At 39.5% G+C, this 60,948-nt stretch overlaps 2 protein-coding genes across 2 annotated transcripts; both read left to right on the forward strand.

Annotated features, from left to right (window-relative positions):
• The first annotated feature begins 29,077 nt into the window (after positions 1-29,077).
• On the forward strand, positions 29,078-52,601 carry jak2b (Janus kinase 2b). The gene is made up of 24 exons (XM_054610355.1): positions 29,078-29,196; positions 31,416-31,652; positions 32,361-32,484; positions 32,593-32,710; positions 34,958-35,103; positions 35,944-36,235; positions 36,655-36,774; positions 37,021-37,178; positions 37,749-37,860; positions 38,767-38,953; positions 39,553-39,677; positions 39,909-40,043; positions 41,471-41,558; positions 41,932-42,059; positions 42,358-42,496; positions 42,839-42,990; positions 43,206-43,356; positions 43,500-43,636; positions 44,141-44,330; positions 44,512-44,636; positions 44,732-44,904; positions 50,046-50,163; positions 50,603-50,716; positions 51,634-52,601. The coding sequence occupies exons 2-24, from the start codon at positions 31,430-31,432 to the stop codon at positions 51,739-51,741; spliced, it is 3,363 nt and encodes a 1,120-aa protein (XP_054466330.1). The 5' UTR covers positions 29,078-29,196; positions 31,416-31,429; the 3' UTR covers positions 51,742-52,601.
• Positions 52,602-53,926: 1,325 nt separating this feature from the next.
• Positions 53,927-60,009, forward strand: zgc:114041 (uncharacterized protein LOC574425 homolog). Its single transcript, XM_054611153.1, has 5 exons — positions 53,927-54,045; positions 54,644-54,883; positions 54,985-55,128; positions 56,391-57,173; positions 58,002-60,009. Exons 2-5 carry the CDS (start codon positions 54,688-54,690, stop codon positions 58,181-58,183), a joined length of 1,305 nt encoding a protein of 434 aa, XP_054467128.1. The 5' UTR covers positions 53,927-54,045; positions 54,644-54,687; the 3' UTR covers positions 58,184-60,009.
• The last annotated feature ends 939 nt before the right edge of the window (positions 60,010-60,948 follow it).

Raw genomic sequence — 60,948 nt, forward strand, 5'->3', positions numbered from 1 at the left:
TGTGCAGTCCTGCTATATGTTCCTCTAGTGTAGGACTTAATTTATGGTTCAGTGTTTGATTTCATAAAAAGTTATACTGAATCAGTTTTGCTTACATTTTCTTTCACTTTGCAAGTGACTAGGTTTGTAAAGGAAATGGCTTTGCTGAATGTCTTTCACTAAAAATAGCAAGCACATAACTACAACTTGCTTGATGCTTTGTTTTCCATCAACATCCTGCACCAATTCTGGAACCTTGCTGGCCATGTGCATAGCCTCATTTGCAACACGATAACCAGCCAATGGACAAGAATCAATCCAGCAAATCAACTGCTTGAGTGGTTTTACTGTCCATTTATTCGCCCCGAACAGCAAAAAGTACCAACTGTACAGACGTTTGCTGGAAGGAATGTTTTTTTGAATCGCACTTTTCAACAACAAGGCCATTTAAGGATGCTTTACATAAGACATTAAATGGCATTATGGAAGATATTAAAGAAACTCCAGACAATAAAAGAAAATAACTGTATGTGTGACAGCTCAGCCTCTGATCTCAGAGCTTACCAGGATGTTCTTTCTGCTGATTTTCTTCAGATCTCTCTCTTTTTCTTTTTCTCTCTATACATTCATGAACTGTCATAAAGCCTCATTGTAAGCATGATTTTTTGTTTCACTCAAGTGGACGTAACATTTTCATGATGAGTCATGCCTCAATCGGCGCTGCCCAGAACACAAAAATGCATTTGTTTACATCCACTCTCCCTCTTTTATTTTACCTTATTTGCAACCATCCTGCCTGTAAAAATCCATTTTTGCATTCAGCCTGAACAAACCTCATGTTTACGGTTTACGGCTTGGATTATTATGTCAATGAGAATCCCCACAAGTAATGTGTGTGTGTGTGTGTGTGTGTGTGTGTGTGTGTGTGTGTGTGTGTGTGTGTGTGTGTGTGTGTGTGTGTGTGTGTGTGTGTGTGTGTGCGTGCATGTGAGACCTTGAAGGAACAATGTATTTGACAGTGTACAGAATAAAGAAGGTGTATATGGCCTGCACTCTATTCACACACACACACACACACATTCCATGCACACAAACAAGCTACATTGAGAATATAAAATTCAAGGAAGCAATCATGAAGTCATTCACACCCACATACAAGAGATGTCCCCCCCCACACACACACACACACACACACACACACACACACATTAAGCAATAACAGCCCGACCCACACACACACACACACACACACAAGCATCAAGTACCACCAAATAATGAGAAGGTAATCCAAGCCCACATCAACATGCTTCAGGCTATATAATATGCATTTTAGTCCACAAACAAACAACTTGTGTAACCGTCTTTCCATCAGCGATACTGCTGTGGAAAGGTCTTGAGGTAAAGTAGCAGCCCAGAGTAACAGAAGCTGTTAGGTGTCCAATGTGTCTTGGAAGGCTGTTACAAACAGGCGCGTGCGTGTGTGTTTGTGTTTGTGTGTGTGTGTGTGTGTGTGTGTGTGTGTGTGTGTGTGTGTGTGTGTGTGTGTGTGTGTGTGTGTGTGTGTGTGTGTGTGCGGGTCACTGCTCTCAGATCAGGTCCTGCTCAGCACCGTTTTGATTTCCCTGCTGAAATCACCAGCTGTACCTGCACGGCAGAACACACACACACACACACACACACACACACACACACACACACACACACACACACACACACACACACACACACACACATATTGTGTCTAATTGTAACGGGGCTTTTTGTGAGTCACATTACACAAGCTGTCTATTTCCCCATCACAGCTGTAACAAGGGGAGAAATATCTGTTGTCAGTGTGAGGGAAAAAAAATTCTCTGCTACCTCAATTTTTTGAGTGCTATTCTTTTTTTTCTCTCCCTCTATTATTGCTCTTCCTCTTGTATATTGTGTTCTTCCCACCACTTGTATAAAATGCATAATGGAAACTTGCAAAAACCAATGCCCCTCTGTTGCCATGGGAACATTGTGTGGTAAACAAGTAAAATTGAGAGTTTTGGTAAAAGTCTGTGACATTTTTAACTAAAGAAAATTCAATTATATTTATCATTGCTGCAGACAAAAATGGTTTGGCGAGTAAATATCAGGCCTTACTTTTGTCTTTACCTTTCTATCAAACTTTCTCTAAACTTCATAATTTTGTCTCACCGCATTAATGTTGGTTCTAGTGGACAAAATATTAGACGCTTCGTAATCTACATACAGTAGGAAGCCATCTCACCTTGGGCAAAAATGCATTTTTTCTACTGTATTAATCCTGTAAGTTTGGTTTGTTAAAAGATGCTAAAATTTGAAATTCATAGCATTTTTAGAGCACCAAACTATTATTTTCAGTGTAAAAATATAGTGGAGTAATGGCATAGTGGAAGCATAGCAGCCACCCTCCGGTTCCTCCCCAGCTAGATACTGTAAGCCCTGAAGCACTGTTAGCTGCTAGTCGCCAGCTCAGCTGTCTCCATGTTGGGAGCAGACGGCCATCTCCGTTTCCAAGTTACCTTAAACTTGCATTCTTCCTAATGGCCATCAGGGGGCGACTCTTCTGGTTGCAAAAATATGTCCGATTGTAGTCTATGAGAAAATAAGCATACTTTTCGCTTTATTTAATACCTCGTCAAACATTATTAACATGATCTGGTCTCAGTCCCTAGTTTTCAAGTCTTCTTCAATGCAGTATGTTGTTCATTTCATCAGGCACGGATGCCTTAGGGAGTTGCTACCTTGTGATTGACAGGTCGCCATCAAAGAGTTCTCTTAGAATTGTATGTGTTTTTGTTTTAGAACTATGACCCTTTCACAGTGTGTTTCAAGTTAATGAAAATAGTTTTTTTAATTTTGGTTGCCGAAAAATGTCTTATGCAGTTTTACATCGTGTGACATCATACGACATCAAAGCGTCATATCTGGAAGGTAAAAGCGAGTCTTCCTTTAATCGCAGAGTTGGCGGTTCTGTTCCTTCTGTTCATATGTTGAAATGTTCTTAAGCTAGAAACAGAACCGTCAAATGCTCCCAGTGGTTTACCTTGCAAGGTAGCGTGTGTGTGTGTGTGTGTGTGTTTGTGTGTAAATGCAGTCCATCCATTTGTTGAGCAGTGTGTAACAATCACATAACACAATTGACTTTGCTTGAATGCCAATCAAGGCAATTGTTAATGCACCCTATGCAATGGCACCACATTGCATCCAGAAAACCTCAGGATAAGTTGCCTTTTAACAGCAGTAATTTATTATCCAACAGTCACTACTGAAATGGGTCAAAAATTCCAATTTTCGTGGGACTGTTGAAGTAAAATTGATTGCAAAGCTTTGTTGGAAACCAGCCATATTACTGGTCAAGGGAGGAGCTGTGACCTGATTAGGAACAATGCATTGAACAACTGACAGGAAACGTGTACTGATTTTCAGAATAACTCTTAGGTAAAAAAAACAACCTATTGTGGCCTTCCTTTAAAAGCTCCCACACATCTCATCAAGGAGAAATAGGGCAGAAAATCACTAAACAACAGCCACAGAGCAGGAGAAAATAAAAACTCAGTGCCAGGCTGCAATAGTTGGCTCACGTAATGTCAGGTTTTAATACCTTTCAGAGGCTTTCACAGATGTCGGTAAGGGGGGGGGAAGGCAAACAAACCCCCTCAGTTCATTTGCTTGTTTGTTTGTTATGATAGGTGTTGAGTAAAACCCGAAGGCGAGGTAGTCGGGCATTACACCTGGATCCAGTTTAAACCCCGAGGTGTGTTTCCGCCTGATTCCTCATAGCTTTGCCGTTATTACTTTATTTCCCGACAGATGGATCCAAAATGCAACGGGGAAGCCATGGGGGAAAGGGAGTAGAGAGAGGACAAGAGGAAGTGTGAGGTGAGGTGATGAGGGATGAGAAAATGAAGAGGAGGAGAGTGCATAGGATTAAAGCAAGGAAGGCTAAGGAGACGGAGAGGTAGTACATTTGTATACTTGCCTGGAGAAAAGGGGCTCAGCTTTGTTTATAACACCCTCCAACTGTTGTTAGTGGAAGGCTTCAGCTGCCTCAGGTATGATTTAGCATGCACTGGTGAGTCACAGTGCTACCTGAGGGTGTGTGTGTGTGTGTGTGTGTGTGTGTGTGTGTGTGTGTGTGTGTGTGTGTGTGTGTGTGTGTGTGTGTGTGTGTGTGTGTGTGTGTGTGTGTGTGTGTGTGTGTGTGTGTGTGTGGCTCATGTGATGGTTGAGAAGGAAGAAGACCTTACAAGTGGCAAACACTGTGTGTGTGTGTGTGTGTGTGTGTGTGTGTGTGTGTGTGTGTGTGTGTGTGTGTGTGTGTGTGTGTGTGTGTGTGTGTGTGTGTGTTCAGATGACTCATGTTCCTCCAGGTTGAGAAGGAAGAAGACCTTACTATTTATCAAACACTGTGTGTTCATGGATGTGTGTGTGTGTGTTGTGTGTGTGTGTGTGTGTGTGTGTGTGTGTGTGTGTGTGTGTGTGTGTGTGTGTGTGTGTGTGTGTGTGTGTGTGTGTGTGTGTGAGCATGACTTCCCCCCTAAGGTCTATTATCAGCTGTTGTTCATGGATGTTGGTTATTTATCTGTAAGCATGTGTGTCTGTTTTTAAGACACTTGGCTGTATTTGAATAAGCTGAGGTTGTACAAACTAAAACAAAATGTCCAATTTAAGTTGTTGCATTATAACAATTTGTTTGTATATGTATTTTATGTATATTAAAAAGGGAAAACATAGCTACATTCTTAATAATTGATTTGGGTTTTACAGGAAAGAGAAAGAAGCTTACTGTAATAGTCAACACTAGATTTTCAGACATTTTGCTCCAATGATATTTACAAATATAATGAGACATGAACATACTGAATATACATTAAGACAGTGGACTAAATCCCCCCTGTTCCCTCCCATGGATACAACATAAGAGCTTTCTTATGGTGCTTAAGTGTAGACAAGGGGTTGTCTACCTTGTGGCACTATTGACATGCATTAGCTACAAATGACTCTAGCTACAAATGGCTCACTAGTAATAACTGTGCAAGAGCTTTTTTGGGGAAATGACAGAATGGACAGAATAAGAAGCTTTCTTGTACAGAGCTCTTATATATAATTGCAGTGTCCTGATTATGGAGAACAACATGGTTTTCTTTTTTTCAAATGTTGCCAACATTTAACAATGTCTGCCTAAATGTTTTCTAAATGCATCTTATTTTGGAATAGATAATCTCAAACTAAACACTCATTTTTGATATAACGTCCAAGTGCTCCTCCAACAAACATTTTTATTTTTAGTTATTTTTTATGTGCTGCTATTAGACCTGTTGGACTAATAACACTCTACATTTAAACGTTAAGAAGACAGTCCGCATTTAGGAGGACAGTTGAGGAATATTCTAGATAAAGCCATAACCAGCCATATTCCTACTGTGGAGAGGCAAACAACTTCATTTTGTATGAAATCAGAGGAGAACAATTTGATTTGTGAACACGTGTATAATGCACCAATTAATGGGCCGGAACATTTCATTTAATACCAAACTCATCAAAAGTTAGAATAACCTTACTCCAAACTTCAAAATCATTTTGACATTTTTTTTGCTGGTAGAGTTGGAGAAGGTCAATATTTCCTGTGTTTGAAAAGCAGCATAGGATGCCATCTTTTTATATATATATGAAAATTGTGACGCAAAAAGAGACCTTTTGCTCTTTGACATTGTGACTACTTGGAGTTTCCACATAAAGTCCTGACCAAACTTGAAAACCCCAAAAAATGATATGACAAAAAAAACGTTATGCCTTTGCTTTACTTACAGTTTTGGGTCAAGCATAGATGTACAGGGAGGTTATTTTAATTTGCTGGAGCATTATAGGGAAGCAGGTTAGTGAAGCAAAACTGAAAACAGACAGCAGCTAACCCTGTTAAACAAGCAATCATTTTGCTTTTGAGCTATTTACCTGATCTCCCAGTGTGTGGGAACAAGCTCAAGCAGGTATCAAAATCGTATTAGGTGTCATAAAACAAAAAGAACAGAAGAACCTGAACCTTTCCTTTGGCTTTCACTTTTGAATCCATATTAAGCTGAGGAAGAGTAAACATATACAAGATAAAAAATAACTGTAGCTGATTGTCAATTCTTGTGTTATTGACTACAAATCTTATGTCTTATTAAGCTGAAATCTTTCCTTGCAATTCAATCCTTTTAGTCTCAACAAAATCCATCAGCACCTTCACAAGAAATATGTACCGTCACGAAGCGCCTTCATTGACAATCAGAGCAAGGAGAGAGAGCTTAAATGTGTCTATACTAATATCTATGTGTGTGTGTGTGTGTGTGTGTGTGTGTGTGTGTGTGTGTGTGTGTGTGTGTGTGTGTGTGTGTGTGTGTGTGTGTGTGTGTGTGTGTGTGTGTGTGTGTGTGTGTGTGTGATCCCTCATGCAGACAACTCGCTCCACTGACTATACCTCACAGAGTATCATAGCATTGAAAAAGGGGATTGTGCAAAATAAGGAAATAAAAACAAAATATATTAAACAAATAATGAAAATAAGGCGTCTTTTTTTTGGCAGGTTCTAAGCATGTGACATCACACAGTACGGGGGCTTGATGACAAACTAGATGGACCTGATCCGTTCTGATCCATTTCAGATTATTTTTCAATCATAATGATAAAAACCAATTTGTTTTTTTCTCTATCATTAATCCTGGTATTCTCTCTTTCTTCTCTTTGTAATGTGGTGGGCCATGGGTTAAAACTCTTTAGAAAGCAGCCCATTAAGAGCTCTAGTGACAAAAAAAAAAAATCCTCAGAAGATAATACTGTGAAATCAGCAAGCAGAGCGTCGCTTCATGTCATGTATGGCTCCGAGGCTCACAGTTCATGTCACTTCATGTTAGTGCTTCCTAAAAGCAGTTTGGGTAATTATTAGGCTTTATCAGTTCTGCTACGTCCCACAACTCAAAGTAAAACTAATGAACATCACCAGTGAATAACATTATTTTGTTCCCTATCGTTTTCTTTTTTTCTTGCTCTCCTCTGACAGAGAAACTCTTATATTTCTTTTTTTGTTTTGCTCTATTTCCTGTTCTTTCATTTGGTGGGTTGTAAAGAAAGCTTTGATTACCGAAAAAAGGCAAGAGACACTGGGTTGTACATCCTGTGACACAAATTGAAAAAAAGGGATTTGGCTGCCTGTCTGCTTTTCTCTATGCTTCTCCACTCTCTATCATCACTTTTCTTGTTTTTTGCCTGATTAATTGTTAACCAGCGTGTATATGTTTGTGTATTCGGTTCTATTTTAACTGCCTGTCTCTTCATTACTTTTTTGCAGCGGCAGACATCACAGCAGCCGGCTCTGACAGCAATGAAATAAAGGGATCACCTCCCACGACAATTAAAGATTCAGCATAGTCATGATCGGCTTCTGAACTGTCACATGACAAAGAGAGTGAGGCAGCAGGCAGAGAGCAAAGGAAGCAGACAGAGCAGCAGACAACCAGACAAATTAATGTAAAGACAGACAAAGACAGACAGAAATCTACACAACTCTCTGCCTCCTTTTACTTTGGTGTATTTTATGACACTGTAGTCCAAAAACATATGCCTTTTGTTTTCATCTTATGTCTGTGTCTTAAGTAAAGATGGATGCCAAAGTTCACTGTTCAAACAACAAGATATTATTTTGATGTTGGGCCTGAAAGTTCATTCTTGTACTTGGAAATTAGTGTTCAATATTTCACGTTTCATTAGTAACAAAGGAGATAACTATGTCAGACTGACAGATGACATGAGCGTTTGTTAGCTGCAGCAAAATGATTTTTTCCACTTCGTATGTCATAATACAGCAGACATTCTGTACCATCTTGATTTACAAATAAGAACTTTGACACCTGAACTTTTTGGATTATTCTATCTGATCCACCAAGTAGTCTAAATTGAATTGTAACTTCTTGTCTTTGACTTAAAAATACAACGTGGCTGGAATAATGAAGGAATTTGAAAAGTAAATTAATTTCAAAGTCATTTAAAAATAATTAATTCTGCTATGATTTTTAAAAGCACTGCAATGCAACATTTGCACATTAATTAATCACAGGCAGTCTGTAACAACAGGAGGAAGCAACAGCAGCACAAATGGTAATTATCATTACTGAGAGTACACAGAATTAAAAGGGACAAGCCTTTTTTTATTATTCTTATGCAGATGCTCTAATTTTCCACTCATGATCACCATCTCACACAAACTCTATTCTACTTGGTTATCGTTTGAAAATAGATCATGGTTTGTGTTAAAATGCCCTCAGCGGCCGTTACATAACAAGTCTAAAGTCAATGTTTACGTTTGGTTTTAACATGGGACACGAACAGCGGCCTTCTGGGTTAAACTCCTGTGTTTGTTGGAGCCATCTCTGCCATTAGTGAACTCTCTCGCTTGTTATACACGTTCTTATACCATATCATTTTCAATAACTGTTGCTTGACAAACTATGTCTCTGGACTGCGTCACTTGCTTCTTCTGAATGCAAAAAAAAGGCCAACATTCAACATATCCCTGGTTTGCAGAAACTTACAATGCAAAGAGAAACACGGATTACTTTACATTCTCATCTGCATACGCACAAAAATACGTTGAAAATGGTTATAAAATAGTGTAAAATATGTTCTCAGAAGCGATTTAAAAGACGATACTGATACGGAGTTTGGATGTTCATACAGACACATTCATCGATTTGTGGTCCTTACTCTCTGTTTGTTGTCTGACTGACAGTCCGTTTGGCACCATGAAGATTGATGACTAATCAGCAAGACACTGGCTAATCAAACACACACATACACAAACTCATACGCAGCCTATAATTGTCAGTGATTGCATTTGAATAGCTGCCCATGCTTCCACTGATTAGCATCATGGCACAAGTAGCTGTGGGGCTCTTGTTCCTCAATCCACCAAACCATCACTAAAGTATCTAGCTATGTCATCTACCGACCATGTTTATGAAATCTATCTTGATTTAACCTCTGTTTCCAGCATGTCTGCAAAAACAGTGGTAATTATTTGTAAGAGAGAAATTATCTCTTGTATCTGCTTTGCAGTTTATCGCCTTACAATTTCCATTGGAACGCGTATACTTTTTGTTGTTGTTGTTTTTCACTCTAAGTGACTGCCTCTGCAGTTTTTCTGTAGTACATTCAAAGTTTTTCATAACCTCAAGCTCACACCAAACCACTGATAATTCACTGCAAAAAGAAAAACACATGTCAATGGTGTGCTTTGGAGAAAAACAACTTTGTTGCAGAGAAGCTGTCTTTTTGGAGTCTGCAGGTTTCCACAGGGCACCAGTTTCAATTGTGTGGCACATTTTGGCCTTTGGCGTGTAAAGATATTATCATGCTGATTGTACAATAATGTAATAAAGCTGTTATCATCCCTGAGAGACACACAGAGCAAAGAGAGAGAGAGAGAAACAAACAAACAGACAGACAGAGAGAAGGGGAAAGGAAGGGAATTTTCCTCCATTAAAATGCAAAATGCTCCTGCTCCTTTGGGAGTGCAAACAAGTGGGAGAGGAGAGGATAGGAATAGGAGGAGGAGGAGGAGATGAATAAATGAGGAGAGGAGGAAAATGAAATGAGAGGACAGGAGATGATGGGCTTCTTGCGTTGATCAAAGTGTGAATATTCACAGCACTCTCCTCTATGAGATTAAATACTAATTACTCTCAACAGCTGCTCAATGAGCTCGCTAACGCTCATTATCACAATGTACTACATGTGTACCACTTAAGAAACACAGAGCTTCATTGCTAAACAAGACGTATACCAAGAGGAAATAAAAGCAGCGCCTTCTTGGGTACAATGATTCCTGAAGGAGATTTAAAAACGTTATTATGGACCATGTGCTTAGACCTTCAGGAGACAGACAGGGCTGTTTTTTTCATTACACAATTAATGTTTTGTCTGTCACATCTCCAGTGATTATTTTGCAGTTATTGAATGTGATACAGATCCATAACAAATTATTCCTTCAGTAATGTGACATACAAAAAACATCTTGATGGCCTTTGAGTGACAGCTCATTCCAAAACTGTATGGGCTACCAAACAATGCATTTTCCATAAAATTAAGGTCTATGTTCTTATTGTATTTACCATCACAGCTTTACAAATAGTCTTGTGAAAAGGACATCCTTACTTTCTTTATTAATGTAATAAAGAACGCCACTACATGTCATTTTTATACTTTAGCTTTTGCAAGGTTAAAAAATATTAGGTATTATGTGTTAATAAGTGAGTTTAAGAGTTTCTGGTAGGCAGTTTCTGTTTTCCTTCGGGCTGAGCTAAGCTAGCTGTTTCCCCCTGTTTCCAGTCTTTCTGCTAAGCTAAGATAAATGGCTGCTGGTTTCAGTGTCATATTTAATGCACCTTCTACATTTAGTATATACAAAAATCTCAGCAAGCTTTGGTGCTGATCAGAAACAAACTCCCACAGATACACAGTATTTCAGTATGGTCATTTTGTGCTATGAGGCAGCACAGATCTTATTTGTTGCCATTTTGGAGACAAACTATCTCACCAACTACAGCAGCTCATCCATCCTAACCATGCACAGTATGCTGAAGTAGCAGAATCACCCCACTAACTTATACATAACAATAAAAGAGTGCGGCAGATGGTGCCCGAGCATGTCACACAAATGGGTCAGCATGTGGGAGAATGGACCGGACTATACATTAGAGTGAGACACAGTGGAGCTGTAATAGATGACTGCAGTGGAACTTGCACAATAAAGGACAAGCAGGTCTGATATAGTGAAACAAAACAAACTAAAAAAGGTTCAGAATGTTACTCATAATCTGCTAAATACTGTATTCATTCAGCTAAAACATGTCCACCACTTTTTCAGTTATTGTATTCAACTGAATTAGCTGCAGTTTATCCTACTGTTGTGGCCATGACTGTGACAAGTATCCTGAGTGCATAATGGGTGGAGAGCAAAGTGTGTGTGTGTGTGTGTGTGTTTGTGTGTGTATGTGCCGCGGGATGTTGCTTTTCGTTCGCTGTCTGTGTGACTGTGTCGGTTGAGCAGCATGAGAGTTGATGGCTAATCAGTGCGTTACTTCCTAATGGGCTAAAATGTACACACACACAAGCAAGTAAATGCACATGAGCACAGCAAGGAGTATAATTGTCTGTGATTGCATTTGGATACCAATCCACACTCATGCTGATTAGCAATGTGGCAGAGGAAGAACTGCAGAGCGATCATGGGAGGGAGAAACAGAGAGTGAGCGAGGGAGACTTATTAGCTCGCACAGTTGTCTGTATATTGCTATTAATGAGAATTTTTTACCAATTAAAGTGAATCCACCGAATAGCAGCCCAATATATTTGCCAACCGTAAATGAACTGCAACACAGCTGCAAGTGTTGAGTTTTACAGCTTTAAGCTATGGTTTTAAGAACATCCTTCAAGGCTGCGCAACAGACATATTTATGGATGGATCGATGGATGGATAATTCTCTATCTTAGTCAAAAGACCTTCTTCTTTACAGACATTTTGATTTGTCATAGTCAGTAAATCTGGTATCGTTTGCCATTATTTTGATAAATAACAATTCAGTACATTTATATCTATGTATTTATGTGTTTTATTTAGTTTATCAAAGTTAGAAATGCTACATTTGAGTCAAGCCTGTTCCTCCACACAGTGAGACACACAGCTTATTCATCAGCCGATACACAAAAGCCCTATTTCTAAGAGTGAAATAGACGGATCTGTGCGTCTGAGCTATCGCAGCTTGTTAGCTGTGTTGAAACATCCACTTCTATTCAACCTCCTCTGTATGAGTATAAATTGCTCTATAAATTGAGAAAGATTTCAAGAGACAGGAGTCGGTGGTACAAATATGTCTTTTGAATAAACTGTGTGAAGTTGTATATCCGATAGCACCCAAACTAGCCAGCTTGATAACTCAGAGAATGTTTTCTCCTCTTTCTTCAATGATTCTTTATTGAATAAAACAATGCCAGATGGGAGTAAACAGCAAGAAGTTTGGGGAGCTATTGTGACTATCTTGTGCTAGCTGGCACATTAGCTCGCCCAAGAAATTATTTGTTCATTGGGAGCCATTGGAACAGGCCCGCCTTGTGGATTGCTTGTATCCAGGACAGGATGAGGTGGAGGTGTGGATGAACTTGACTGGACTGCAAAGATCCCTGACCAAATCCCATCCACCACTTTCGGGATGAACAGCGATAAATGGATAGATGTTTTGACCATATATTCCACTTAATATCTCTCCTCACTTCACTAATAATAACTCATATGAGGATTTATTTCAATACGCAAATCTTGGCAGAACTGTGATTTGTTTTAAGGCCACGTTTCGCTATTTCAAGCCTCACGATGCTGTTGGCGGATACATCAACAATAGATTTAGCAGGCAATCAAGCGTACAGACCTCCATATTCGCACAAATTTAAAAACCCAGTAAATCCTCAGGGTTTACTCTTGAATGTGAGAGGCATATTTGTTTTTAGAATGTATGATCGTGGCTGAATTACAGCAAATGATTATTAATAAGCCGTAGCATCTCTATGAAAAGATAAACAGTTTTCAGCGCAGTCCCTCTCGGTCGATTGCATGAAAAGACTGAAGATGGCTCTTTCTATGTGCGCAGATGGGAACAGAGGAGGAGATTGAATGCGTGAGAGGGAGGGAGGGTAGAGAGGAAGTGGAGAGAAAATGGAAGCGGGAGACAGAAAGATGAGAGTGGGCAGGAGATGAGGAAGGAGGGCGGCAAAGATGGGGAGATGAGGGAGGGAGAGCAGAAAAGCATGCAGTGGGAAGGGGAGAGCAGAGACGAAATGACAGCCTTAATGTGTCTGCATGAGTGACAGCCATATGTGAATATTGCATGTGTGATTAGGGAGCGGAGAAGATGGGGCTTCAATGGCTTGTTAACTGGGCCCCTAAATACTGGCAGTAAGATGGAAAGGAACAGGGGGAAAGGAAGCAGAGAAGGGGAGGGCGGCAACAAAATACTAAGAGCTGAGGGAGGAAGTTACAGGATGGAAAGGAGATAAGTGAAGGCAAAGGGAAAGAGATATAACTTGATATTGTATTAGCTGATACAGCAATACACTGAGGACATCTGAAAAAGTAGCCAAAAAATGGAGAAAGACATACAGGAAGTCCACATCCTGAAACACAACAGTCCTTTAAAGGGCCTTTCAGATTGTTTCGTATGTTTTATCGACTTAAAATCACTCACTTTTATATTATTCTCCCTCTACACAAGGACCTTTGCTGCTGTTGTGAACCTCCATGGCCTCTCCTGTGCCAAGAACATCCAGCTATCCTTGTTACACCCCCCCCTTCTGACTCTCAGGACAGTTATTTCCACTTTATCCAATAGGCTTGGGTATTAATTCTCATTAATTGCCACTAATTGTTTGCCAACAGTAAACAAACAAACAAACAAACACTTATGGAGTTTTGCGAAACTGGCATGAGCAGCTCAATTTCCAAACCGGATTTTCATATTATTTTTTTCATTGTTTGCAGGATTTTGGACAAGTTTTTGGCAGTCGTGCATTTTTTTGTTTGCAGCATCTCAAACTTGTTTTTGGCAACGTGGATTTTTTTTTCTCAGCTCTCTCGACTGGTTTCTGGCAGTGCTGTAGCTGTGAACGGGCAGAGTTGGACCGTGCTAATCGAAAGCGGCCGCATGCCCGTTTTGGCACCATGTCACATATCGACAGAGCAGCGGACACTTTCTCAACTCCAATTTCTTGCTGCAGGACATTTTCTGGCAGAAGGAATTAGCTGTCCGAGCCAGACATACACGCACACACACAAACACGACCCACACTCTCGTACACACACACACACACACACACAGTGGAAAGGACACTTACAAGTGCAAAAACGTGTGAGTGGATCGGACAAATGAGAGACAGACTTCGTGGGGGTGGTTTAGGTGTGAACATGTAAATGACAGGCGTATGGACAAGAATAACCAGCCAGTGTCTCCCTCCCTATTCCATTCCTCATTTCTATGAATAAAAGATGGTATTAATAAACACGCATGGGGGTTTCATCATGATGTGCCCCTTATTTAGACCTTTTAGTTGCTCGAGTAGTGATAAACTTTGACCATCTTATCCATTTCATTCATACTTTCTCCATTTTACTCTTTTCTCTATGGTTGATAATGCCTTTAATTACTTTAATGTTTATGTATGTGACTCTACAGGCTTTCTTCTCACTGGGCGGCTGTGGCTCAGTGGAGAGCAGGGTCGTCCTCCCATCAGAGGATCGGCGGTTCGATCCCTGGCTCCGGCAGTCCATGCCGGTGTGTCCTTGGGCAAGACACTTAACCCCAAAATTGCTCCCGCAGGCTGTTCCTGTGGTGTGTGTATGTATGTGTATGAATGTTAGTTAGGGTTCTGATGTGCAGGTGGCTCCTGTCATCAGTGTATGAATGGGTGTGAATGGGTGATTGATTGGTAATGTCAAAGCGCTTTGAGTGGTCGGAAGACTAGAAAAGCGCTATACAAGTACAATCAATTATTATTAATCAATTATTATTATTATTATTATTATTATTATTGTTACATTTAGTATAATCTATCCTCTGTGCTTCTGTTCACCATAGTTGTCTCTGTTGTAAATGTCAAAGCAATGCTTAAGCTGAACTGAAACAATCTCCAGTGGCCAGGGTGGCAATTAAATCGTTTTAACTACACAGCGTTTCCCTCTGAGGTTTAACAGGCTGGAGCTCACTTTAGCATACACTAAGTTCACTAATAGAACCATTATTAGAAAGTGAGAAATGGAAATCCTTTAGCTGTTAAAATCAGGCTGTAACCGCCGATTCTGAAAAGTTTTGCTATTTTTACTCAAACCCAAAAAATAGTTTAACTGTGTCTTATCTTTTATATGTGCCCCTAAGTGAAATATTTGATGATTTGACGGGGTAATTGACCTGCCATTGGTCTTCCTTATCCTCTAGCAGTCTCTGTGAACATACAACCTGTGAGATGAGCCTGGGCACTGACAGATGTACGAGCTGCATCACAGGCTGGTTAGTATCAGAGTAAAAGCTAAGCGATCAACGGGATCACATAAACCCCCTGAACAAATATTCACACATGCACAGCGAAACCTAAGCCTTGATCATATTCCAGGAAGGACAGCTGCATGCTTGCATGCAGACAGCTGATGTCCACATGCTTCACATGTATGTGTACGCAGACACGTTATACACATGCGCACAAAAAGACATGAAAGCAACTGCATGAAAGCAAGCTGAAAAGTTGCCAAGCTCTGTACTCACTGACATATAATTCTATCATATGATCTTCGTGACTTGCTTTTTTCTGACAAGCATTAATTTAATACGCTCCATTGTGCTAGCTTTGCATTGTGTGTCTTGTGTGTTTTTACTCTCTACTGTTTTGTTATGGCACTGTCTTTATTTCGACCTGCCAAGGGACCAAAGATGCGAATTTGCTTAAAGATATAATCTGGTACGATGCATTAAATGATGACATTTATGTTTTAAATCTCATAAATTGTGGGGCTCATGCGAGGCAAGGAGTCTATGCAGACCCTTAAAAACTTTATTTCAGTCATCATATACATAAAAGTACAATACATGACCTCTGCATTCAACCCATTTATGAAGAGTTGGTTGATATGAAGCACCCAGAGAGCAGCTTGTTGTTCAGATTTCTCTCAAAGACACTTTGACATGTAGACAGTAGGAGCTGGGGGATCGATCCTTTTGGTTAGAGAATGACTGGCTGTACAAACTATGTAAAATGGTTAGTCATTCAATATCTCATAACTACATTAAGATATGGTTTAGAAAACCTAAACCACTTGGTTATGTGAAAAGGCTGCGACCATGGGAGGTAATGAAAGTATAAACTCTCACATACTTGGAAATTTGTTGTCATTGCAAGAAAGAAATAATAACACATTATCCAGCTATCCACCTCCACATCTGAACTGTATTTCTCATTTCCCTCATTATCTCCCATAAATAACTAATTTGCAATTTGATGTACTCTGTAACAGACTTGGCTGAATATACACACATCAAAGAGTGGCAAAGATATAGAGCTAGCCGACCACATTCTATTGGCGTACATAAACTTCTTTTTGATGCAAAACAAGGACATTGCATTGATTTATATATATTCCTTGTGGGGACTTGGTTCTCATCCCCATAATGACATATTTTTGGTCCATACAACAAGATTAATAGAAGTACATGCACACAAACTTGAGTCTGACCCTCTACCTTTTCATGATACTAATCTTAACTTTTAAAACATTAGTTAACCTTGTGGGGGCCATATTTTTGTCCCAACATGACCGTGGAAACAGACTTTAGTCCCCACAATGTGATAAAGACACACATCTGAACACACACGTCATCATTCTGCCAGAAATCCCATCTTTCTCACAGGCTGCGCCGTTGTGTGCTGGCTCTCACAAACCATTTTTATGCATTTTGCTTCATTGAAAGCTAATGAAGTGGGGTTAAAAGGATTTTTCATGCTAAGGTGCCTCTTTGCAGATGCAGAGGCCAGAGAAAATATCAAGATTATTCCAGTTGACAAAAAATAACTATATTAAACCCATAATACAAACTAAGAGGTGAAGCAGTTTCTCAGCTTGAAATGACATTGTTGTATTTCTTCTCTTTTTTTTGTAAGCATATAAGAAGACCATTCCACATTATTACAGCATATGAAAAAAAAATTCACATATCCTCAATTATAATAAGCATATGTATTTATTCACACATACCAACCAAAGATACAATAACACAAGACTTACTGCAGTGTTGAAACTGTCATTGTATCTGCATCAAACTCCACTCAACAGATGGCAGAAGCTACAGCTCTGGCAACTTTGGGACATATCTTCATTGTGTGAGAGTTTTATTGCATTTTGTGTCTGAAATTAGCCGTCTGGTCAAACAGCATTTCAGTGTTGAGAGCAGCATTATGAGCTTTGACTAGAGGCTTCAGCATTGAGAAATGTTTCTTACCAACTGTGGCTAAAAAACTAAATAAATAAAATGATAATTCACTCGTGAAGCTTTGGAAATGTTTATAGTGTTTACGAAACATGTTCACAAGTGTTGTAATGTAACATATGAATGGGTGTAATCACTAGTGCATGTTTTTTTTTAAATGCTGTGGGATTTAATATACTATAACAGTACTATAAAGACTGTCAAATACATGAGACAATCAGGGCCTTATCCTGGATTTCCTTGAATCAATTGTTGTTGTTTTTTATATTTTATGTATTCAACTGTTCAATTGTATTTTCTGTTAATAAAATATACCACAGCAAAGGTCTAAATGCTGTTTCAGACCCTTCTCTACACTGCTAACTAAACTGTGAGGGTGAGAAGTGTATCCTTTATTATACTACTATACTGTTTATATATTTCATTGGCTCAAAAAAACTTCAAATTTAAAGTTGCCATCCTTAAGATGTCAGACAAGATTCATTTGGTGAGAGTTTGTAACAGCAAGTGCCCATGTATTGACACGTTGTTGATAGTTGGCACTAACTGTACTGAAATACACATTAAGCTTCCTTCACAAAGAAAACCAAAGGCCAGTGGGACACTTTTAAATGTGACACTGCAGCTGTAGGAAATAGGTTTGCCTTCACTTAATACTGCTCCGACATGTTGTACAGAAATTGAACAATAAAATGTGAGGCTGATAATAATGAGATAACATTGCACTGAATCACATGCATGCATCATTTCCTATGAATCCCTCATGCTTAGATAAGCAATCTGACTCCAGGGCAGGACTGCCACTTCTAGGGCCGGGTATAGGTACTCGATACCAAGGAGTTTCAAAACTCTTCCAGTCAAATAGTACCTGCACTCCATCCTTTTTGTACCAAGATGTAGAAAAAAAGTACAATCGCTCCAAGCGTTCTTCAATTTAATGCAGCATGTGATTGGCCCACTGATGCAGCAGCTACAACCCACACAGTCTGTGGTGTGGTGAAGACGAGCGTGGTGTATTTGAGAGTTGGCGGTTCAGTGTGCCGAGATGCAACCAAAACATTCAAAAGTACAGCTATACTACAAGTCTGTTGCATCCTATTAATATAAACGATGGTGCCATTTTAGACAACTAAATGCTTCCATTGACATGATGGATATCTTATGAAGTTGAAAAAAAAGGTATCAAATATCCAGCCCTGGCCACTACCGATAAATCTACTATAGAGATATTATTACTGGATGTAAAAGTACAAAGGGAATGACCTCATTGTCTTTATTGGTAGCTGACAAGACAAGACAAAATACTTTTTATTTGTATTTTCATCATGATTCAGCAATGAATTGTAACACATTACATCTATTGTGTTCAATATTTTTGTCACAAGTCAACTGGGAATTTCCGTGTTCAAATGCAGCTCTTGCCAGACTGTGATGGATAATATCAACTATGATATGACATTTCCAAGTAAAATCCGTGATGCAGTAAAAGTTTGGGAGCCCTTTTTCCAGGAAAGAGCAACTGAGACGGATATATATATATATATATATATATATATATATATATATATATATATATATATATTTACAAAGAGAGAGTGAGCAATAGAGCACGGAGAGAAAGATATCGGCACATGGAAAAGTAGAAGACAAACCGTCAGAGGGAAAAAAGAAAAAAGAGAAAGTTATATAAAAGTTCTTTAAGGAGCTTATCACTCATATGATAGTCATCATTCAATTTGATTGGTTGGCAGATAGAAGGTCAAGAAAGCAGCTTCTCGTAATTGTGCCTCCCAGCTCGGCCCGACTGAGCCGTTTCAGGTATTGGGTATCGTGTGCATCTCTCTGTGTGTGTTTGTGTGTTCTTGTACTTCTATCTCTGCAAGGACCTATTTGAATTAAAGACCTTCAGAGTGAGGACGGTTTTAGAGAGTGAGGACATGTTGGGTGGTTTAGGGTTAAGCCTTGAGTTTAAGGGTTGAGGTGCAAACTAGGTTAAGGTTAGGAAAGGGAAGGTCTTCTCAAGTATAAAGTAGAAAACATGCTTGTGTGTGTGCGAGAGGCAGATGTAGACAGACACGTAAAGATAGAGAGATGAGATTATTTCCCAAGTCCATACTAATCTGTAGTTGACATTAGCATGGATAGAATAAAGCCTTTTTAAGTTTCTGTCTTTTTCTGGGCCAGTCAGCATCAGTCAATCAGCATTTTTTTGACTATGAGGTAAAATCTTCACACAGCTCCTGAGCGGTTATGGAAAAGTCAACTTGGGGTTTAGAAAATATTATTTTAAGATTTATATTTTGTGACCATTTCTCTATTAATGAAAGTTATGCACAGCACCAACGCTAGTACAGAGTTAAGGCAATTATTTATTCAAGTGTTGTTAAAAGTGCCACAAAACAAATTATATTTACTGAGTTTAATCACTTCTGGCCCATTTGTGTCAATTAACATTTTTAATGAAAAAACTTTTAAGGTCAACATCAGCATAGTTCCTGATCCAGAAAAAGTTTTGAGACAAGGAAAAAATAATGAGGCACATACTGTAAAGGTGAAGACTTAAGATTTATCAGAAGGAAAAGAGCAATTAGTTTATAAAATAATGAAAAGTGTTACTACTAAAAGAAATGTATAATTAAAAAAGCCCAGTAAATTAAGCTCCAAAGGTCTAATGAAATACACTCAGCTGCTTTATTCCTGTTTTGACATGATGTCATTCTGTCTGTCATTGTTCACAACTGAGACACTTTGATCTGTTCTTTTCACATCAATATACAGAGATAAAGTCATAGTAATGTCTAGTGTTTCTGAGAAATATAACAATAAGCAGCAGCTTCCTCGAATTGCTTATTTTTAAGAATTGATTGTATCATTTCCAACAACAGTGTTATTTTGGATTAATTGTTACATAGTGTTGCTATTATACACAAATAAAGCGTGCTGAATCAAAAAGCTTTTCTCCTACAACTCATGTTTCGAAAAGAAAGATTCAAATAGACCACTGTCACTTTCTCTTCGGGTTATTGTTTTAAAAATATGAAAAAAATGAGTTCATCTTTGAAGAACAGTTGTACTCATTTGTCTTATATGTTAAAGTAAATGATGAACTGCATGAAGGTAATTACTTTTTCTGATGGAGATATTCCGCTGTGTGTGTGTGTGTGTGTGTGTGTGTGTGTGTGTGTGTGTGTGTGTGTGTGTGTGTGTGTGTGTGTGTGTGTGTGTGTGTGTGTGTGTGTGTGTGTGTGTGTGTGTGTGTGTGTGTGTCTGTGTGTTTGGCTGGGAGAGAGAGAGGCGCAGGTGGTGAGTTTCAGGCATGGAAAGCCTTTGGAGAATCTGTTCAAACCACCGGAGACCAAAAGAAAAACATTTCCACCAATGTTCTTTTTATTTATCCATCCCGTCACCACTCTCTCTCTCTCTCTCTCTTTTTTTCTCATCTCCATTCTTCACTCCATGTTCATCTTCTTATTTTCTTTATTGACTCCTTCCTTCTCAGTTTTCCTGTTTGCAAAATGTGTACACGTAGCTCCATCTAGTGGTAAATCCTATGGATGGCAGTTTTCAATGGTGTCTGTGGAGGATCATGATCATGGAGTAATATATTTTTTGTTACATATTAAAAACCCTGATCCTGTATTTGTCACATTTTAAAGGAACAGTACATAGCAATTAAAGGGATCTATTGAAAGAAATGAAATATCAATTAAATAGGTTTATTTTCTTAGTGTGAAATCACTGGAAAATAAGAATTGTTTCAATATTATTACCTTAGAAGAAGCTGTTTATATATCCACAGGGAGTGGGCTGCCATGTCTCTACAGTAGCCCTGAACGGACAAACCAAACACCGACTCTAGAAAAGGAGATTCGCATTTTCATGTTTTCTGCATTTGCCACCGTAGTTCTCCTGCACACTTGGCCCACACGGGAGCAGTTTTAGTTGGTTGCAATGTGCAACCTCATCCCTAGATACCATCAAGTCCTACACACTAAGTTACAAGATGACAAGGTTAAAAGTTACAAAGTTATCTACACATCTTTTGCACTGTGTCTAACAGCTTAATATACAATGATATATTGAAGGAATTAGATTGGTTTGTATATATTAAAGGCATAATTTGACATTTAGAAAAATAAGTTTATTCCCTTTCTTGCTGAGAGTGAAATGAGAATCTCAAGACCACTCTCAGTGAGAGGGGTGTCTTCTTATTTAACTCTTGGCCAAAGAATAAGTGTATTTACCAAAATGATAAACTATCAAGTCAAAGGCATTGGTTCTGAGTCTCGAACAACAAATCCATGGCTGACAAGATACATTAATGTGGTACATATGAATAAAACCCAGAAAGGTTTTGTGGAGGTTTTCAAAAGTAAAAAAAGATAAATGCTTCAACTGAGGAAGGAAATATGCAGCAGATATGAGGTGTCAAGTTATTGAATACAGTGAAGTACTATGAATTTTGTTTTGGTAATAACAATTAACAGATCACCAGATACAGAAGCAAAACACAACAACTAATCATTAGAAAGTGAAAAGCTAAATTGAATAATCTAGTTTTTCTGCGGCCCTCTTCAAGTCTTTCTCCTCCCTTCCTAACTTCCCTTTCTTCCACAGCCCCACCCTTGTTTTGTCTTTTTCTCTTTCTCTCGGTTCCTCCACTTGTTCTTCAGTTTCCCTCCCTTGCTTTCGTTTCCTCCCTCCCCCGCCTCCCACTCTCTTATTGTCTCTTTCTCTCCCTTCATCTCCTCCTCTCTGCCGAGGGCAACCCAGCTGTGGTGCTGTTTTAGACCCACTAGAGGGATAGAGTGTTGGAGCAGAACAGACTCTCCTGCTCCTATAAGTGTGTGTGTGTGTGTGTGTGTGTGTGTGTGTGTGTGTGTGTGTGTGTGTGTGTGTGTGTGTGTGTGTGTGTGTGTGTGTGTGTGTGTGTGTGTGTGTGTGTGTGTGTGTGTGTGTGTGTGTCTGTGTTGGCATGCATGAATGCTGTCACCCAAACACCTGAGGACATCCTCAAGACATTTTCTCAGTGTGTGTGTGTTCCAGTGTGTGTATGAATAGCAGAAACGACTAGTTTCACCTGAATGCCTCAGGAGTCTCCCAAGGCCTTTATTCATAAAAGTGTGTGTGTGTGTGTGTGTGTGTGTGTGTGTGTGTGTGTGTGTGTGTGTGTGTGTGTGTGTGTGTGTGTGTGTGTGTGTGTGTGTGTGTGTGTGTGTGTGTGTGTGTGTGTGTGTGTGTGTGTGTGTGTGTCAGGTGCTTGCCCATGGGTTTCGCCAAGGGATACAAATGTTTGCCTTGCAGCAGCTTTTAATCTATCTAGCTATCTTGCTTATACAAATAACATATGTATATTGTTTGGCTCAAGGGACGGTAATGTCAGTCAGTCCAACACTTTCGTCCATGCAAAAAAATCTCAACAACTGTTTGATGTGTGGCCAAGAAATGCTGTGCAGATATTCAGAGGATGAAGCCCTCTGACTTTGGTGATCGACTGAGCTTCCTCTAGTGCCAACAGCAGATCAAACTCCTCCAGTGAAATATCTCAACATCTACTGAGGAGACTGGCACTGAATTTTTTTGAGGTTCCCAAACGATGATTCCCTCTGACTTTGATAATCTTCAGACTTTTCCTTGAGCACCACTATGATTGTTCCCCCCAGGAATGAATCCTAATGCACTGTAGGGTTCCACTGACTTTCTGTCTAGCACCATTTTCTGGTCACAATTTTAAATCTGTCCAATACTTAACATTTTTGACCAAAACCTGCAAAGCTCTTGACATTCCCTCCAGTATCAGCTATACTTTGTATGACGAACATTGTTCCTGCTAACATCAGCATGTTAGCATCTGATTTGAGAGAATGCATGCTGATATTAGCATTTAGCTCAAAGAACTGCTGAACCTAAGTACAGCCTCACAACGACGTTAGTGTGTCTGAAGACTCTTAATCTTGTTTCAGAGGCTTGAAAATGTAAAATCCACAAGAAAAAAGCAGATAGCAGAGGGAAGTCTGATGTGGATGTTTTCATAAGAATGGAAGCTTTCTTGTACAGAGCTCTTATATATAATTGCAGTGTCCTGACTATGGAGAACAACATATATTTTTTTTGTGCAGTGCTTCCGATCTCTCTTGCAACCCCTCGTGAGGTTCTCAGGTCACTGATTGGCAACCGCTGTTTTAGAAATTAGTGTGCCTCCAAATTTGTTGGAAGTTTAGAGAGGCTCATATCCTGTTTCAACAAAACAATGCTCTTGTGAAGAAATTGAGGTCAGTATAGAAATTGTTTTTCCAGTTGGGTGTGGAGAACCTGATAGGCGTCCTTGACCTCGACTCTACCCAACACCTTTGTGATGCTTGGCCGGGCCTTATCACCCAACATCAGGGACCAACCTCCGTAATGTTCTTGTGGCTGAATGAGAGCAAATCCATAAAGCCAAAATCTTGTCAAAAGTATTCCTTCAAGAGTGGAGGCTTAGGATAATACCGTATGGCCAATGGTTTTGACGTGAGGTGCTTGACAATCTAATGTTCGGGTGTAGACACGCATATTATGGACTTTTGGCCATGCAGTCTATATTCATTTATGTATTGATAGATCCACACTCACTCCAGTCATTCAAAATAAAGAGTCATTGGATGCCCAATCATACCAACAATGCAGTAGGAAATGCAACATTTCCTTTTCACAGTGGTTTAATATGTTCTTTCGTGTTATAGTTAGAGGCAGCCTCAAAGGCCTTGATGCTTACAGACCATGTTGGAGTAAGTGAGAGAAAGTCAACACGCTTTGTCCATCTAAAGGCAAACTGCTCTGGGTTTAGAGGATTGCTTGGTGTCCCTAATGGTCTCTGATTATTCCCTGCAGCCATGCGTTTCATGGGGAGATGAGTTGGAGCAGGAGATCTGCAGTCAGCGAGACCTTTTTTTGTGAAGAGAGGTAAAGCATCAAGATGTCACAACACTCACTCTGCATACTTCCTCCTAAGCCTCAAACTTGTCTTTACTGCGGGTTTCTGTAACCACTGTGCCACCCATGTACCCACAACACTGTTTCAGGTCTGCATGCAAAGCTTTCATTAGTGTCAGTGTAACCTATGTGAAATTTACACTTTGAGAACACCAATTATGCAGATATACATGTCTGGGAGGTCTAACTAAGTCCCTATACCAGTCCTAACCATGATGAATATAGAAAAAGGATGTGAGAAGTTAACTGACAACTGGGTATTCATAATCTACTCACAGTCCCTGGTCTTTTTTTGATCATGTAAAGAATGTCAAAACTAAAAAATAAACTAACTAAACTGAAATGTAAAGCTGTTGTAACAGTTAAAAATACATATGGGTGGGAAATCATGAATCATTTTAGTCAGATGCTGTTCATTCTCTACACATGACATCCTGGGAGAATGATCCCTCCTCTGTTGCTCTCCCTAAGAGACAGAGGATGTCGTATGTGTACAGATTGTAAAGCCCTCTCAGGCAAATTTGTGATTTTGGGCTTTACAAAATAAATTAAATTGAATCGAATTTAAATTACAGGAAACAATAAAATAACATTAAAACCTTCTTGAAGACGGTCTAAGGTTGAAACAATACCCCTCTGACAAATTTACAATGATCAGCTTCACTAAAGTAAAGCTGTTCCATAACTATTGCACTGCATTGCATCTCATATCAGTTGTGTTTACGATATTGTGTTCCGCTTGTATAACTGCACTGTAATCTGTGCAGCAAGTGGTGATTATTTGGGTGTTGGTTTCTGTTTTGTTGATTCACAAGGCAGGGGACTGATTCAGTGGAAAGATGCTGCCTTCATAGTCTCCTCGTAACCTCCAAATTCCCAGAACCAAGGTTGTATAATGAGGCATATTATATACAATAAATCGAATTATATATGCAAATTTGTATGTGAGAGCCAGAAAATGTGTTCTGTAGAAGATAAGACATCCATGGTTGGTCAAACTAGACAGTTTCTGTGTATAAATTTAGTCTATTTAGATAAGATGCTTCCAAGCAACAGGTTATACAATCATAACATGTGTTGCCTTGTCTGCACAGACTTGTTTTAACCACTGTCTTTTAAAACCATTGTGAAGATATCAAACCCCTTTTTCCTGGATTTCTGTGAATATATAGTTTTTAATAATTAGCAAAATTGTATGATTGCATATTTTTTTATTATCTTAACTTTATCTTTCTGTTTTATTATAGCTGACATTTAACTATATAACATATAACAAGCATAAACATGAGGTTAAGGTTGAGGTTAAGGACACAAACGAGGAATCTATATATATATATATATATATATATATATATATATATGCTTTCATTTCTGTTGACTCAGCAGGGATAACATTACATGAAAGAAGTTGCAATATGAATTTGAATTGTAATTCTTTAAATAAATAAAGATGTATCCACCATAATTTAATGCAGAATAAAATGCACCAGTATGCAGGAAATTAAGTGTTTTTACCCTTAAAAAACACTTAAGGGTGAGGAAGGAAGAGTATCTATATATATACAGTGGGTAAAATAAGTATTGAACACGTCACCATTTTTCTCAGTAAATATATTTCTAAAGGTGCTATTGACATGAAATTCTCACCAGATGTCGGTAGAAAGGGAGGTGCCAAAAGGCATGGAAAGCCAAGACACCAGTTGAAATCTATCAGTAATTAGAAAGCAATCCTGCCCCTTGTCAGTGCAAATTCAGCTGGTTCAGTCCCAACTGATGGCCTATAAAAAGGTGTCTCATTACCAAGGTGTCCCACAAGAAACATCTCATGATGGGTAAAAGCAAAGAGCTCTCTCAAGACCTTCGCAACCTTATTGTTGCAAAACATACTGATGGCATTGGTTACAGAAGGATTTCTAAACTTCTGAATGTTCCAGTGAGCACTGTTGGGGCCATAATCCAGAAGTGGAAGGAACCTCATTCACCATAAACCGGCCACGACCAGGTGCTCCTCGCAAGATTTCTGACAGAGGAGTGAAAATAATTATCAGAAGAGTTGTCCAAGAGCCAAGGACCACTTGTGGAGAGCTTCAGAAAGACCTGGAATCAGCAGGTACAATTGTTTCAAAGAAAACAATAAGTAATGCACTCAACCGCCGTGGCCTGTATGCACGCTCACCACGCAAGACTCCATTGCTGAAGAAAAAGCATGTTGAAGCTCGTTTAAAGTTTGTTGCACAACATTTAGACAATCCTGTGAAATACTGGGAGAATATAGTCTGGTCAGATGAGACCAAAATTTAACTCTTTGGATGCCATAATACACACCATGTTTGGAGGTCAAATGGCACTGCACATCACCCCAAAAACACCATACCAACAGTGAAGTTTGGAGGTGGGAACATCATGGTGTGGGGCTGTTTTTCAGAGTACGGCACTGGCAAACTTCATATAATTGAAGGAAGGATGAATGGAAAAATGTACCGAGACATTCTTGATAAAAATCTGCTGCCATCTACCAGGATGATGAAGATGAGACGAGGGTGGACATTTCAGCAAGACAGTGATCCCAAACACACAGCCAAGGAAACTCTCAATTTGTTTCAGAGAAAGAAAATAAAGCTGCTAGAATGGCCCAGCCAATCACCTGACTTGAATCCAATAGAAAATATATGGAAAGAACTAAAGATCAGAGTTCATAGAAGAGGCCCACGGAACCATTAAGATCTGTTTGTGTGGAAGAATGGGCCAAAATCAAACCTGAGCAATGCATGCGACTAGTTTCTCCATACAAGAGGCGTCTTGAAGCTGTCATTACCAACAAAGGCTTTTGTACGAAGTATTAAATACATTTCAGTAAGCGTGTTCAATACTTTTCCCCTGTGTCATTCCATTTTATTACACAAAACTTAATATCTGAACTTATTTGTTTTGTTTTGTTTGTATGTATGGATTACTTGGGTTGTTACCAACATCTGGTGAACATGTCATGTCAATAGCACCTTTAGAAATATATTTACTGAGAAAAATGGTGACACGTTCAATACTTATTTTACCCGCTGTATATATAGATACTCTTCCTTCCTCATTTGTGTCCTTAACCTCTTTAAATGTCAATGTGGCCCATATTCACGTCAACGATACATGAATTATATTGAAATATTTATTCTACAACTACTTTCATGTAATGTTATCCCCTGCTGAGTCAACATGAAAAAAAACCGGAATAATATAATAACAGTTAAACATTTTAAGGGTAAAAACACTTAATTTCCTGCACAGATATGTGGGAAATATATATATATATATATACATACATGCTTTCATTTCTGTTGACTCAGCAGGGATAACATTACATGAAAGAAGTTGCAGTATGAATTTGAACTGTAATTCTTTAAATAAATAAAGATGTATCCACCATAATTGAATGCAGAAAAAAATGCACCAGTATGCAGGAAATTAATTGTTTTTACCCTTAAAATGTTTATTGTTATTATATTATTCATTTCTGTTGACTCAGCAGGGATAACATTACATATTTGATAATGACAATAATCTTAGTGATGTGTTGTGATGTTTTCCTAGTTTGAATCAAGGTGTATGTCATTCATTCATGTCAAATCAAATCAAATCTACAGATTGATTTCAATTTAGTATGAATATGAGACACAGTAGTATTTACCACTGCCTCGAGTCAATATAGATATATATATATATATATATATATATATATATATATATATATATATATATATATATATATATATATATATATATATATATATATATATATATATATATATATATATATATATATATATATATATATGTATATATATATATATATATGTATATATATATATATATATATATATATATATTGACTCGAGGCAGTGGTATAGGAAATTAATTGTTTTTACCCTTATATATAATATATATATATATATATATATATATATATATATATATATATATATATATATATATAATATATATATATATATATATATATATATATATATATATATATATATATATATATATATACATATATATATATATATATATATATATATATATATATATATATATATATATATATATATATATATATATATTATATATATATATATATATATATATATATATATATATATATACTCACTGCAGGGATAACATTACATGAAAGACTCAGTTACATGAAAGAAGTTGCATATGAATTTGAACTGTAATTCTTTAAACAAATAAAGATGTATCCACCACAATTGAATGCAGAAAAAAATGCACCAGTATGCAGGAAATTAATTGTTTTTACCCTTAAAATGTTTTTACTACTATCATATCATTGTCAGTAGTCGTGACAGTATTTACCACTGCCTCGAGTCAAAAAATATATATATATATATATATATATATATTTATACTACTATCATATCATTGTCAGTATATATATATATATATGTGATATATATGCATATGTATGTATTATATATGTATATATATATATATATATAATATATATATATATATATATATATATATATATGTATGTATATATATATATATATATATATATATATATATATATATATATATATATATATATATATATATATATGTATATATATATATATATATATATATATATATATATATATATATATATATATATATATATATATATATATATATGTATATATATATATATATATATATATATATATATATATATTCATATATATAAGAATTTTCCTACTCTCATATCATTGTCAGTAGTCGTGACATTCCCGACGGCCCGTGAAGGCAGCGCGGCGGTGGGAGAGGCTGGTCGTCTTGTTGACTGACTCCGGCTGCGCAGTAGCGTCGCCGACACGACGGAGCTGCCTCCAGAGAGTTGAAGCCATTCAGTTCTGACGAGATGTCAACAATGTGACTCTCGCTGTCTCCAGCTGTAGCCGCCACGGATCCCGGTTGCGAGAAAGATGAAGAACATTTGAAGAGCTGAAGTGTGTGTGTTGGTGTGTGTGTGTGTGTGTGTGTATATGTGTGTGTGTGTATGTGTATGTGTGTGTGTGTATGTGTGTGTGTGTGCTAACTAGCTGTCAAACTCTTGCGCTGGCCTAGCCAGCTAGCAGCAGGCTAGCTGGCTAGCTTTGGCTGCACGCCTGGCTCATCTCCCAAAGTAAGTCTTTACACTCGTGCATAACACACTGACAGCTCCTGGTTATTTAAGTGCACTGAGATGAACACGTCACACTATGTGGATAAGTCATTATAATGTTTATTCATAATGATTTTAAAGGTGTCTTGATGTAGAGGTGGGTCTGTGGTGTTAAGTTAATCTATTGAAGCCATAGCTAAAGGCAGCATGCAAGATCAAGGCCTTTTTTTTGCAGCTAGGTTTCTCATATTTCTCTGGATATGTCCCAGTTTAACTGTGAATTTGAGGGTTTTTGTTTTTTTTAATGGCAACCCTCACTGGACTGGCCATGAACAACAACAAGCGTGCAGAAACTGTTGCATGTAAATGCAATATTTAAAATGCAATGCAGCTATTATGTGCTCCTGGAATTCAGATTATATTTAATATATGCATTATATGCATTGAAAAGCTTCTAAAGAGACAGTTGGTGTAAAGGACAGTCTCAAAGGATGTGATGCATGTTGGCAGACAGACATCCTTTGTTTGTTTAGCAGAAGTTGAGATAATATACTAAATCCACTTATGTCATAGCTGCTGTATCCTCTTTCTTTCTTTATGTTTTAAAAGCACATTACATAGCATGCTTGATGTTTAATTGTATGCTTGATCAATACACATATGCAGTACCAGTCAAAAGTTTGGACACACCTTATCATTCAATTTTTATTTTTATTTTTTTCTACATTGTAGATTAATATTGAAGACATCTAAACTATGAAGGAACACATATGGAATTGTGTGGTAAACAAACAAATGCTCAACAAACCAGAATATGTTTTATATTTTAGATTCTTCAAAGTAGTTGAATGAGAAGGTGTGTCCAAACTTTTGACTGGTACTGTATGTGCTGAATAGATTCGACCAGTTTTGATGAGCTATTGATAGTTCTTCATGTACCAAGTACAATGCTGACCTTTCACCATGTTCACTTCCTCAAATGTAAGGATATGCTGCTTCTCTCTTGTATTGTTCTTTGTGAATTGAAGCTCCCTTTGCAGGCTGTTGCAATTCCCTTTGGATCTGAGACACAAAATGTATAGAGTCCACCTTCAATGGATTGGTCAAATACATAATTGATAATGACAATAATCTTAGTGATGTGTTGTGATGTTTTCCTAGTTTGAATCAAGGTGTATGTCATTCATTCATGTCAAATCAAATCTACAGATTGATTTCAATTTAGTATGAATATGAGACACAGTAGTATTATTGGCACGAGTATTTACCACTGCCTCGAGTCAATATTTGGAGGTGGCACCTGGCAGCAATTATATTCACAGCTTTGCACATCTGGATGCTACAATTTTAATTTTAATAACCATACATAATGACTGGTGAAGTACCTGGATAACAGAGAGATGTCATAGTTGCCATAGACATCTTGGTGACTTCCCCCAAAGTGTTCTTTGTGTGAAAACATGAAAATGTGTTTTTTGTTTTTTTTCCAACAATTACATAATTCATGACTTTCTTTGAATTGTAAGTGTCTCCACCTTATATATATATTTATATTATGTCAGAACAGACCTCATTTAAGTTACATGAATTTCGTTACATTATTAATACTGAAAAAATGATGCATGGTGGGCTGATTACATATAAGAACAAGCACAGGACCCCATCAATATCATAGCGTTTGTATTCTAGATTATGATCGTGGAAGAAATACAACACCCATAATCCAGCCCTCAAGTTTCATATAACAGTGTCTTTGAGGGAAGGAACGTAGGGGTGGGCTGAAAAGCAGCTGTTTGGATTTTTTCCACTTTACCACTGCTGAGTACAAAGTACATGTGCATGTAACAGTAAGACTTGTATCTAGATTATTTTACATTTAAGCCTAAGTAGCCTAATTAATGAGCAAATTATACAATTTAAACTTGATAAACTGCGCAGAAAACTGTCATGCAACAGCGCTAATTCTCAATACCCCATTTACAGTGAAACCTTTCTGATTTGTATTTCGTAACTCTCACTGAGAGCTGCCTATTTTAGAATTAGATTTGCAAATTGCATGACCTTCCTCCAGACAGTGGCTCCTCTGCTCTGCAGTTTTATGTAACAGTGGAGTTTTGATAACAGTTTATGCAACAGTTGAGACCATGTAACCTAGCTGATCACCATGTTAGACGCATCACACTTACAAAACAAGAAGCCGTTATTCTTTCTGCTGACGTTTGGCATTTATCCGATTGAAGGTATCGTGTTGTTGATGGCCTCCCTGCCAGCCATGGACACTGTGACTGACACATGCCCTGCGGTGCACCAAAATGGGACTGCCCATCGGGAATCTCAAAACACAAGGCCAGCCGCTGCTGTTCTGAAGATTAATTTCTACCACAGCAGCCAAGGATCGGCCGACAGCAGCTTCCTCGGCTACCCACCGGGGGACTATGTGGCTGAGGAGCTGTGTATAGATGCAGCCAAGGCATGCAGTGAGTACTCAAAGCTTTGCAAGACTGCATAATGCACACACACACTCATGTGTTTTGTTGTAACCCGGAGCATAGGTCCCGAGATAAGGTTATCAAGAGGCCACAGTGAAACCTAAAAAATCGTTGGCTTGTTCAATATTCTCAATGCTTTATTTGCAGTTTGTCTAGCTTTCCTTACTTCATACTAAGGACAAAATATGGTAGTTTTGCTGTGTTTGGTGTTTTTTTGTTTGTTTATTTTTTATTTTTTTACTGTAGTTTCATTTAAGAGTCAATAAAAGTATGACGCAAGTGATACACAGATCAGGGCCATGCAGGGGAATGCTAGACTTACCTGGATGTTGATGGAATCGCATGTTATGTGTTTGACGACAAACCAAACACAACTGACATTTTAGACAATCTTTATTAACCTTTCGCTCACCTGTGTTGGTACTACAAACATATAGTTTTCTAGTCTTTGTCCTAAAGCGTAATATATTATGTGCTCTTCTGAGTTTCCTTAAATTGACACAGTTTGTTCAGGTATAATGTAAATTTTCTTGTCCACTTCATTTATATAAATGAACATGAAACATTGACTTTGATCAAGCGAGTAATACAAAGTGTAGCTACCCTGTACTGTTTCAGAGAACATTTTAAATATATTTGAAAAGGATTCCAAGTTTCGAGAACATAATTCGGTTTCTCATTCTTTTCCTGCTTTAGGTATATCACCTCTCTACTGCAACCTTTTTGGTCTCTTCCGAGAGCGAGACAGCTTGTGGTTTTCACCCAACCACATCTTCCAGCTTGACGAACTGGCCTCTGAAGACGTGTTTTTCAGAATAAGGTAGCATATATGTTGTTGCGTCTGTTTACCTCTGAAGTAACTTTTCCAGATTGAAATTTGAATCTTCTTGTTAATTACTGCATTTTTGTTTGTTAACTTTTACCACAGGTACTACTTCCCTTGTTGGTACAGTAGCGGGGCTTCCAGAGCGTATCGATATGGGGTTTCCAAGGGGTCAGAAAGCCCCGTGCTTGATGACTGTGTAATGTCATACCTCTTCTCTCAGGTGAGCACTTCAGCATACAAACACCCTGCTTAATACATAAATTAAAGAAGAATTCATTTGCACTTTTAAAACAAAATATTAAAGACCCTGTTAGGATTGCCCAGTATTGTAGTTCAGGCATCAGGGTGTTAGCCAGTTGATACACTGAAGTCTGTGCCATTAAAAACGAGAGCTGCCCATGAGAGCCAGTGGCAGAGCGGACCTATTGTCCAAAGAAAGTTCTTGTCCTTGTCTAGAACAACTAAGTCAGCCACACAAAGGACAGTTTCTTCATATTGAATAATGGTTACAGTCACAATGCCACTACAGTTCGATTACTGACAGTGCAAAGCCAAAAGCAGCCGTTGACCCACGAGACTTTGGAAATTATCAGGTTTATTGTTTCAATTTCATTAGTGGAACTTCACCAAATGCTAATTTTGGTGAGGAATATGCACCAGGTCAGCTAAACAAAAAGAAAAGACCCAAACCAAGAATGTTCCTAATACTTTCTGTCTTCCTCAAGCCCATTGGCTTGGCTACTGAAGATTTACATCTTTAGAAATGGGCTACAAATATATATATATTTTTTAAATAGCTGAGCACTGTAGACATTAGCAAACGTTGCTAGAACAGGACTAAAGAGAGCGTGTTTTCTGGGACTATTTTCAACCTCAAATTGCAGTTAGTGGAGCACTAGGACGGTTTGTGTGGAATTTACTAAAAAAGAAAACATGTTCGAGGTAATCAAGAAAGACGTCACCCAGTGCACCATGTGGCCCATTTATGTAGCTTCCCATGATGCATTTTTGCCCACGGGTAACCCAACTGGTTAATCTGGCCAGAGATGCCACATTGACTCACATCCTCCGTACTATTTTAATATCTTGGCGGCCCCCTGTGGTTTTGTTTGTTTGAATGGAACACAATTTTTATTTTCCCTTTGTTGGCGACCTTCTTTAGACGAAAAATGAGTTATAATACGTTTAGTGTCTTTCCACAGGGCAACAATATCTCTATAGGAAAGTTGGAGAAATGTAAATTAGAGATTTATTTTCAGATGTATCATCAGAGCCCTGCGTGCCCTCCGTCACGACAAGATTTGTATGAACTAGGGCTAAAAAGATTCCTCGAGAAACTTGATTACTCAAAATCTGTTATACAAGTTCTTTGCATCAAGGCTTTGTTGCTTATTAATAAAGATAAAGTATTTTTTATTCTATTACTTGATTAATCAATGGAATAATCATATAGAATACTCATTTACTAAACTAATTGATAGCTGCAGCCCTAGTATAAACCACATTTCAATAGAAACGATGTGTGTAGTACAGGTGAATCCAGGTAACTGAAGCCAGTATTATGACAGGAGCTGAACCCTCAGTGAACTGAAGGATTATGTGGATTTATGCCTGTGGAAATCAGCCCTGGTGGCTCGGGACAAGCCTGAAAGGGCTGAAGGGAAGCACTACTGCGGGTGATCATTTGAGGATGTAGTGCGTTTGCAGCCGTTGAGTCATTACACATGCTAGCATTCGCCCCGTACAGATGTTGTTGTTTTTTTTCTCTGTGAAGGATATATGGAATTCCTGGCAGTCTAATCTAGAGCCGAGCCTCTGTGTTTGGGATGGGAAGTAAGGCTATTATGTCTTGAAAAGGGAAGTGTGTCTCTGCTGTGGAGACTCACCACTAAAAACGGCTAGGTCAACAAAACCACAGCACCGCGGTTTGTTCTTTCCCTTCACCTCTTCTCTGGTCTCTACGTGCAGTTGATCTATGCTGTGTGTCTGTATCACAAACTCGGTCCGGGTTTCTGCCAGTGTTTTGCAAGACCAGCGTAACGTAAGCTAGTGGTCAAGAGAGAGAACCAGCGTGTGACTATGATATAGCTATAGCAATGAATGTAGCAGTGCAGTGTGTGTACAGTTGAATTAATATTCTTATTTTCTTTTTATGAATATTATTAATGCTTTAACCATTAATTGCTAATAACCAGACCTGCTCATAATCCAAAACTCTTTCATCAGTTGGAGGTTAAATAATAAAACAACAAAAACAAATCCAAAGCCTTCGTTTATCAAATATCGATGATGATGAATTCGTGGTAAATTGATTAAATCCTACAGTATGCAAGATTTCGTTACACTTCACATGTTAGCACAAGGTTGTACACATACTCTACTTAAGTATATAGACAAACACAAGTCAAAATCCGTCTGTGTTAACTGTCGGATGGGTTCAACAGTGATTGCGTTACTTTCTTTGCAGTGGAGGAATGACTTTGTCAACGGCTTAGTGAAGATCCCCAACTCCCATGAAACTCAGGAAGAGTGCCTTGGCATGGCTGTACTCGATATGACAAGAACAGCCAAGGAGAGACAGATGTCTCCGCTGGACATCTACCACACAACAAGGTACCGGTGGAAAACAAAGGCTGCTATTGATCCGACTCTCTGGGAATCATCGTAAAATGAACACCTGCTAAGCACTCATCATGTTATAGTGATGTATAGTAGCTGGTGCCAAAACAAAACTTTTTTCCCGCACTGATACCAAGGAAATGTTAATTCAATATCTTACTTTGAGGTCAATATAGTCAAACAGTTTTCCACAAAACCTTTGTGTGTTTGGTAACCAAAACAAGCCAAACTTCTAGAACATGTGTTTTGTCTCAACAAAAACTGTACACAAACTTAAAAGTTATGCTTTGAATCAGAGAATATTTACTCAGACAATAAGTTAACAAACCTAAAAATATGACTGAGCATTAAATGCCAACCTTTTAGGAACTTGCTGTTTTTTTTTATTCTCTTTGATTCAAATACATTTTCTTTCTTTCTACCTTTTGAACTAAAAAAATATTAATGTAGCAGTCCTAGTAACTTGCCTAGTATAAGTCAAATCTTTAAAAAAAATATATTTGACACAAAAAAGTTTGTATTCAACAGCATCTTGTATTACTTTAATAATAATAATAATAATAATAATAATAATACATTTTATTTATAGAGTGCTTTTCAAACTTCTCAAAGAAACTTTACAAACATTAAAATCATCATTAAAAGCTACACACTATTGTAATCATTTACATGTAATCATTTGATGAGCACAATACAGCATTAAAATGATAAGAAATCACAGTTTCCACTAAAGATACTCATGGTACTTTTATTAAATGCAATATAAATAACTTTTTAAACAATAGGATTTATTCTGAAACATACAAATGTTGTTTCCCTCCTGCTTACTTTTAGCTACAAGTCCTTCTTGCCAAGAGATATGAGCGCTCAGATCCAGGACTGCAACTTCTTGACACGCAAGCGAATCCGATTCCGCTTCAAGCGCTTCATCCAGCAGTTCAGTCAGTGTCGGACCACAGCGCGCGACCTCAAGCTCAAGTACCTCATCAGCATGGAGTCCCTGGAGAAGTCCTTCTACACAGAGACCTTCCAGGTCAGGGAACCAACCAGTGGACAGCTCATCATCCTGGTGGCAGCCGACAGTGGCATCCAGTGGTGTCGAGAGAAACTGAAAGATTCTGAAGAGGTTGGTTTCATGAGTGCCGTCAGCTATGTTGCTGACTTTTAAATACTTGCAGTACTGGAGGCCTTTAGTTACTAGAATACGTACATAAAAAAAAAAAAAGACATGGACAACTGTTCATGGGTCATAAAAGACCCTATAATGTCACCAAAAAATCAAAATACAAACATGTTACAAAAGGAAATAGGAGATTTGAGAGCTAAAGGCTGTGGGAGACAACTAACAGAAGCACAAAATTGTCCTCAAGCATTGGCAGTATTTCAGAATAAACTACACAGGCTATGTTCATTGTAATTTGGCAATATGTCAACCTATTCAACAGTATTTGTTCTGTGTATTTAAGGCTTTGTGCCAATACAGACAATACATGTTTGTTTCTCGTTTGGTGGCAACAAAAGTAATTTCTTGTGCTTTTTGTCCAGGAGCTGCAGACCTTGTGTGACTTCCCCGACGTCACTGACATCAGCATCAAACAGGCCAGCAAGGAGGGTGCTGTGGAGAGTCGGGTGGTCACCATCAACAAACAAGACGGCAAGAATCTGGTAATTTCACTTTACTCACTTTACTTTACGTAAACAGGAAAATAAACTATTATTTGACCAAAGCCAGTTTTAGTGAATCTGGCTCGCTATCTCAGAGAGGGCTATAAAAGAAAAACTTTAGATTTTGAGGCATTTGGTTTCAATGAGAGACAATGAGAAATATAACACACAGTTTAGAGATAGTTCAAGAATGGTGGAAGTTTACACATTATGTCTAAAAGTGTTTTTTTTTTTTGTATATTTCAGGAGCTGGAGTTCCTCAGTCTGTCTGAAGCCCTCTCCTTTGTGTCCCTCATTGATGGCTACTATCGGCTTACCACAGACGCACATCACTACCTTTGTAAAGAAGTGGCTCCTCCCAGACTGGTGGAGGCCATCGCTTCCCATTGCCATGGCCCCATCTCGTAAGTGAACAATAGCAAAGCTTAATTCATATTTTACCGCCAGCGTAAGCAAGGCCCTTCACTTTCAAAAATATCAAGATTAAATGAAAAAGAAGAAATGCACTTTATTCTTTTTATTTTATAAATGTCTGTCCTGATCCTTAATGATGTTATAGGAATGTCTCGTTAAGCTTATATTTGGTGTAGGGCAGTGGCGGTTTGTGTGTTTCTTCCTGTCGAACTTCACGGTCCAGTGCACGCAGCCGCAAGCGCAACACACAGTGTGTAGATTGATGCACGTAATGCGGAACCAAATTTCACAAGCAAGAGTTCTGCAGGGAAACTTTTAGCAGTACATCGGCTGACATCTCTGCGTTTGCAGCAGTGAAAATTGCTACTTTTTAATACAAACAAAAGTAGCAATATAAAGATAAAGACAGAATACTGTACATTATCTTTATATTTCAAAATTGCTACCAAAATGTAGACGCATTCCTCAGGTCCTCATGACATATCCTAGCAAATGAAACTGTATTTCTCTGCAGAGATTCATGTAAATGGTTTTCTGCATTGTGTTTTTTTCTTTTGCAGAATGGAAATTGCCATCAATCGGCTCCATAGGTGCGGAAACAAACAAGGATTGTACATTTTGAGATGTAGCCCTAAAGAGTACAACAAGTATTTTCTGACTTTCCCTGTTGAGGTAGGTAAAACTCCCCTGTGGTTACCTTGGCATATGTAACTAGGAAGAGTAAACATTTAAATACAGTAACAATTCCTCTGTTGTGTTTTGCTCTGATCTAATCTTACTGGCCGTGGACATTTTATCAGCTGTGTTTGTGCCTCTCTGTTTTACACTTTTTTTTTTCTTAACTCAGAAATCAATCAAACTTCTCAGATGCATCAGTATTTAATGTTGTGTTTAACGTTCTGACAAACAGAAGAAAAGAAAAGAAAAGCTTACAAAAATATAATTAAAATCAGGAAATATCTGAAAAGCTGCATTATAAAATAATAATAAATAATAATTGAGTGTACTTGTATAGCGCTTTTCTAGTCTTCCGACCACTCAAAGCGCTTTGACATTACCAATCAATCACCCATTCACACCCATTCATACACTGATGACAGGAGCCACCATGCAAGGTGCCACCTGCACATCAGAACCCTAACTAACATTCATACACATACATACACACACCACAGGAACAGCCTGCGGGAGCAATTTGGGGTTAAGTGTCTTGCCCAAGGACACACCGGCATGGACTGCCGGAGCCAGGGATCGAACCGCCGATCCTCTGATTGGAGGACGACCCTGCTCTCCACTGAGCCACAGGCTACATAATAATACAAATAATAATACGTTTTATTTATAGAGCGCTTTTCAAAGTTCTCAACGACGCTTTACATCATTAAGAGCTACACAGTAAAAAAAACACTTAAAACACATATGTAGAGTAAAGCATTTTCTTTGAGCTTCCAATCCAAATAATTGAATCCATCTGAACTGGTCTAAATCAGACTTGGTGTAATTGTGTCGATTCGATGACTGAAACTCAAATTACATACTTTTCCACTGTCTTCCCTCCTCTTTGTTCTGCTACTGTAGGTGTACGATGCTTTAGAATACAAGCACTGCCAGATAACCAGGTCTGTCAACGGGGAGTTCAACCTCAGTGGAACCAAAAGAAACTTTAGCAGCTTGCAGGAGCTTCTCAGCTGCTACCAAAAGGAAACTGTGCGCTCTGACAGCTTCATTTTCCAATTCAGCAAGTGCTGTCCACCTAAATCCAAAGGTAAACCAAACAGACTGTGGATCTTTTTTTGATAGATTAGTAAACAGGCTGTGTATGTTTCTGTCTAATTTGCAATGTAAAAATGAAACTATTATATGCCGCAATATATCTATCCTTCCGCTTATCTGGGGCCGGGTCGTAGAAGCAGCAACCTAAGGTCCCGATCACAACTAGATGCGTTGCTAGAAACATGATGGTGCCTGCAAAAACCATTGTTTTCCTCCTCTCTCGCACTGCACGTCTTGTTTTTCTAGCTGTTTTGAGACGCGCCTAGCAGCTAAAATACCCTCAACTTTTCAGTGCCAGGCGCGGAGTCGCGTCGCTCGTCAATGTCAAAATTGGCTCAGGTATCTGGTAGTATTTCGTTACTAACAACTGGAATGACTCAAAGTTGCCTCAGTCCTTTCGCTTACGTAATCAAACCTGAACTAGTTGGAATTTTGGATTCATTTCCACAGAAATGTATCCATCTCTGACTCACATTGGAGTTTCTCAAGTTTCTCTGTCAGTGTGATCACTTTAAACTTATCAAACTAACATATATTGTTCTCGTAAATTTAGTTTTCTATAAGATTATTTTCTTCCCTCTCAATCAACAGAAAAGTCCTGCCTCCTTGTGTGTAGGAGTAACAAGGGCTCCGAAGTGCCTCTCTCTCCGTCTCTACATCGACACAACATCAGTCAGATGGTGTTTCACAAGATCAGGAAAGAAGATCTGGAATTTGTAAGCCTAGTTTGCATGTTCAGAACTGTCATTTGACAGTATTTACTCAGTAATCCAAAAAGTCAATACATGAAAATGTCTAAGCATTCCCCATTGTTGTGTTGTAGCACTAAATTATAATACCACTATCCTATACGGTGCATTTTACTAACATGTCATGATCAAAATGAATGACAACAATCACCTGTTAAGGGTTAGAATTCAAATCTGCATTAATGGTCTTCCTTTCAGATGGAGAGTCTGGGCCAAGGGACATTTACCAAGATCTTCAAAGGGGTCCGCAAGGAGCTGGGAGATTATGGACTCGTTCACCAAACAGAAGTTGTCATGAAAGTCCTGGAACAAGCCCACAGGAACTACTCTGAGGTGTGTGGCTTTTTAAAGCAGTGCAGAACATTTTGTTTGCTATGGTCACAGTTTTCAGAGGGTGCGGCCGCTCTGAGCGCTTCTTGTTGAAAATCTCTGAACTTTTCAGAAAAGTGCTCGTGTGCACTGCTAGCGCTCTTTTACAGAGAAAAATGCTTTATGGACACTAAGCCTAAACCGGCTTGTAGGGGCTGCAAGTGATCAAAAACTGCTTTATTTTTGACTATTCTTTTCTCTCAATGGATTAGAAATTGTTTATTTTCTTGATTTGCACGCCTATGTAAGACAAATGTAGTCGACAGAACTAAACCGACTTGTTTCTGTTCAGAGGAAGCATAAAACCGTCAACATGATGCGTCACACAGTGAACTGCAGTTAAATGTGTCATAATGTGACACAATCGGCCGGTTGTTTTTTTTTTTTTTTTGGTTATTTTCTTTTTCTAAATCAATGATCTGCCTTCAAGAGACGCTCAGTCGCTGCTCAGCAGGCAGAGAGAGCAACAGCGAGGAGTCTTTTAAACTTTAATTCGGTGCCTTTTTGTTATTATTATTATTATTATTATTATTTGGCATCAACCTCGCATTTACACGCTATTGTAAAACATTATTTTTTTAAATAATAGACTTGAAGTGTGAATAACCTCACCGCGGAGCACAGGGCCTGTGAAGACAGCTGCGTAGATTAAAGAGAGATCGTATCTGTGGTGTGATACGGTTGCGGTCTGAACGCTGGGTTAGACAGTTGTGGTTTGTATTCATTCAATCAAACATAACAGCAGCGGTTGTTTCAGACCAACCTATCGGAGAACTGCACTCTATTGGGTACACTTCCCTAGTTTATTTTACTTTTCTTGATGTTTTCTTTTTAGCATTCACTTTCTTACGGATCACATTAATGTAGCGCTGAAATATTTTCTCGATTAAATTGATTTAAACAGATTATTTTTTTTATAAAATGTGTAAATACTTCAGTTATTTTGTCCGACAAGTTTGAGCTTCTCACATTTTAGACTTCGGTGCTTTTCTTTGTTATATGTATATTTTATATCATATGTAAGTTTTTTATTTATAAAGTTGTGATAGCCATTTTTACATTACATTTGCTTGCTGTAACCATTTCTCCTGTTCATTCTGTCCATTAAGAAATCCCTTAACGTGCTTCAAATATTAGTGAAGGAAGAAAATCCAAAGCCCGTGTTTCAAAAACTTTATCGAAAGTTGATATGAGGCTTCAGCAGTTAAACAAATCAAGCAGATCTCTTCCAGTTACTGTCTTTTTAGTACAAATTCCCTCTTTTTGCAGATTTGAAAATTGTGAACCTCTGCTTTATTCAAAAATGACAATGATCGTTAGTTGTTGTTGGTGTATCACGGGCACATAAATCATTTTGTTTTCTATCTTACCTGTCTTCTCTTGTCCTACAGTCTTTCTTTGAAGCTGCCAGCATGATAAGCCAGTTGTCCCATAAGCACCTGATACTAAACTATGGGGTGTGTGTTTGCGGAGAAGAAAGTAAGTCAGCCTGTCCTGCCAAAAGCAATACTGTTGTTTATTGAAAATAACACAATGTTCTGATAGCCATGTGTTTGACAAACAATATGAGCTCATGTCATCATGGTCTCATAATGTCAATAGACCTTGCTTTGCTATAATCTTGATCAAATACTTCAAACACAAAGTTATGCCTTTAATCAGTGGTAGATAATGTTAATATGAACCATAACCATGTCAGATTCTTAAGTGTCCTTGACAAAAGACACTTGGCTGCTCTCTCCTTGCAAGTGTCCTAGTGTAACACCATTTTGCAAAGAGGCTCATAAGGATGATGTTTAATTGATATGTGTTTTAAGAATTGCGTTGTAATTGCACTAATGTCCTGTTTCAGATATCATGGTGCAGGAGTTTGTGAAGTTTGGTTCGCTGGACACCTACCTGAAGAAGAACAAGAACTTGATAAACATCCTGTGGAAGCTGGAGGTGGCTAAGCAGCTGGCCTGGGCCATGAACTTCCTGGTAGGGATATGAGTGTGGTGTCAGATTTGATGTCAAGTAATTCATAGTGTTGATGAAGATGAATTTAATTTGATACGTAAATCGTGATTTTAAAAAACTGAAACTGAATTCGATTGTAAAAGGAAACTGTCAGAAGATTGATTCTTTGGTTTTTCTGTGTTGGTAAGAGACTAGTCTGACTCACGGGATGTAACCTCTGGTTATTAGTCGGCCGTGTATTCTTCTCCTCTTGAGCTATCCGCAGTATTTGTTTAGCGCTGTGGAGTACTGATTTATCTCTCCCTCTCTGAACCTGCAGGAAGAAAAGCACCTTGTCCACGGGAATGTATGCGCTAAGAACATTCTTCTGATCAGAGAAGAAGACCGGAGGGCGGGGAACCCCCCCTTCATCAAACTGAGTGACCCTGGCATCGGCATCACTGTCCTTCCCAAAGAAAGTGAGTTTACGTCTGTCCTCCTCTTAACTGTAATACATCTCATCAATCAGCAGGGGCAGCTGGTCAACAAGGCTGTGTTTGCGATGAGATTGCCTTCTTAAAACCATGTTGTTCATTTTGTGTGGTGCATAATTACAGAAGACACACGTAAAATGTGTCGCTATTTAAGATAAAGAAGGGAGTTTTATTGTATAAAACTGGTTGCATTGTTTTGTTTTCTCATTACTGGGCTGCAATTTTGTAATAAAGTCAAACTGGAGTTTTGCCTGAAATATCCAGTGCTTTAATTAAAAAGAATAATTTACTAACAGTGGTGGGTTGAATGTTTTTCTTTGGGATCAGTCCTGATTGAGAGGATCCCGTGGATTTCCCCTGAGTGTGTCGAGGACCCTGCCAACCTGAGCATGGCTGCAGACAAGTGGAGCTTTGGCACCACACTATGGGAGATCTGCAGCGGTGGAGAGAAACCTTTAGCAACACTGGACAACTCTAAGGTAGGGCTGGGTGCTGTGACCGAAAATATATGCTATATCAAGGTGCATATTCAATACTGGGTGGTTAAAATACTGTGTATATAATGGTATGTGATTTTTTTTTTTCTAAAAATGACAACATGATTTATGTTTCTAGACTTCATATCATAAACAGAATCTGCATATTGTCCAGTATCCATCATCTATACACTATTCTAACCCTTTTTGTCTCACAGAAAACCTTGTTCTATGAGGACCACCACCAGCTTCCTGCACCAAAATGGACAGAACTGGCGAATCTGATCACCAGCTGCATGGACTACGAGCCTTCGTTCAGGCCCACGTTTCGTGCCGTCATCCGTGACCTCCACAGCCTCTTCACACCAGGTTGGTTTATAAGCCACTAATGTTGTCGCCACAGGGAATCTAGGTCACACCAGTGCGGAATCCCCAAGTAAATGTTGATTTATTAATTTCTGATTTGTCAATATTCCTTTGAATGTGCATGATTTTTGTCTTTTTGTCCCCAGACTACGAGTTGATCGTGGACAGTGACATCCTGCCAAACAGGACCGTGGGCTTGGGCTGGTCCACCGGGGTCTTTGAGAGTCAGGAGCCGGCTCAGTTTGAAGAGAGACACCTCATATTCTTACAGCTGCTGGGCAAGGTATGAGGGAGCGTGGGAACTGTGCTTTCACGAGAAAATCAGCCAACCCATAAGCCGTTCATAAGCCGAGACTTGTGACCTCTTCTGTTCGTCATATGCTGTCATGATGATTTTAGACTTTAACTCTTTCCTCATTAAATTACAGCTACATGATTCTGGATGAACAAAAACATGATTAATTGTTTCTCTAAATTGATATTTTCTAACAGGAAAAAAACATTCCATAATATTACTTGTGTAAATTAAGTCTTTTTCAGTATGGTGACACCATAGCTAAATGTTTTCAATCTGAACTTCTAGGGGTTAATGCATTTTGCATGCGTTTAAGTAATATAGGGTAATATTACCTTAAACGTCATGTCTTTGCACAACTCTTCTCCACTACACAAGTTTAATGAGTGTGATTTGCTTTATTTTGATGTACTAACATTGAAGCTTAAAGTAAGAAATAAGAGTAAAATCCGGAAAAAATGACTGCTCACTTAAGTTGTTCTTCTCTTAAAGGGAAACTTTGGCAGCGTGGAGATGTGCCGATATGACCCGCTTCAGGACAACACGGGAGAGGTCGTGGCTGTGAAGAAACTCCAGCACAGCACCGCAGAGCACATACGAGACTTTGAGCGAGAGATTGAGATCCTGAAATCTCTGCAGCACGAGAACATCGTCAAGTACAAAGGCGTTTGCTACAGTGCAGGTATATTTGACCTGTAATTAGCACGGTTTGCCACTTAAACGGTTTGCCATTTTAGGCCTGCCTAAACAAGGACAGCACACGTTTCAGTTTACAGTAAATCTGTGAAGTCTTTGCAAGTTCCAGAACTTTTGTGGCTGCTAGGTCCTCTGGATGACACAGTTTCTTTTTGGATTCCCCTCAGGACGACGAAATCTCCGCCTCGTCATGGAATATCTGCCCTTTGGAAGTCTGCGAGACTATCTCATGAAACACAAGGAGAGGATCGACCACAAGACGCTTTTGCATTACACTTCACAGATATGCAAGGTACTTCCTTTTGTCCAGTTTTGTCCCATGCTTTGTGGAGCTGCTAACCAGTTGAGCTAGAGATACAAGTTAGTGTTGTTTTTCTGCATTCCCAGGGTATGGAGTACCTGTCGAGTAAGCGGTATATCCACAGAGACCTGGCGACGCGTAATATCCTCGTGGAGAGTGAGCTGAGGGTAAAGATCGGGGATTTCGGCCTCACCAAAGTTCTGCCTCAGGACAAAGAGTACTACATGGTCAAAGAGCCAGGAGAGAGTCCCATATTCTGGTCAGTCTCTTTTAAGTATATTCGTTCTCTCCGTAGCAGAAGTCTGCACCCACCTCATGATCCTGTACATCGTTAGTTGGTAGGTTATTGATGTAACCTGCCCACACTTATTAAGATAAGCAGTCATTTAATGTAAAGCTGCAATATCATAGCTTCTGTTTAGAAACGTTTGAGGAACAATCCGGCGCGGGCGCAGTAGTTTAGCCTAATTTCTTTACAGGACAGCGGCACTGTGCTTTCTCAGTGGCTGTCTTGAATCGTATACATTCGTGAATTCGCGTTTGATTTCAAACTTGATTTCTATAAAGAAACAGCTTATTTTTGGCTGTGTACTGTTTTTGCATTACTCATCTAGACATGTTGAACTTGCATGTCTGTAACAACTGTTTGGTCCCCCTCCACACCGAGGACGGCCATGATCAGTGCCCGGCCTGTCTGGGAATCGAACACCTCAGGGCGGGCTTATCCGACGACCCTTGTTTGAACTGTAGTTTTATGCCACTGTCAGTGAGAATGGCTAGACTTGCAGAGATAGGCGGTAATACTGGGCGGGCGTCTGCTAGTGTGGCTGCAGACCCAACAACATCAAAAAGGCTCAGGGCAGTCTCACATGGGCCACCAGGAAAAGTAAGAAAGGTCGATGCTTTGGCTTGCAAGGTAGACAGTCTTTCATCAGAGTTTGCTCAGATTAAAGAGCTTCTGCTCAATCTCCAGCCTGATAATAGGGGACTAGCTCCCAGTGGTGACTCCGCCACAAGGGACTTGTCTCGTCAGGAGGACGATGTATTATCAACTGCAGCCTCATGCAGTTTGTTTACAGATGAGGGGCAGAACGATGATAGAGATACAACCTCCAGGGCATCTGAGGTTTTTTCTCAGGGGTCTGATGGGGGCTCTTTCCATGGATCAGAGGCTGGCCATGCCACAATGAAGCCAGCTATTCGGATGGCTTTAGCACGCCTGGGACTGGATGAAGCTCCTGTAGCAGCGGCTCCTTCCAGTGCTTTTTTCAGGCAGATGCATCAACCCTCTGCCTTTTCAGTACCTCCTTCTAAGCCCTATATTGAAGAGCTCCAGAAGTGCTGGTTAGACCCAAAATTATTCTCCCATCACACTAGTGATTGCAGGAACCTGGCTGCTATGCAGGACCCAGGAAGCTATGGCTTAGATCGTATGCAGTAAGACAAGGTCAGGCAGCGGTTCGCGGGCCTGCGACGGAGAACGGTTCCAAGTCCGAGGCAAAGGGATCTTTTGCCACCTCATCCCAGCCAGTCTTATCCAACTGCTCGCCCAGTTGGACAACCTAGAGCCCCTCGCTACTCTGGGCACAACGAGCAGCGCAGCCGGGCTTCTTCCCGGCCGGCCTTTCAGATGTCAAGAGCACCAGCCCCTTGGGGCCGTCCCCCCAAAGGCCTTAGGGGCCGGGGGGGTCAGACCTGATGTGCGAGGAGTCGGCGTCGGACGCTTCTCTCAGCAGCACCTCAGCTACTGGGAGAGGGAGACCACAGACCCTTGGGTGGTGTCCACACTCTCCAAGGGATACATACTACAGTTCCGATGCCGGCCACCCACTTTCTGCGGGGTCAGAATGACTGTGGTCAGAGATCCCGAAAAACACCTTGCCCTCAGGCAGGAAATTGTCGCACTGTTAGACAAAGACGCAATCGAGCCTGTAGAGTGGCATACACGGCTCGGTGGGTTCTACTCAGTGTATTTTTTAATTCCGAAGAAGGATGGCGGTTTCTGTCATTTCGAATGTTACGACTGGCAGATGTTCTCCAGTCAGTTGTGCGGGGGGCCTGGTTTGTGTCAATAGACCTCAAGGATTCCTATTTCCACGTGCCTATTGCACCTCACCACAGGCAGTTCCTGAGGTTTGCCTTCCAAGGACAGGTTTGGCATCGAATGGCATCAAAGTGATGCCATTCGGTCTCTCACTGGCCCCTCGCGTATTTACAAGGTTCGTGGCAGACGCCCTTTCTCCCATGCAAGCCAGAGGTTTGACAATTTTACCATACCTGGACGATTGGCTACTCGTCTCTCCAACTGCACAGCAGGCAGTCAGAGATGCAGAGATGCTACTTGGTCATGTGAGCCAACTGGGCCTTACAGTGAACTACTCAAAGAGCAATCTTGCACCCAGTCAGAGGGTAGATTACCTGGGTATTACACTCGACTCACAGTCGATGAAAGCCGTCCTTTCGCAGAAGAGAGTGAAGGCTATTCAGCAACTTATAGGTTGCTTCCAGAGGGGCAGGGTTTTGAAATACAGCCTCTTTCTCAGCCTGCTGGGCATGCTGACAGCAGCAACCATGGTCGTCCCTCTGGGTCTTCTTTTTTTACGACCCCTTCAAATCTGGGTCAACGGGCTGCACTTGGATTCCAAGTGGCACCGGGGCAGGAACGTCAGGGTTTCCAGCCTTTGTTGCCGGACAATGAAGCCTTGGAGAAGAACATTATATGTGACCAAGGGGGTTCCTTTGGGAGTAATCCCCTCCCACCGAGAGGTGGTGGAGACAGATGCCTCCCTATTAGGCTGGGGTGCAGTCTGGCAGCGCAGGACCATCAGGGGCCGATGGAGCGCCAAGCAGAGGTTAGATCACATAAACGTGCTCGAGCTCAGAGCAATATATCTGGCTCTGCAACATTTTCTCCCAGCACTGAAGGGCCGGCATGTTCTCATCCGGACAGACAACACCTCAGCGGTGTACCATATCAATCATCAGGGTGGCACCAGGTCCAGGCAATGTCTGAGAGTGTCACAACAGCTCCTTACGTGGGCATTTCCCCCACTTTCTGAGCCTCAAAGCCATTCATCTCCCAGGGGCGCAGAACATTGCAGCAGATGTGCTGTCCCGCCAAGGGCCGCCACAGGGAGACTGGAGGCTCCATCCAGATGTGGTTGGAATGATTTGGATCCGGTATGGCAGAGCGGAGGTGGATGTCTTTGCCTCAGAGACATCAATGCATTGCCCCCTCTGGTTCTCCCTAATGGAGAGAACCAGTCCTCTAGGGCAGGATGCCTTAGCTCACGCTTGGCCAGCCCGCCCTTTGTATGCCTTTCCTCCAATTCCACTAATTCGGGTGACGCTGGACAGAATCCAGCAGGGGGGCCACAAACTACTGCTAGTCGCCCCAAACTGGCCGGGGAGGCCATGGTTTCCAGTCCTTCTGAAACTTCTCAGGGGGATCCATGGCTCCTCCCAAAGAGACCAGACCTTCTCTCTCAGCTGGAGGGACGAATATGGCATCCGAATCCAGATCGCCTTCAGCTATGCGTTTGGCCATTGAAAGCCAGGACTCACTCCTGGCATCCTGTGACCAGTCAGTGATCCATACGGTGCTAAGTTCGAGGGCTCCCTCCACTAGGTCCCTCTACGCTAACCGGTGGAAGCTTTTTTCCCAATGGTGCATGACTCATGGTGAGGTACCGGCGAGCTGCTCGGTGGCCATCATCCTGCGTTTCCTTCAGTCATTGTTGGATGATGGTAGATGTGCATCAACATTGAAGGTATATGCTGCCGCAATTTCAGCAGGGCACACTAGAGTAGACAACCAGACAGTAGGGTCCCACTATCTGGTTAGTCAGTTTTTAAAGGGTGCACAGAGGCTTAGACCATCAAGAGTTTCTGTAGTGCCATCATGGGACTTGAAACTGGTATTAAAGTCTTTATGTCTGCCCCCATTTGAACCATTAGGTCAGACAGAATTAAAATGGTTGTCTGCGAAGACAGCATTTCTGCTGACTGTCACATCAGCAAAGAGAGTGGGTGAACTCCACGCACTATCAGTGAGCCAGATGTGCATGCGTTGGTACCCGGAAGGTTCAGGGGTTACTCTCCTACCAAATCCATCTTTCCTGCCAAAGAGGGGGCCTCCCTCACAGGTAAACCAAGCCATCAACTTGGCTGCATTCAGTCCACCGGCTTCATCTGACGGGGCAGAGGAACTGTCAGAGCTACTGTGCCCAGTGCGGGCACTCAAGACATATGTGGAAGTCACTGCCAGCTTACGCAAGACTGACAACCTTTTTGTCTGCTATGGGGGTTGTAAGCGGGGTGAACCCCTGTCAAAATAAAGGCTCTCTAATTGGATCGTGGATGTGATTCTCCACGCTTATAGGTCACAGGGCCTACCTGCCCCTAGTAATGTGAAGTGTCACTCTACTCGGAGTGTGTCCACATCCTGGGCAGCCTTGAAGGGGGTCTCTCTGCAAGAGATCTGTGCGGCTGCAACCTGGGAGTCTTCATGTACCTTTGCTCGCTATTACCGTGTCAATGTGGTTGCTCCTCATGCCATGACAGCAGCAGTCCTGTCAACGGCTTCCCTTCCTTAATGTGGTAAGCATTCCTCGTGACCTTGTGGGTATAAGTCATCCAGTGCTAAAGCACCACCATCTGGCGGTCAGGAAGAATGAAATAGAACGAGAGTTACGAATGTAACTACGGTTCTATGAATTCTGGATGACCGCTAGATCTTGTCTGTCACTCGGAATTTGAGCGAGAAGATTCCGAAGGAACAGATTGCGTGATGACGTGAGGGTTTTATACTGGGGCGTGCGCCCTACGTCATCGCATGGTCACAGGTGACTTTGTTGGTATAATTACTCAACCTGCGCATATGCGAGATGGAGATATCCAGTGCTAAAGCACCGCCATCTGGCGGTCATCCAGAATTCATAGAACCGTAGTTACATTCGTAACTCTCGTTTTATTTACGTGAAACTGGTTCTGCTGCTGGAGGCCCAGGTCGTGTTGTTGGGCCTGTTGGAGTGAAGGGACTGTCAGACCCTGCTGCTGTAAAATAAGAGGTTTCTGAAGGGAGTCTGGCAGCTGTAGATGTTATTGACATGAAACGGTGGTAGGGAGATATTCAAGTAAACGCAACAAATTTTGTCAACAGAAGCTGCCAAAATCCCAACCGAATGAAAGTTCCTTGTAGTGACTTTAAGAAATCTAAATCAGCTTTTTGTAAAGGGCATGATGCAACATTTCTTGTTATACCAAACAGATAACTCTTTAGTGTTGATCCACGTTATGATTTTTTGTAACATTATTTTATTTTTGCTGTGATGCAACCTTAAATTCACAACATTCCTAAGAGGATAAGAACAGGGAGTCACACAGTTTGTTATTTTGTAGGTATGCTCCCGAGTCTCTGACTGAGAGCAAGTTCTCTGTGGCTTCGGACATCTGGAGCTTTGGAGTGGTGCTTTATGAGCTCTTCACCCACGGCGACAAGAACTCCAGCCCTCCAGCAGTAAGTGCAAACATACTCGAACACGTGATGCATGCACTGGCTTCTTCACCACCTGTTCACCCTTTTATATCTGCTGTCTGGCACTGATCCAGAAGTCCAGCGTGATTCATGCATAGTGGGAACAATTCGTGACACAATTAAACAAATATTTGAATGATAAAGTGATTTTACAAAACAAGTGCAGACAAGTACATGAACTCACAAACAGCTATGGGTGTAAAACAGAGTGAGACAGACGATCTGGGGCGTTCTTAAATGTGCACGCTTTTCCACGCCACACCAGAGAAAGTACAGCCTGTGACTCACTCACTGAGGTCATTTAGTAGTTTGTCATGTTGACACTTAAAAAACATTTCTCTGCTCAAGTTGTTCCACATGTTTTGCTTCATTTTGTTTTAATCAATCTGTCTGTCTTGGCTGTCATCGTTCTCCTCCTCAGGTTTTTATGTCCATGATGGGGAATGACAAGAAGGGACAGCTGATCGTCTATCACCTCATTGAGCTCCTCAAGTCAGGCAGCAGGCTGCCTCAACCTCTGGGGTGTCCGCCAGAGGTAGGAACAGGCACTGTTGTTTACTCTCTGACTGGATCAACTTGTCCCATACACTTACATACTGTTTACACATATTTACACTCTCGCTATTTCACCTTGTATGTCAATGCATACTCATTCATGTACAGCACATGGACACATACATACAAACATGCACACAGTTTTTTTTCTGTCCTGTTTTATTTGTTTGTTTAAGTTGTTTTAATCTAATTTTAAAAGCCATTAGTTAGATGAACTGTAAATATTATATTTGTTGCATTACTTGACACACAGAAAATACAAATTAATAGGCCGATATTATGCAAACAATTTATATTAGATTGGCCAATGTAGCACATTGCCACATGACTTTGTGTTGCAGCAAAAGTTAAATTTTTGTTTTGATTGTTTTGGTGGGCAATATGACTCAAATTTGGGTTTTCAGGAGATTTTGTGGTGGCTGTATTCTATGGAGGTGTTACGAAATTAAAAGGGATACTCCACTCAAAACATGATTCTATCAATTTTCAGGCAACATATCTTAAGAAAGAAAAGAAAAAGATAATTTGTTTATTGGCTCCAACTATCATGATAATCAGGTTTAAAGGTACATGATTTGGGAGGAGTAGCGATGTGGTGATGTGTTAAGGGTTGGCAGCAGCAGAAATGCTGTCTGTGTGGAATCAACATGCGTATGAGCTGTAGCAGTTTCTCACGGCAAAGCAATATTGCAAAATCTGTCCTGGCGTAATGTGGCACTGGTGACGGTGGTGGACCTGGTTCACTGACCAACCCCTACAGGCCACCATGCTTTTGATGTCATTGTTTGTTGGTTTTGACTGTAAATAATTTGCAGCCCAACATGTTTGCTCATCTCAGGAACTAATTCACAAACGATTCTCTTTCTCCCTGTTTTTTTGTTCTTTTTCTTCTCTCAGATACATGAGATCACGGAGGACTGCTGGGACAACGACCCCGTCGAGCGTCCTTCTTTCAAGCAGCTTGCTCTTCGCATAGACCTGTTCAGGGACAGTAAGGAGTTTTAGACAGAAGAATCACCCAAAGTGCCGTGCTCCTCTTCAACCGAATCGCTCTTAAAATTGCTGCCCTGTTTGTGACAAAGGGGCAAAGGCCAAAACGAGATCCTTCTGCTGAGTGCCAGCTGAATGCAGGGTTGTGACTGGAAGAGCGGTGGTTCGAAACTAAGACCAGCTCAGAAACTACTGCCAAGGTGCCTTTAAGCAAGGCATTCAACGCCCATTTCTATAGTGGGGCCGGCACTGGGGAGACAGCAGAACAGAAATGGAGGCTTGGATGCAAAGAACTGTTGAGGGAGATGTTTGTTTGGTCAAAGATCCTGGATAAAGTTTTACAGGAAGAGTTCAAGAGTTTGTGGAGACTGAGTAGATAATTGCCAGGCCTAAAGCTAGAGATGCTTGTGTGAAACAAGCTCTCTCTGTTTGCGTGTTAGTGTCTGTCTCTATGTGTGTGTGTGTGTGTGTGTGTGTGTGTGTGTGTGTGTGTGTGTGTGTGTGTGTGTGTGTGCGTGCGTCTGTGTATCTGTATGATTGTTTGTGTGTGTGCGAGAGTGTGTGTTGTGTCTTTATAAACGGCTAGCAGGGCTAGCTCTCGCCATCATCTTTTCCCCTCACCTGAAGAGAAATTGTCTCATAGAGCGGAGTGTTTTTTTATGTATGTGTGTATATACCCACAGTATAATGGTGTACATATGTCAAGAAAAATTTTATAATTTTATAAAATGAAAATATAGTAAAGTACTATATTTGAACTATGAGCAAGATGTCAGTATTAATGAAGTATATACAAAGATGATTAAAAAAAATCTGTTATTGTTTATGTTTTTATTGTGAGAGGTGGTGTGAAAATTAAAGAACAGTTTAATTAAATTCCTCTGTAAAGCAAAGTCTTGTGGTCCATTGCTTTGAAAGTCCTCATTATTTCCCCAGTATTAAAACAAATGTGCTTTTCAAACAGCACATGTGTATACATGTGACACCAAAACCAGCTACGACGCTCAAAATATTGTTTTAAAATTTAAGGGGAGACGACTGGAGGGGGAACAAAAAACTGAATATACTGAATTTGCCTAAATTAGAATGTAAGTATCTCAATACACATTAAAGTCTGAAGCATATCAGACTGTTGCTTTTTTTCTATTTGAGACACGAAAAGAAAAGAAAATCATGGATGTATCTTTTAAGAAAGGAAGTTGGTCATAAAGATGACGTGAGTTGAACTAGACAGCTCCAATTTCGACTCACACACACTTTAAGCATGTCAGTGTAAAGAATGCTATCCAGAAAAGGGAGTAAACACACAAAAAAACCCTATGGCAACTTAAGTATCTTTAGTTGTAGTCCATATAGCACTATAGTGCAGGGGAAAACATTTGAACCATGCAGGCAGTTAAATGCAATGCGAACTAACTGATCCTCATTATGTAACTGCAGTAATGGAGACCGTGGCCTTAAGGGGCCACATAGAGGGGCATCCACCAAATGTCACTTTTAAAATACAACTGAAATGTCCTTGATGAGCTGTTTGGTTTGCAGACAGTTTAGTAGTCCAACATCTAAAAATACAGTAAATGTAGCAATATATATATATATATATATATAGTATACTAAATGCAATACTGGGTTACTTAAAACTCCTACTCCACTAAATTCCATTGCAAAGTATGCACCTTTGTACTCTGGGGGACTGTTTTTCACCTAGGGAAAGTGGAAAGAAAAAAAAGTTTCTTTCTAAAACAAAAGGGGTTTTTTTTTACTCTGAAAAACATAAAGCATTTGTCCAAATGTTGTAAGTCACATTCAAGGAAAAATAAGTTATTTTATGACTTGTTTTGACTTTTAAACTCTTTTGAAAGTCTACATTTTGACCCACTACATATTTTGTTATTCTGTGTTCCCTAGTGGAAATTGCCTTTCACTGCTTTGCAAATTCAAGTGGTCAAAAATAATCCATATATATATATATATATATATATATATATATATATATATATATATATATATATATAATCCTGGAATGAAAAAGCACATCCCAATCAACAAAAGGAATTTTGACTTTTATCTATTTATTTATTTTAATTGGCTCGCTCTACCTCGTGTGAACCTTCATTGAGCCACATACCCAGTCATTCATATACATTTATTTACTGTTGTGAGTGACATTCATTGATATTTTATTTAAAAACCCCGGATGTTGCGTACGCTGCGGATGTGCTGGAGCTTCATCAGAGCGAGGACCTTTCAGGGCGCACGCAGCTGTGGGATCGAGTCCGAGCCGGTGCGTGAATCGTGTTTGGTGAACGTGAACAAAAGGTAAAATGAATATCTCACACATTTTTAAAAAAAAAAAATTTTTTAATGTTATTTCCTTAAAGCTTTGTGTTAGAACGCACTGCGATTTTAAAACCAGCATGGCAACTTCACCCTGTGGTGCTGTGGACAATATGTTTGAAGCATCAGCACTTGTGTTGGAGACACCTGGGGTCGGATCGAAACGGAGAGAAATATGAGCTTTATTTTGTGCAAACTATTCTGATTCTGATTCTGAATATTTACTTTTGCTTTGGTTTTGAGGATGACAGGTGTTTGTAGTAGTATTTTTTTTATTTTATTTTTACATGAATGAAGGAGCAAAAACACTAGACTCTTCTGAAATAAAAAAAAAAATTGTGTCACATTTCAGCAGATGGTTTAAATAAAACAATCTACTAATATCATATATGGGACCAGTTCCTTTACTTTTAATTTGACTGATGCTACTTCTTTTGGATTTAAATACAGGACTTGTACTCATAATATTATACTTTTACCACCACTGGTAATTCAAATATCATAAACATGCTAGACATTAAATCCCTGTTAAAGTTCATCCATGTGCGTCATTTCCAAGAGCGCTGCTTGCCTTTTTCAGCTTAATCCTCAGGCTGGAGAACAGCCTGCAGAGCGGAGGTGAAGATGAGGTCCAGGGGGCCTCCTGACGGGGGGTACGGTTGGGTGGTGGTCATGTCGGCCTTTGTCATCATGGGCCTCACCACAGCCGTCCTCAAGAACTTCGGCCTCTTCTTCCTGGACATCCAGAGTCACTTTGGAGTCCTGACCAGCACCACCTCATGGGTCACGGCCACTACCATCGCCATGTTTCACCTAGGAGGTAAAGACATGGGTTTCTTGCTTGAGTTTATTAGTGGGGTTTTTTTAAACTCAAGATTGTTTTCTTATGGTATTTTTCATTTTTATTTTCCCCCTCCTCAGCTCCAGTGGCCAGTGCGTTGACCTTAAAGTTGTCTCAGAGAGTGGTCATCATAGTCGGGGGTCTGCTTTCTGCCTCTGGCATGTTGCTGGCGTCCCTGGACCTCAGTCTGCCCTGGCTCTACCTTACCATGGGCGTCCTGCAAGGTAGCACACTCCGGTCATACTGTGACCCCCCAGGAAGCATGGCTATTCTTTTCACTTTCTTTGTTTGGTTAGTTTAAATCCGAAGGAACCCCAAATTAAATCTACAAACTAATTTGATTATGGTGTTTAACCCCTAACTGCAGTGGGGCGCAACCTCTGGGACATGATTCAAGATACATCTGAGGGGTCACAAGCTGATTAATGGGGCTGGAAAGAAAGATATTGCTCTGTTAATCAACTTTAGATTGTTTGTTCTCTGACTTTTAATTTACCTTTTTGTTTTTTCTAAATAACAGTAACACTTATTAAAAGTCTTCCTTTGAAGTTGTTTAAGCCAACAGCCTTCTCATTTTTAGTAATTGATATCTTAACAATGTATGCAATATGCGCATGCATGCATGCATTCTTTAATTGTCATTTTCAGTTGGAGTAGTTTTTCTCTTTTCCTGCTGATAGGCCAGCACAGGGAGCTTGAGGGCGGTCATGCTCAGGGAGAGTAGATCTCTCAATCAGATTTCAGAGGCAGTTTTTGTCTTTCATCAGCCAACACACAGAAAACGATACTTTCTTGGTCCTCGTACAGTAGAAAGTTTAATAAAGAATTAGAAGCCAGAAAATGAAGGTTTTGATTCAAAATATATTTATATATATATATATATATATATATATATATATATATATTTATTTATATTTATTTATTATATTATATATATATATATATATATTTCAAAAAAAAATATTTCATAAAAAGATAAGAGACCATTATGTTCTATTACAACTCGTCTAATGCATCAGAAAATTACTCTGCAATCATATTTAGAATTGATTAAAAGTTTTATGATTTAGTGATTTTTCAAACATAAATACTTTTAATTCCCTGCTAAAAGTTTTGGAAATTTGGACTGTTAGATGGACACGATAAGCAATTTTATGATTCAATCTTGATTTCTGGGATATTGTTTTATTTTTTTTATTTACTATTTTCTTACAGTTTCAAGACAAAAACTAATTAAGGGATTAATTGAGAAAATAATTAATTTATAAAAAAATGTTTAATAAAGGTTAGTGGTAGCCCTAGTTGATCTTGTTTGTTTTAATAATTCATTCACAGAAATCAGATTTTTCTTGGTGTTTTATGCTCATTTTGTGCCAAATGGGTGGGTTGTTTGAAGGTGACCACTTTGGTTAATACATTATCAGATGACCCCAATCTTCAAAAAAAAAAAATAAGATGATTAAAGGTTTCCATCTTCTGCTTCCAGGAACAGGAATTTGCTTCACATGGGTCCCTGCCACCAGCATGGTGAGCCACTACTTTGACCGATGGCGTCCCATCGCCTACGCCATCGCCAGCTGCGGGGAGTGCGTCTTCGCCGTCTTGTTCAGCCCCTTCTTCCACTGGCTGATCGAGATGTACGGCTGGCAGGGTGCCTTGCTCATCATTGGAGGCCTCCAGCTCAACCTGTGTGCCTGCGGGGCTCTCATGAGACCCCTGGATGAGGTCCAGAGCCCGATACAGGACTCCAAAGAAAATCTAGAAGATGATGCCACTGTGGTCCATCCAAAGAGGAAGGTTATCTTCCAGTTCTCCCTGTTGAGAAAACCTGATCTGGTCCTCTACATCCTGTTTGCCATCTTTGCGGCGGCAGGATTTTTCATCCCGCCACTCTTCCTAGTGCCCTTCGCCAACAGTTTGGGGATGGACAACTACTGGCCGGCCTTCATCCTCTCTACGCTGGCATTAGCAGACCTGGCAGGGAGGATGCTCTGCGGGTGGTTGGCCAACATGAGGCTGGTGAGGAACCTGCAGCTGCTCACCATGGTGGTCACTCTGCTCGGGGTGGTGCTCCTGCTGCTGCCCATCAGCCACAACTACTGGGCCATCCTGGTCTTTGCCTCGCTCTACGGCTTCCTGTTCGGCTGCGTGGTGGCCATTCACGTCACTACTATAGTGGACATTGTAACCCTGGAGGGATTCGACAGCGGACTGGGGCTCTTTATGCTCTTCAGGAGCATCGGTGGCTTCATCGGTCCACCTGCTGCAGGTGAGCAGATTGAGATTGTAAAGTAGGAAAAAACAATGTGGCGGACAGAACATGCAGCCATTGGTGAATGATGAATGAGTAAACGCTGTGAGGCAAGACAGACCTGCCACAGTGCTTAGTTGGTCAGTTTTTGTAGCTCCAAGCAATGAAGAAAAACAGACCTTAATCTTCATTGGCTGTGTCTTGACCCTTGACTCGTTTTAGTTTGACATCTGCATGTTTTTCAGCCATGCTTGCGGTGTAAAACTATAATGGGTTGACAGGAATTTCTCAAGAACTATGGGATGGGCTGTCATGTCAGGATGGTTATTAATCATTTTAACAGTTCGTTTCGTGATGAAATACCTGCAAAAGTAATGACTAACGTGGTAAACATGGCAGATATATCTGCTAAACCTCAGCATGTTAGTATAATCCTGCTAGCAGAATGCTGCCGTTAGTATTTAGCTCAAAACAACACTGTACGTAACTTGAGCCTCATGGAGCTGTAACGTGGCTTTAGATCATAGTTTTTTAAAGTGTGGCCCTCATTTTGTACGACCCTTGAAATAGTAAAAATATATTAATGGCACAGTATGTTATAAGAAATGTCATTTAAAAATTACATAGACCAGTATGTCATAAAATATGCCAAACTTTTATAATGTACTATTCATAATAATAATAATAATAACAATAATAAAATAAAAAATTAAAAAAATAGTCATAGTAAAGTATTTCCTAGAAACCTCATAGTATATATAGACTGTTTATTTATTTATTTATTTATTTATAATCTCTGTCACACTGTGATCTTCCCGTTCATGTTCCTTTGTGTTTCTTGTGCAGGCTGGCTGGTGGACCAAAGAAACGACTACAGCGCTGCCTTCTACCTCTCGGGTGTCTGCCTAATTTCTTCAGCAGTGTTTGTCGCCCTGGTCGACCGCCTAATTCAGAGGAGAAAAACAGTGGAATCTAAAGTTCATCAAGCGATTAGCCAGGACGACTCGGAAGCAGGAAAAGTCAAGTGAGACTTTTGTATTAGGATTTTAACAGGATTATAAACCTGGTGTGCCAGAAAAGTGTTCAGTGTTTGATCACATGCCAAATGGTGGGTGGTTTAACCTGGTTTGACTTGTGAGGGAGGTTTCGTTCATTAACCCATCAGTTGCTGTCAATCAACAAATCATTAGCCTTGTCCCTTCCCTTCATATATATATTCCATCATAAATCCTGAATACAGCCATAAAACCAGCGACATTATTTTCTAAGAAATAAGTGCAATATTTCCTTATCTGAAGCCAATGAGAGATTTTGAGAGGATGACAAATCCCGCTGTCCCTCAAAGGATGCAGACGGGTTTCTTTTACCTTTTGAGTATTTTTTTAATTCTGTATTTATATCTCCAGAAGGTAGTAAAAAGGTGTTAACCAAAGAAACACTCTGGTGTGGAATGATTTTAAAAATACATTTTCTTTTTTTCTGGGGACATTTTTCAAATGCCTCTTGCTCAACTCATTTGCTGTCAAATTCTGTAAACAGATTTTTTTATAATCATAGTTTGTGTTAGGTTTAAAATGGGTCTGTTTTACTGTTGTGTGTTACCTCAGAGAAAAGTGAGCCTGTAGTTTCTGCACGCTCATCTCAGCCATTACAACCACAATACTTTGAAAGGTATATTAAAGAATATGTTTTTCAGAAAGACACTTCAAGCTCAAACAGAAATAGATCCTGTAAGTTTCTAAAGCTGGCAATTATAGTTCTTCGTACAAAAAAAATCATTATCATAACAATTCAAGTTGCAGTTACAAGCTGTTGACATTCTGCCAGGATCCAAGTGTACCTTTTTGCCCTTGAGAGCCTCAGTGTCGGAACAAACATACTGATGGGCAACCAAACCCCAGAGGCGTACTCTTAAATAATGAAGCTGAACTGCTTACTCTCAATACTGTCACACCCAAGTACTCAGGCTATTACTGTAAAGCAAAAAGGAGAAGTAGTCCGTTTGCTGGGGACTATTTCAGAAACTGATCTGATGTGCTTGTGAGTCTTTACAGCAGCAGAACAGTGTTTATTGGATAGAATATACATTTTAAATGAACCCAGTACAGCAGCTTGGACTCGTTTTTGGATAACCATGAAGTGTTATGGCACAGAAAAAATGAGATATATCAGTTAACACTTGATATATATTTGTTGGCAATAAAAAACCTGTAGAATATCAACAGACAGATCCTGTAACTTGCCAGAGTGGGGAGCCAATGAAACTCCAGCTGTAAATAACTCTGGGGTGGTAACTCAAGTGTTGGCTTTCCATGTTACTGGTGTGTTTGACTCTGACTCTGCTCTTAAAGGGTGTATTTTAACACAGGTCATGGTGTAGGTTTTATGACTTTAATGTACATATATCTTGTCCAAAGAAATAATTTCTTACTATGGAATAGACACTTTAGATGAAGTCTTAAAAGCATATAAAGATTTGGTAAATTTTAAACAGTGTAAAAGGTGGAATTTCTTAATGATTTTTAAAAGATAACTTGAAAGACCAGCTAACTTTTGTTCTTCCTTGAGTACTGTAATACTAGTTCTCATACGCACAGTTCGATGTAGCATTATCCTACTTGAAAAACAAACTTTTTAAAGCCATTTCATTTAGGAAATAGTTTTAACAGATTCTATCCAAGTATAATACATTGCTTCAACTTACTTCTGTACTTCTTTGATGTTTTGAGTGACTTGATCTTTTTAAGATTTGAAGCTTTGTCTCAATATATGGGATTTTGTTAACATCACCTGTTCTTGCTTGTTTAAAAATGCAGCATTTTAAGTAATAAATCACTGCACTGATGGTTTTAAACACATGGCTCACATGTCTTCAATGTTCATCTACATAATTTGTCTTCTCTGCCTTTTAACCTTTTCCGATGTTCAGGATGTTAGTATTATCTTTGCTAACAGCATGCTGCAGGATGCATCCAGAACATAGGATAGTATAGTATATAGTATTTCTATAGTATGTTGAAAAAAGTCATAGTATAGTATGTCAATATAGAACAAAAACTCCCGCACACTGGCTTCTTCACTTGCATATAAATGTATTTTAGTCACGACGTTTCGGTGCATAGACCTGCATAGATCAGGTTATTTTGAAGGTCTATGCACCGAAACGTCGTGACTAAAATACATTTATATGCAAGTGAAGAAGCCAGTGTGCGGGAGTTTTTGTTCTATATTGTCTACTTAAGGTATACTCTGTCGTCCTACTGGAGTGCAAAAGTTTTGCTCTTTTTATTGTATAGTATGTCGAAAAAAGTGATAAAAAGTCTTTAAAATAGTCATAGTTTGTAGTATGTTGAAAAAAAGTCATAGTATGTTGAAAATAGTCATTAAGAATGCATAGTATATGTCAAAAAGAGTGATTAAAAAGTCATAGTATTGTATGTCGAAGAAAATGATTAAAAAAATCTTTAAAATAGTCATAGTTTATAGCATGTCAAAAAAGTCACAATATAGTATGTTGTAAAATGTTATAAAAAAGTCCTAGTATAGTATGTCGTTACAATTCATGGTATAGTATGTTGAAAAAAGGGATAAAAAAGTCATAGTATAGTATGTCCAAAAATGTTATTAAAAAGTCGTAGAATAGCATGTTGAAAAAAGTCATAGAATAGTATGTTGAAAATAGTCATTACGAATACATAGTATATGTCAAAAAGAGTGCTAAAAAGTCATAATAAAGTATGTCGAAAAAGGGCATAGTATAGTATATAGAAAAAAGGTTAAAAAAGTAATCGTA

Source organism: Anoplopoma fimbria, chromosome 13, assembly GCF_027596085.1.
Source record: "Anoplopoma fimbria isolate UVic2021 breed Golden Eagle Sablefish chromosome 13, Afim_UVic_2022, whole genome shotgun sequence".
Taxonomy (NCBI): domain Eukaryota; kingdom Metazoa; phylum Chordata; class Actinopteri; order Perciformes; family Anoplopomatidae; genus Anoplopoma; species Anoplopoma fimbria.

Coding starts and splice junctions, on each gene's coding strand:
- zgc:114041 (XM_054611153.1), top strand. CDS start 54,688: ATGAGGTCCAGGGGGCCTCCTGACGGGGGGTACGGTTGGGTGGTGGTC. Junction 55,129..56,390: donor TACCATGGGCGTCCTGCAAG/GTAGCACACTCC, acceptor TTCTGCTTCCAG/GAACAGGAATTTGCTTCACA. Junction 57,174..58,001: donor CATCGGTCCACCTGCTGCAG/GTGAGCAGATTG, acceptor TTTCTTGTGCAG/GCTGGCTGGTGGACCAAAGA.
- jak2b (XM_054610355.1), top strand. CDS start 31,430: ATGGCCTCCCTGCCAGCCATGGACACTGTGACTGACACATGCCCTGCG. Junction 37,861..38,766: donor TTCTGACTTTCCCTGTTGAG/GTAGGTAAAACT, acceptor CTGCTACTGTAG/GTGTACGATGCTTTAGAATA. Junction 40,044..41,470: donor CCCACAGGAACTACTCTGAG/GTGTGTGGCTTT, acceptor CTTGTCCTACAG/TCTTTCTTTGAAGCTGCCAG.